Source organism: Chenopodium album, chromosome 27 (assembly GCF_948465745.1).
Source record: "Chenopodium album chromosome 27, dcCheAlbu1.1, whole genome shotgun sequence".
NCBI classification, from domain to species: Eukaryota; Viridiplantae; Streptophyta; class Magnoliopsida; order Caryophyllales; family Amaranthaceae; genus Chenopodium; species Chenopodium album.
In genome coordinates, this window is record NC_137860.1 from 4081448 (window position 1) to 4145225 (window position 63778).

The window sequence follows — 63778 nt, forward strand, 5'->3', positions numbered from 1 at the left end:
CCAAACCTTGAATTACAATCATTATCTATGTCATAGAAGGTTTTACAATCAACAAATTGACTTGCATCATGATTTAGGCAAAAGTAGAGCTCCAATATAAACCTTCCTCTCCAATCACAATGAATGAATGGTTCTTTTATGTGATCATTGCCACTAAAAGCTGATATTACTTTACTCGCAGTTAAACGCCTATCTCCCGGGTAAATTCCTAAAATTAATCACCAATGTATACGTTAAACCATAATGTTAGAGAAATTATATGACGTTTATTAAACTCAATACGTACTACCTCCGTGACATATTATATGCAACTTTTGAGTTTTGTTTATAAGATATAAAAAATTTAAAAGTTACACACATTATGTAACAGAGGCAGTAATTTAATTTGCATGATGCAAGACTTGTAACATATACTCATATAGTCATATAGTATATATGATGCGTATCTACCATGAACCCGAGTTTTGTTATCTAACCTGCATTCCTTAGCATTCCTACGATATCAAGGCCATTAATAATATCCGCAGTGACAGTGAAGTATTGTGTTTGGTTGAACATGGGCTCGGTACAAGTTCCATGCTTATCCCATTCGTGTTTCCAAAAAGAGAAGTATTTAGTTGGATCCATAGTGGTAAGATCAGGTCAAAAATGCTTTAGAATGTTGTAACGTGGGGCGATGGCATTTGGATCGAATTGTGGCGTAGGACTACATTCTATTAGAGACGAGTGCCCTGGAACTCTATGTGCCCCCGGTGGGAAAGCCTTTTGCGGCCATAAGCCATGAACCGTGAAATAGTTTGGGAGAACCACACCCGGTGGCCTAGTGCATCTGGTTGTACGGCAAAAGTTGGTAGGCCATGGCAATGCGAAGATGAAGTGGTCGATATTGTCCCCTGGGGTACTTGGCAGCTCCGAATCCCCCGAAGATGCAACTATTGAGTACGTACCCATAACAAAGAAATATTCCCAAATTTCTACCTCTGTTAACTTTTAGTTGCAACAAATAGGTATTGTTTGTGAGACATAAAATATTTCTTTGTAAAAAAATTGATAGAGGTAACATTATTTTGTGTTATTGTACGTATACATATTGAGTATTAAAGATGTAGTGGTTTTTTTTTTTTTTTTATAAAAAGTTTGAAATTAACATTCTTATTAATACATTGATGTGTTCATGAGTAAAATAGTTTGACCTAAGTAGAAAAATCTCAAAAATTATTTTACATATCATAAAAAAAGCCATGATGACAACAAAAAAAAAAAAAAAAAAAAAAAAAAAAAAAAAAAAAAACCAAATTCTAGAGATTGAGCTACCGTTGCTATGGAATTTGCTTCTTAGATGAATGATATATGATTTATTAGGCATGTTTAAATGTTTAGTTGTTGACTAACTAAGTAGGATGGTTTAATCATGCAACTACATACATAAAAATTCTAAGGTAGTCATCCTTCAAATAACTATGATTATACTAATTTATTTATTTATTTTTTATGTCAAAATTAATTATAAATGTGTTTTTTTTCATATTTTAAAATTTAAATTTTTTTTAATTAATTTATTAACTATGTTTAAATTTCAGTGACGAAAAAAACTAAATTGGAAAATTATATAAAAAAAAATCAATAGATTTCAAAATTAATAAATGAATTATAAGAATTAGATAAATGATATAAAATTAACTTTGACAGTAAAAAATAAATCAAAATCATCCAATAAAAAATTAGTGTAATGGTTGTCAATTTAACGATGATTATCATGGAATCATCCAGTGTTTAATTACACTGATTCTTGTTGGATTTAGCTAGTAGTTATACTTGTTTATATAAATATTGGGTAAATTAGTAAAACTTGGTCATAGCATATAATATAAAAAAACTAGATGAAGCCCGTGCGATGCACGGACGCACGGTTTGTTTGATTTTTTTAAATTTTTTTTTTTTTGTATTAATGTACTAAAATTTGTTATTTATTTGGATAAAATTCCTAATATCAAAAGATAATATATAATATTTAATTAGTTTAAACTTAAAAAATCTCATTCGCCAATTTTGCTTACTTGGCATTTGAATTATTTAATTATAAAAGAATTTAATAATCTCTTATTTGATTGGCTACAACAAAAATTTATAATCCTACGTGGCGTTCTAAGAAAATTAAATCCTACGTTGCTCTCTAAAAACTCGGGAAAAAACTCCCCTTTATATATATATATATATTAGATTTACCTGGTGAAACGATATCTCTTTATTAAGAAATTATTTTGTGGATACATAATCTGTGTACATAACTAACATTGATTTCAACAGAATCAAATTAAATACTTTCCCATTTGAACTTACATTTGTGGGAATATATTTCAAGGATTCAAGGATCTTAAAATCTATTTAGATATTGGATACAATGACTATGATCAACGTGATCTTAAAAAGTTTGGATGTATCTTAAACTTGGCTTCTTGAAATATAAATCATGAAAAAAGCAATACTAGTAAGTAGTAACACCATTATAAGGTCAATATATATAATGTTGAGAGACTTGAGACTGTGAAAAAGGACTATGTATAGATGGTCAATAGTTTTTTTTTTTACAAATAACAAAATGGTCAATACATGTAGTATAACAAAAACTACATTTAAACTAAGGGCCTGTTCTCATTAACTGAGCTGAGCTGAACTGAACTGAATTGAAATAAATATTTTATAAGAGAAGGAAATTAGGAGCTGAGCTGAAAACAATCGTATGATAACAGGCCATTTTTTCTCATAATTAATTTGTTATATAATATAAAAAATGAGGCAACGTGAAATAAGCAAATGCAATAAGAAGGATGAAATAATAAGACAAAAATTATTAAAATTATGACTGAGAAAAAAAAAATTATTTTGATTAGTTATGCTGAAAATATTTAAGAATAGTATACATTATATTACAATAGTGATGCTTGCAATATTGTATAATTTTTTATAAATGAATTAATTTAGTTAAAAAATAAACTAAGTAAAATAATGGAAATTTTGACATTTGCTACCAGGGAAAGCACCTCGCTTCACATTTGCAATCTGTTTATTTATTTATTTATTTTTACTTTGCTACCACCTAAATTAGAATTTGTTAAAAATCACTACCATTTAACGGATTCCGTTAAATTCTGTTAAGTTTATTAAAAAAACTAGCCGTTCTCTCTCCTACAACCGCACCACAATATCCACCAACACCATCACCATTGAACATATAACTCCACCACAACCATAATATCCACCACCACTAACATAGTCCTGTTCAACATCAACCCCACCGCAACCACCACCCAACTCAGCACCATGCTCACCTCTCTCAACTCTGTCACCACCGTCCACCCTCCCCATGGTCCTCCACCTCGCCGCCGGAAAACTCTACAAAATCCGGATTGAAGGTGGGTTTTAGAGAAATTGAGCTTTCCGATTTGCTCAATTGGGGTTTTAGGTTGGGATCGAGGCGGGTTTTCGAGGGTAGGGGGCTGCGAACGAGGCTGGGATCGCGACGTCGGCGCCAACACTGTCGTTGGGGGTTGCGAATTTGGGTTCAATTGATGCGCCTTCTCTGATTGGTTGTGAAGCTGGCAGCGTTGTTGCTGTGTGCGGCGGTTGGTATTGGTTGTGGTGGTTGTTGGTGCCGATTGACAATGATGCGAGGGAACAGGGGAAAAGGCAGCAAAAGGGTGATGGTGTTTCGCTGTGGTTCTGCTGCTGATTGGCGGTTGTTGATGGTGGTTTGAGTGGCTGTGTGAAGTGGTGGTTAATTGTGGTGAGTCTTGGTTGGAGGTGCGGCTGCTGATTGGCAGAGAAGGTGTTTTGGGGTTGTTTGGAAAGGAAGGAGGAGCCGGGGAGTTGTTTGGGTGGCTAGACGGTGGTTGGGTGGTGGTAACGGAAATACTAACGGTGTAAGACAAGTGGTAGTGATCTTTAACAAACTCTGATTTAGGTGGTAGCTAAGTTAAAAAAAAAAAAAAAAATTAAAATTAAACCGGTAGCAAATGTGAAGTGAGGTGTTTTTCCTGGTAGCAAATGTCAAAATTTCCTAAAATAATTATATATAAAAAAAACATAAAACTGACATCATATACTGTATTGGCGGAAAAAAAAAATCAACACCATGAAGAGAATTTTTATTTTTTTTCGATTAAACCCCAATATTGTATTTTTCGCTGCATTATTTATACTCTCCACCATATTTTCTGAAATTTTATATATATACACCTGGGTGCACCGTACACCTATCTAACCCAAGGTTAGTTTTTGTTCTTCATTTGATGAATAAATGAAAAACAATTATCAAAATCAGAATAAAATAATCTTGGGTTTACGGTGCACCCGGGTGTATATATATAACAATCTCTCTCATATATTTCAACCTTTTAAATTATACTACCTCCGTTTCTTTTTAGTTGACACGTATTCCTTTTTAGGATGTTTCTTTTTAGTTGACACGTTTCCTTTTTGGGTAAATTTTTTACCTTGTATTTACAAACTACCCCACTTGCTTTTTCATTCTCTATCACTCTCTCTCCTCTCCTTAATATATGTGCCTAAATCAAACGCGTCAATTAAAAAGAAACGAAGGAAGTAGCTTTTTGTCTCTTAATTATAAGGTCTTAAAATCTTGTATAACTATTTTGGAGGGAAAAACAATACCAGGAAGTGACACGCGTCATTCCTGTGTCTGTTTTAGAGCTTGTTCACTTCAGCTTAATTTCAATTCAGTTTAGCTCCAATTAGTTCAGTTCCTAATTTCCTTCTCTCATAAAATATTCATTTCAACTTTATTCAGTTCGGTTCAGCTCCAATCAGTTCAGTTTAGTTTAATAAATGTGAACATACCCTTATTATTATGTTATTGATTAACAAAATATATTTTACCACAAATTTTCATAGGGACTATAAAGTTGATTAAATCATGTGTGTTGACTGTATAAGATATTCTAGGACGGAGGAAGTAGTAATGTTGGTATTTTGAAAGTCGATCACTCGATCCTAGTATTTTCTAAAATTGGGAGAAAAGGTTTAACCAACGGAGCTAGTAAGTAAATTGCAGGTGCGTGTAAACAGTATAGTTGTCATTAATAGGGATGGCAATCGGGCGGTCGGATGCGATGATGGTACCTCCATACCCATACCCACCTAAAAATGTTATACCCATCCCCGCCCCACCACCCGTGGCGGGAACAATATCCACATTCATACCCGCCCCACCGGGTACAAGATAGGATCCATCCCTGCCCCATCACCCACTTGGATATCCATACCCACCTCATACCCGCCCCAAAATCGTCCCAAACCCATTGCCCTCTATTGTATTACATTAATGACAATTATATCAAATTAAGTAAAAAAAATTTGGACTTCACTATTCAAGCTTATTCAGCCTTAGGAGGTAACGAAGTTCCATAAATTCTAAACTCTTCTAAAAGAAATATGGTGCGGGTATAAGGCAGATACATGGCGGGACAGATATAGGGTAGGTCTACTCTAAAATCCATACCCGCTCCATCATCTATGGGACCATGGCCGGTACACATTTTATACTCATCCCGCCCCATCACCCGCCAAACCTCCCTTCATCCCCAAGTGGGTCGGGGATAGGGCGGGTCTCCCATTTAACCCGACCCATTGCCATCCTTAATTAATGCGGGAGGAGGGTGTTAGTAAGTAAAATGTGGGTGTTGTTTAGCTTTATAAAACCGAAGATAAGGTCTCCTAACTTTCAAAAGGGATAGAAGCTGAGGAATAGGAGGTAGTGTGGAGTAGTGGTAGACTGGTAGTGGGAGTAAGAAATTTTTTTGCAACAATGGCATCAACAACCTCAAGTGTTTCTTTGTCATGGAGCAATTCTTTCCAGAGTTTTGCAGGTGCTATTAACGAACCTCAGAAATTCCCAGAATATGGAAGAGTGATTCTCCCAATTGTGGCACAAAAGAAAACCAAGAAGATTCGCAAGGTGATTGAATTTCTTTTTATTTCAATAATTACTTATTTTATTTGAATATTATTTGAATTTAACATAGTTTTGATTTATGGGTATAATTATTTTGTAAACATTGGAATTGGGTGTGGATTATTTTGATAAATATGGCTTTAATATTTGTTGGGTGTAGATAATTTTGAAGGAAGATATACCAGATTTGGGAAAAAAGGGGCAGCTTTTGGATGTAAGAGCTGGTTTTTACAGGAATTTCTTGTTGCCTTCGGGAAAAGCCCAGGTTGTCACCTCATCGCTGGTTAAGTAAGTTTTTTACTCTGAATATTTGAATTACTGGAATTTTGCTTGATTAATCATTTGATTATAATAAATAAAAAAAAAAGAAATAATGCATGCTATCAATATACTATGCTCAATACTTAGATGATGTTGTTGTGCTATGTTTCGGGCCTCGAATGACGAGGTGTTTTATGCATAGGGAGAAGTTATAGCTCATCCTTGTATTTGATGTTGATGAATTCTGGGAGCAGATTGGGTAACTTGTTATGGTTATTGGGTTTAATATTAGTGTGATGTTCCTTGGGATTTTATCCTACTCAGTAATTCTATGGGAATTTTGTGTAGAACTACCCTAAAGATAGGGTCATTTGTAAACAACTACCCATTTTTTTTATTTGTTTAGAACTACCCACAAGTTTGAAAACATTTGGGTATCACTACCCATTAACATATTCCGTCCAATTAAGACGTTATCGGGGCTCATTTTTTTTCACTTTTGCCACCCAATTAACTCTCCCAATTTGTATAAAGTTTTTAATCTATTTTAATTAACCTAATTAGGGTTTTAATCATAATTCATTTTAGGGTTCATGAGTGTAGTATTATTTGGAGATTTTAATTTCTGAGGTTTGGGGGTTTAATTGAATTGGGGTTTTTGCTTATTTTAGCATTAATTGGCCATTGTAATTGAAAAAAGTGAAAAATTAGCCCAAAATAACGTTTTTATTGGACGAAAAACGTTAATGGGTAGTGCTACCCAAACTTTTCCAAACTTGCGGGTAGTTCTAAACAAATAAAAAAAAATGGGTAGTTGTTCACAAATGACCCTATCTTTAGGGTAGTTCTACACAAAATATCCTAATTCTATACCTTTAGTCTTAGTGGCTTTAGTATTCAGGTTTATATTTTTGGTTCTGTAAAATTTGCTGATAGAGATTGTCATCGAGTCTGATAAATTCTTGTTTGAGAAACTTTGGTGGTTAAAAATCCACCCTACTGTATGTGGGAGCCTGGTGTTATACTCGCGATAACATGTTTTGTCACCACCTCTAAATTTTATTTGGTGATAGAAACTGTCATTGAGTCTGATAAATTCTTTTTTGAGAAACTTTGGTGGTTCTAAATCCATCCTACTGTATGCGGGAGCCTGGTGTTGTACTCGTGATAACGTGTTTTTCTACCACCTCTAAATTTTTTTCTATTAAGGTCATCAACGTACAAGTGAGTAGTTACTAGTAAAATCCAAGAGTGGCAAAATTAAGGAGATGAACGATGAACCATGCAGGTCTATGACTAAAATCTATGACTTAACATCTTAGGAAATCTGTATATTTAATGAATTCTATGAAATTCTGTGAATTCTCATGTTTTCTTTCAGTCTTCTTGTTTTGGTCTCTTGTTGTACTCAGTTCCATCATCAATGAGAAACAGTATATAGGTTTGCGTAGCCTAGTTTTTGTAGAATCACATGCTCTTAAACATATAGAGGGCTCTATTTAGTCTTAACTCTTAAGTATGAAAATTTGATGAGAAAAATTGATGTTTCTTACAATGACAGTTGTCATATAGGACTAAGTGAGATGTAAGTTGGGTGCAGTAAGGTAGTTCTTGCCTTGTTTTGCTTTCTGGTCAGTTCTACACTGAAGGGTTCCCTGTGGAAGTGGGGAAGAGGTTGTGGTGGTGCTGAAATTCAATCCTTCTTGTGCATGGAAATTTAACACTTAGTTGGAGAAGGGAACTACTTTTGTTAGCATCTTCTCTTTTGTTTAGGGAGATTTTTAAAACAGTACATTCGGTGGATTCTATTATCTAGGGGACAATGTGAAGGCAGAGATATTTGGACCTCACATCAGTACTACATAAATCTTGCCGCTTTGAGGATATTTAGCTACTTTTTCTTTTTTTCATTTAAACATGTTACTAAAACATTACATTTTCTTTTTTCATATTCTTTGACTTTGTCTCAAAAAAAAAAAAAAAAAAAAAGGTAGCCTACAAGGCTACAATAGTACAATGGCACATATTTATACTGTTTGCTTTTGTTGCTCAAGGGAGATGAAGATGGAGGAGGAGAGAATTGAAGCTGAGAAGAGAAGGGTGAGTATAATATTTCATAGTAACATGTGTTATTGTTGTTACTAATTGTCTGCATTATAACGTTTGTGTAATGGACCTCTTTGTATCTTTGCCTTCGTTTAAGGTGTATCTGGATTTTTCATTTTAGTTATTGATTATTTACCACCCATAGAAGGATAGAAATCAATGGTAGTGGATACAAACACAGCTTCACTGTTCATGATACTCAGAACTTGCTTTATAATGGCTTGTATTTGTTTGCTTTTTTGGAACTAATTAGCTGGCGTTCCTCTGTTTTGGGTTTTTGTTTTGGTTGCTCATATATGTTTTTCAAGTATCTGTTCTCGTTCTTTTTTAAACAGTTTGCTGGACTTTAGTGGACTACTATGTGCTATATTATCTGAACAAGGAGGGGCCTTTGCATGATTATGCATGACATTAGCATATACGGAGTATTAATTGGATAAAGAGATGAAATCCTCCACAGTCCACACTCCGGAGTGCAGTTGGGATGCTTTTCATTGAATGAAATATTGAAATGATGTTTAATCAGCTATCCAAATATTGGCTTTTAATTTTATCCCATAAAAATAAGTAATTCTTGATTTAAAAATTGCCTCTTCATGACAATACAATAATTTTGTTTGAAAATCTTTGCTAGGTAAAAGAAGAGGCACAGCAGCTAGCTCGTTTGTTTGAAACTGTTGGAGCTTTCAAGGTTAAACGCAAAGGTGGAAAAGGAAAACAAATATTTGGAAGGTAACAGAAACCACACATAATGTTCTTGCCTTACCTTGCTTTGCTGTGATCTGTCACTTATAGACAATTCTGATTTTCCCGTGGTTCTGGCAGTGTGACTGCTCAAGATCTTGTTGACATAATTAAGGCACAGCTTCAAAGGTAATATTACTGTCATTATTACTGACCTCCTCATCACTTATAAATTCTGTGATAATGAAAAATGAAACCAAAATTTACACTAATTGTCTTAAAAGATCAATCTAGTGAAGTGTTTTTAGCCATTTTCAAATTAAGTGAACATCTAACTAGGTTGGGTTAACAAAATGATCTATTTAAATTGTTTAAACTTCTTCAATGTTGATCAAGCTAATCCTTATGCTGGCTGTATACTTGTGCATCTCAGCATTTTATATAGCTTGATTCCTTGATCATACTGGAGGAGTTCTAAAGCCCGATAATCAACAGCTATGGTTAAAAAAAAAAAAAAAAAAAAAGAAGAAGGGAAGTAGAGTCTCAAGCTTGTAGTCGTCTACTCATGTATTAAATGAATATCTTATGCAAAGGCTTCGACCTTTGTAAGCAAGCGCTACCTGACATAGTGTTAGAAACCCTAACAATGCATATGCTAAGCTAGTTTTGTTGCTGGTGTGAGAAGCCTAGCTTATTTTAGCATGGAATGTGGAAAAAACATGGACTTGTGAATGGAAGCCTGAAGCCGAGCCTGTGAAGCAGGTTTTGGGGGAAAAATGACAGTTGCCATTTTGCCAATGCAGTCCCATTCCGTCTTTTTTTTCTCTTGAAAAGGCTATGAGTGAGCCTTTAATAGAATCCTTACTCTGGACCTTAATGAATGAAATCCCTTCCGTTGATAGATGCAATAATGAGTCTATATGTCCTCAGGACCTCAAACACCCCCCCCCCCCCCCCCCCCACAAATACAAAATACTTCGTACTGCTTTTGAGAGAGTATCAATGGGGCATGCTTAGAATTCTTTCTGTTATTTTAGAACAATGTGGTCATATACTCATATATCCCACATTCAGTATTTAAAGTAGGTATGACCAGAGTATTTTTGAGGTTTTGTAGGTTTACGGAAACATTTCATTTTTCTTTTCTTCCAGGGATGTGGACAAAAAAATTGTTTTCCTCCCTGAGATCAGGGAAACTGGGGAGTATATAGCAGAATTGAAGCTGCACCCAGAAGTCTCTGCTCAGGTTCGTGTTACTGTGTTCGCAAACTAACAAAAAGTTTCTGCGGAGTATTGTATCAGACAACCTTGCATTTTGATTTCAGTCCAAGGTAAGCAACCATCTGGATTTCTTATGAAGAAAAGGTTACTATATTTTAGCTGTTTAAAGTTCAGATGACTGCTATTATGTGTTCTGTTTAGCAAACTTGATAAAACAGCATAAGCTTTTTTTTATTTTTATTTTTATACAAAAAGCTTAATTAAATTGTGACTGTACAGCTCAAGAGTCGAGAGTAAAAAAAACCAAAAAATTCATCTTGTTTTGCTTTTAAAGGCTTTTTTTATGGGTCTATACCCATGCAGTGTTTTGTCTTTACATTGTTTACATGTTAAACTTCAAATCATTTGCTCACATATGAATGTTTATTTCTTGTTTGGTCATTTGCAGGAGAGATACAGCTGTTGTTTCAAATTGTAGATGCTCATATAATGCACCAAGCATTGTAACTTGTATGTTTTTAGATCCTTTAGCATAGCCAATTCTGTTGTTCTTTTACTCTTTTTCCATAATAATTAATTTATCTTTTTCTGTATGTCCATGCCCTCTACTTTCTTTTTGCTGCGATATTTTACATTATATTGGCTTTTCGAAGATTAAAATTTTCTAGACATGACGCCATGTTTTAATAGCTACATGTCTTTTCTATAGAGCAAGTAACCCACCTCTAAGTTGTACATAGAAACCTGTGGTGAGAGCCTTTTTTTCACAAAAATGGTTAATCCAACTATAAACTTGAAGTACACCATTGGTACATTGGTGTCTCCTACCTAGAGGTGGGTAGCGTGCCGTGCCTGGTGGTGGCTCGTGCCGTGCCTACATCTTGGCGTGCCGTGGCGTGTCGGGCCACCATTTGGCATACCCTAGCCCATGGCACGGCCCACGTGCCTGTCGTGCCGAGCACCGGGGCCACCCATAATATTTTTAAAATCAATTCATTTTTTTTGAACAACTTTTAAAATGGATATACTATCTAAACAATTTATGTTTATGTTTTTTTTTATTTTTTTTTATTATTGTATTACTATTGTTCTTTTTATTATTCTTATTTTAAATATTATAGTTCTTTATAATTATTTATGTTATTTTTATGGTCGTGCCTGACGTGCCGTACTGGTGGGCCAAACTACCGTTCCGCCTGCGGGTTCGTGCCGTGCTTGTGCCGGATTTTCGAAATCGTGTTCACGGCACGGCCCATGGCCCACTCCTCGGTCACCGTGCCGTGCCACAGGCGGGTCAGGCCAATATCATGTTAGTGCCGCCCACGGGCCGGCACGGCCAATGCTCACCTCTAATCCTACCCATTGATGTATCCTACCCATATATAAACAGTCCTTTCAAGTTTCTAAGCATTTCTAAGATGGATTTTGCAAAAATCAATATACCATGAGGGTCGAGCTGTCTTGGCTTAAGCCCAAAGCTTAGATGAATGAGAGCTCAATTCCAATGCCACTTTAGTCGTATGAGAACTTAAGAGGCTAGAATAGAGAAGCATTGATCCCAGAAATCTAATTTGGTCACTACTCTATGTAAGAATAGCTGTATTTACTTTATCTCTACTACCTTCAGGCTGTGCATCAAATGTTTTCATCGGCCACCTACACGATGTCGAATTCTAATAAGCATACTAAGGCTATTGGCTACATATGTTCAATTATCTAATATAAATCAAATTTTCATCATCGGATCTGATTTGATTTATTGATTTGGCTAAATTTTAATCTTAAAATATCAAATGACAGGTTAAGTTTGTATTAATGTGGACTTTCATAATATAAAATTTTACTTATTAGTACAAAAACGATGTGGTTTGATGATCTGATATGATCATTTATGAGATAAGCAATTTTTTGCTTAAATAAGTTAGACTGAACACAAAAAATTTAATGTAGAGATGTTGAGAATTCTGTAAAATCTTTCTGTAAAAATATATATATATATATATATATTTTTTTCTCCTCTTAGCTATTCCCACTTTGTCAGGACTAGAGTTTATGCATACCTTAATCTTTAGTTAAAATAAAAATAATCATAATAATTATAATTTTTTTTAGTAGACATACCTTAGCTTTAATGAAATTTCAAGCAATCGAAATATACGAAAAGGGTCATCATTGTTAAACTATGCCTGAATATTTTTAATCTCAGATAATGCTTGGCACTAGATTTTAAAGTAGAGAGATAAGTAGTTTAATTGGGTACAACCACTAATTTACCACCAGATTTGCTGTTTGGTGGAATTCTTAGGTACATTCTAGTGTTTCAACTAGTGTGCGTGAAAATCTGAATGAAAGGTTTTTTTAAATGAAAATATATGACTAGTAATGTTTTTTACTAATTGTTCTGCTCAAAAATATTATTCTAACATTCACACCCTTTAAATCTTAATAGATTTATCATGTGTGTATCAGCATATGTAAATCGCCAATACAATAGCTACTTCAACCACTAGTTTAATCGAATCTACTTGTATATATTTTCGAAAAATGTATGTGTCAAAGATGAACATACAAACATGATCTTGGCTATTTTTTTAATCTATACAATAAGGGATTTATCATGCATGACCAAATAAAAGAAATTTGAAATTTCATAATTTAAGCAGCCTGTTTCACTATAGACCTTGAAGTTCCTGTGAACACTTGAACACTAGAAGCAAAAGTCGTAACTAATATTATTAATTTTTGATAGATATTATTTTCACTGTACCATGCAAAAGTATTTGCTTTCATATTTTAACCTTCCCATTGACAATTTTGATTAGGACTTGTATTCTTGTATTTATTATACACCCAAGCATGCAACCATTCCACTATTTAATTTTCCCAACACTTGCTTAAGCTCAATCCCTTCATACTTTTGCGGGTGCACCTTCGTATGTCATGTCACTCATATGTGGACTGTGCGTATTATACACTTCTTAGCTCATTGCTTGTGTACAACACACTGCCTCGAAAACGTATACATTTAAGCTAGTGCTACTTGGACTCGGGTAGTCATGCATGTCCGATACAAGTACATATTCAAGTCGCCAACTCGGTTATTTTGTGAAATAAATTTCATGATTTTAGTCTTAACTGAAGTGTCCAAGTGTCTTACACTCCTATCCATGTCCGATTGTCAGGAAACTAACACGGATACTTGAGGTGAAATGAAGAGTCTGAGTAACATAACGTTTAGGTGCGTAATGAACTCTTCACAATGTACTATACAAAGTAACGTCACCGGACCCGAGGACAAAAAGTAGGAAGGGATTTACTCATTGAGGTAGTTTCCTTTTGCATGTATAAAAAGTTGATCACCTAATCGGCTAACCGTATTCTTGAAAGCTAGGCTAGTAGAAAACCGCGTTCTACAAATGACGGAGAATCCGGTTTACACAAGTGAAGATGAAAAAATTAGTTGATGAATGACTTGTGTTTTGAGTCTTTTCACAACCACCAAACTAACAAACAAACCCACCTCATATTTATGTACATTGTCGTTGGGGTATTTCAGGAACATGTCTTCATCCTTAAGTAGTTGACACTTTTTTGGAAGACTTTTTTTGGGCTGTTTTTGGCAAAATTTTCTTCATTTTTCAAAAGAAGAAGTTGAGTCTTGCATTACACTTTTTCTTCACACTTAATCTGCTTCACTTCTAACTCGCATAGAGCACCTTTTGAATAATGGAAAAACTAGTTATTGGTCGGGTTTTGGTGATGTTGTATGTCCTTGCGTATATATATGTCCTTGCGTATATATTGAGGTTTTGGTCGGGTTTTGTTTTGTTTGCATTTCGTTTTTAGTACTCTTTTTATTTTTCATTTATACAGAGTGAACTATAAATTTTTCTTTTATGTAGTTTGAAATTAAAAATAGTTGCATCGTATTTGAGATGTGCATTGAATGACGTCTGTGTAAGATGTAAGTCAATAGAACAACTTAAGGTAGTGTAAAAATAATATGAAGAAAGTTAACGTTATTTTCTTTGTATTGACTTTTTACTATGTGGCTAACAGTTAGTTAAATAGCCTCGCTCTTAAATTTAAGGTAAAGACATGCCACCCTCAAGAAACTTGCTGTTTTTAGTAAGTTTACAAACAAGCCACAGCTGTGTTCTTCGAAATAGATTGTAGATGTCGTGCCATATTGTATTACTATGTCCATTTGTACATTTGTACTCTCTAAACCAAGACAAATTTGAAACGTTTTTTTTCCTTTATTTTTGATTTTTTTAATTGCACTGAAACTTTTTTTATCAATAACGTATATATACACATTTTTTACCATATGACTAAATAATGGACGTTAAAAAATTAGAACACCCCATTTATTCTGGTGAATAATTGATTTATTTGTATTTATCTACGTTTGATCCGTTTTCTCAAATTAATTGAATATTTAATACACCCATTGGTCGGCAGTTGGTGTGTTTCTGGACCAAAATATTAAATTTTACTAAAATGAATTATTTAGCTTATTAATTTATTAGTTTAATTAGTAGCAGTAACAATATTGTTTCAGCATTAACTAAGGAGAGAGTATTGACTTGAGGCATGTTTACTAATTCATTGAGCTTTATGAAAGTGGCATATTTGAGTGTTGACTGAATATTTGTGCCTAGTGTTCCAAGTGACGAAACTGTGACAATTACTGAAAAAAAAAAAACCAACTCTATCTCTGGCCGTTGTTACATGTGTCTCATTATTATTGTTTAACTCTTTTCTCGATCATTACATAACCTTTTTAAATAATGTATCGTGTTTACATTGCAATGATAAAAGAACGAGAAAAAAAAAATTATATTAACTAACAAGAATATTATGTGTCGTGGTTTGAACTTTTGAGTCTTAGACTCTTAGTGAAAGGATGATTATGTATTTTCTAATCATTACATATTAATTTTCTTATTAAGTACGAAGTATAAATGATGTGTATTTCTTGCAATTAGTAATTTGGTTACACTACTAGAAAGCTCGAACAACTTCATGATATTGTGCTTGAAATTTCAAGCTTAACTCAACGCAAGCATATGAGCTTGAGTCATGATTTGATCTCTAACCTTTTTCCAAAGATGTCATCATATTAAAAAGTATTTTGTATTGTTTTTTCTAATTTAAAGAAATATAAGTCTGATTCATCAAATCTCGTTTATTTTATTTAATTAATACTCTATATAATATTTGAGGCAACTGATCACCAGCTTTTCGAATTTATCTCTAGTTCTCTACTCACGTCACTATATCAACTTGTTCCGATCTCACGATCATCAAGCCATGCTCGAATTATAGTCAAGCTTAGCTTGAAAGTGTACATATACTAGTTAGCTAGACTCATTATCACTCCTATATTATTCACAATCATATCTCAAATGTTGTTAGCTAGCTTTAGTTATCATTATTGAGTGTTTATTATTGAGTGATAGTAGTGGAAACCCACTAACTTGCTAAAATCATATAAGTACAAAATGAGCTAACAGTGAGACAATCTCAAACAAATTGACTTGGTTAATACTACCTGTTATATGCTTATGAAGTGTTCCAAAGATTGTGCCTAGATCATGACTTCTATGTACAAGCCAAGTAAAAGGACAGATTCCAAGTCTCTTTTGCTTAATTGGGAGGCCATTTATTTAATTATACTTGAAACAAATTAAAGCATCTTAATCAATTACCAATTCAATGATTAGAGGTATGATGCATGATCACTTCTTCACGACTTTTTTAATTAATTAAAATATTAATATAAATTATTAAACAATAAAAATAATAATAGTAACAAAAAGGGTCCTCTTTTTTTTTTTTTTTTTTTCGCCAACTACTTTAATTACATTGTAGTAATGTAAAGGGTATTAGTTATGATAAATGCTTAAATTGTCAATGGCCCGCCCATATTTGGACATCTCACGCAACAACGTGCCCACATGCTTTCTATACCTTGCCAGCATTCACTTGAAAACGTGCACATAACAAACACTTTTTGTGCTTCACCTAGTGACTGTGTCACTCACTTACTCCTCCCCTCTTCCTCACTCGATCTCTTTCGCTTTTCAATTTTTCTTCGCATATTAACTCCGCCAGTGGATTCCCCGCTGCCAGTCCCAAGCCTGGATAAAGGAGGAGGGTTACGGTAGGCCAGTGACAGCCAGTATAAAACTTCGTCACATCCAATGACATGAGCCAAACAGATATTTTCGTGGGGGCGTTCCCTACTCAGCGACGCGCTGCACTTCCTAGACCCGGGTGTAGTGATAAGTATGCAAGGGTTGCTAGGTCGTCGCCCAGAAGCGACGCGCCACATTGCCCGAGTGTGGTGTCAAATGAGCAAGGGCGTGCCATTGGGGCGTTCCCTACTGAGCGACGCGCTGCACTTCCCAGACCCGGGTGCAGTGATAAGTATGCAAGGGTTGCTAGGTCGTCGCCCAGAAGCGACGCGCCACATTGCCCGAGTGTGGTGTCAAATGAGCAAGGGCCTGGAGTTGGGACCAGGAGGGAGCGTGGGAGAAAGGAATTTAGTTTGCGGATTGGTTCTTGGAATGTGGGGTCTCTTACGGGAAAATCAGCAGAAGTGGTAGAAGTAATGAAGAGACGACGCGTGAACATCATGTGCCTCCAAGAGACAAGATGGACAGGAGAAGGAGTTCGAGGCTTGGTTTTGGGGTATAAGGTATGGTATGTTGGGCAAGAAACGAGCCACAGGACAAGGAATGGTGGAGCTAGGAACGGAGTTGGTGTGGTTCTCGATGAGAGGTTGGCAAAAGAGGTGATCGAGGTCTATCGGAAGAACGATAGGTTGATAAGGCTGAAGTTGCTATGTGGCAAGGAGATTGTGAATGTTATCAGTGCTTATGCTCCCCAAGTGGGTTTAGATGCGGAAGAGAAACGACAATTTTGGGAGGATCTAGACGAGGTGGTACAGGGTGTCCACCACTCAGAGAAGTTATATATTGGAGGGGATCTAAATGGGCACGTTGGGGCGAGCCGAGAGGGCTATGGGAGTGTCCATGGAGGCTTTGGGTATGGGCAGAGGGACGCCGGTGGTGAAGCTATTATGGATTTTGCCCAATCATATGATTTAATTTTGGCTAATACTTGGTTTAAGAAGAGGGATTCACACTTGATAACTTTTCGGAGTGGAGCAAATGCAACTCAAATAGACTTCCTGCTCACAAGGAGCATAGATAGACAAAGTTGCCTAAACTGTAAGGTTATCCCAGGGGAAAGTGTGGTCACCCAACACCGGCTATTGGTAATGACTATTCGTCTGAAAGAGAAGGCGAAGAAAAAAGTTAGACAAGAAGAACCGAGGATAAGATGGTGGACCCTAAGGGATGCAAAGGCTAAGGTTTTTACAGAAAAGGTAATTGAAGAAGCGGATTGGGATGGAGAGGTGGATCCGGACATGACTTGGTTACGAATGAAGAACTGTTTCCTAAGAGTGGCCAAAGAGGTCTTAGGGGAAGTAAGGGGAAGAACTTCGATACAGAGAGATACTTCGTGGTGGAATGAAGAGGTGAAAGCAGTAATTAAGCAAAAAAGGGAATGCTATCAAGCCTTAGGAAAATGTAGGAGTGATGAAACCTTTGCAGCGTATAAGGAGGCTAAGAGTAAGGCAAAGGCAGCTGTTCGTCAAGCGAAAGAAAAGGCATATCAGGAGGTTTATGCAAAAACTTGATTCCAAGGAGGGAGAAAGGATCATTTATAAGATGGCAAAGAGAAGACAAGAGGCAAGGAAGGATATTGGCATGGTGAAGTGTGTCAAAGATAAGAACCAAATGGTCCTAGTGCAAGAGGAGGACATCAAGGACAGGTGGAAGGGGTACTTCGATGAATTATTTAATGGAAGTAATGGAGTTGTGATAGGAGATACCTCTGTGAGTGATGAAGAAATCAACATGGAGTATGTGCGAAGGATTAGGAGAGTAGAGGTGGAGATTGCACTGAGGAAGTTGAAACCTAAGAAGGCGGTTGGCCCTGATGGGGTACCGATAGAGGTGTGGAGGTGTTTGGGTAAGATTGGTATTGATTGGTTAACAAACCTTTTCAACAAGATATGGACGGCTACAAGGATCCCACAAGATTGGAGGAAGAGCACCTTGGTCCCGGTTTATAAAAACAAAGGAGACGCTCAAGATTGTTCTAACTACCGAGGAATTAAGCTTATGAGCCACACTATGAAGCTGTGGGAAAGGGTGATTGAACAAAGGTTGAGGGCATACACAAGCATTTCAGATAACCAATTTGGTTTTATGTCTGGGAGATCTACTATGGAGGCAATCCATTTGATAAGACAAATGATGGAGTTTTATAGGGTAAAGAAGAAAGATCTTCATATGGTCTTTATTGATTTAGAGAAGGCATATGACAAGGTGCCAAGAGAGATACTTTGGTGGGCAATGTTGAAGAAAGGTATCCCACGAAGGTATGTAGACCTAGTTAAGGATATGTATCGGGATGTGTCAACAAATGTGAGGACATGCGGAGGGTTGACAAAAGATTTCCCTATTACAATCGGATTGCATCAAGGGTCTGCATTAAGCCCTTTTCTTTTTGCAACGGTTCTAGATGAATTAACTAGACCATTTCAAGATGAGGTTCCATGGTGTATGTTGTTCGCGGATGATATCGTTTTGGTGGATGAGACTAAGGACGGGGTTAATGTTAAGTTGGAGCAATGGAGGCAAAGGTTGGAATCTAGAGGGTTTAAGCTAAGTCGGAGTAAGACTGAATATTTGGTATGTCGTTTTGGCACTCAGAGGGGGACAAGCAATGAAGTGGTGAGTTTGGATGGAAAGGATTTGACCATGAGTGAATGTTTTAAGTATCTTGGGTCGATCATCCAGAAGAATGGTGACATTGATCAAGACGTAACCCACAGAATTAAGTCAGGGTGGCTTAAATGGAGAGCGGCCACGGGAGTGTTATGCGACCGCAGCATTCCCCTACAGTTGAAGGGAAAATTCTACAGGACTGCCATAAGACCAGTGTTGCTCTATAGTACAGAATGTTGGGCTTCTAAGAAAGAGCATATTAAAAAGATGGAGGTTACGGAAATGCGCATGTTAAGGTGGATGTGTGGAAACACTTTAAGAGATAGAATCAGAAATGAGGTTATTCGCAAGAAAGTAGGTGTGGCAGACATTGCAGATAAATTAAGGGAAAATCGTCTGCGTTGGTTTGGACATGTAAGACGGAGACCCGTGGGTGCACCGGTGCGAAGAGTGGAAGAGTGGGATCATGGAGGGATTAAACGAGGAAGAGGGAGACCAAAAATGACTTGGTTGGAAGGAGTGAGGAAGGATATGAAGTGCATGGATTTACGTGAGGATGAAGTTTTGGATCGTAAGGGATGGAGGAGAAAGATTTATGTTGATGACTACACGGAATAATCATATTTGGTTCATGTTAGCCGACCCCACTTTTGGGATTAAGGCTTTGATTGATTGATTGATTGATTGATATTATATTCTCGGGTGTACCTCTCACAAAAGTACCTTTCATAAACATGAAATATTATATATCGTTATTTTTAGATACATCTAAGTGTATAATAGATCGATCAGCTGACTTGATGTGTGTATTACTAGATGATCGATCAAGTTTCGTTCCTTGGCTTGGCTATTAATGAGAGGCATGTGCAAAATTGTGGTGAGAGAAATAAGAAGTACGTACAATAGCGTGGTTTATGATAGATAAGAATATTTAACTAAAAATTTGATGATTGATTATTCCAAATTCCAAATAATTGGTTAATGCAATAATTAGTTTAGTGAGGTGATGAAGCCAAGTTGGATTGCGGGTTTAAATTCTTTAAAACTGGCCTCTATCTCATGACAACTAATATTTGTGGTGGGGAACATGGGAGATGCCCATTTGTTAGTACTAGTATATACTACATGTCCTAAAATGATGTCACTGTATTTTTCTGTTATATTATAGAGGTATTGCTTAGTTGAGGATAAGGACTTTGAGGCAGTTGCAACTTCATATTATAAAAATAATGAAAATAATAAATAAAAATTAGAAAGTGAACAATGATATTTTGTTTTTGGATTTTCTTCTTTTTAATTTTGGATAAGAAATTAAATCTTATCTACAATATATGAAAAACTTTTTAACTTGGCTATGTTGTTGTCAAACAATTGGAATGAATTAGTCATTATTTACATACAGCTAATCGGGTATATAATAGAGGATTTTTCTCAAACGAAAATATATAAATTAAAGAAATACTCTCAAGAAAATGATCAATGAACAAATTAGATAGGTGTAAGTGTAACTTAAAGGATCCTTGACAATTTCTTGGGTTTATTACTTGATTGATATGTTTATCTAAGCCAATCATAAGGAGATTAGTGTAATTAAGAAATTAGTGAAACTAAAAAGGAATACTCTATAGCAAGTGGTATGCCAAGGGCTTTTAAAAAGGAGCACTCTATAACAAGTAGGTTGCCAAGGGCTATAAAATCAACACTTTCTTGTCATCTTACACTGTTAGTTATTCCGTGCAAAATACATGTTCTTAATCATACGAGACTATCTCACAATAAAACTTGCGTCGGTTGGCTAAAAATTCAAGCAAAATTGTGGTAAAACATGTGGCTTCCTAGCTAATACATTTTTGTACAATCAAGCAATTGCATGTAGTAGCATTCCCAAACAATTTTTTACTTAAATTTTAAGTCTTCCTCTTAATAATATTTATATGAAAAATACATTTTCAACTTCCTACCACATCTTGGAGTGCTACTACATGCAATTGCTTGATTGTACAAAACTCTTAAAATTAACCCTTATTTAATTATATTGACTAATAAATTATTACACTCCATTCTTTAGTCTTCCTTTACATATATAAAATACTTATCAACTAGCTTAGTAAATGGGGATGGAATTTTTTTAATTTTTAATTTTTCAATAGGGGTTAAAAATTTTAAATAAAGAAGAGAATTGAATAACTATGAAAAAATGTTGTTATGGTTTCTTGACATAAAAGAAGTATGTAAAGGCATGAAATTAAGTGGAAACAATTACTTAATTAATCACTCAATCAATTAATTAATTAACCTTAAAAGCAAGAATTAAAATAAGAAAGCGGTTACTCAAGTATCATAAAAGCGGTGTGAGTTAGTAGTAGACTAATAATACTAGTAGTAGAAGTAGTGTGTGTTAGTGTTAATGTGTGTGTGTTTTGGTGCGGCGTGCATGCATGTGGGAGGACCCTTATACCAACTCACCTTTCCTATCCATTTATTCTGTCACTTGCTTCATTCGTTGATAGATGCTAACCAAACCAAACTTAACTTATGAATGATAGAAAGAAAGAAAGACAGATAGAAAACCCTACTATTGGATTTTTTTAGCTTTTATTGCAATCAAAAACCAACAAAACAACCTAATCCACCACTTTCTGTTGTGGTTGTACGTCTATCTATCTTCCTAGCTGCCCTCCCCAATCCTTGCTTTCACCCAACTATCACTTACTCACTCGATACCAACAAATACTACTTCGTCCGTTCTTTTTACACTCTATATATATAAATGGTCTTAATCACTACTTCACTACTTACTCACTCCAATCAAATCACGTATCAATTATGCTCTCTGCCACACATATCCATTACCAACTACGTCTGTCAATCGATAAAAGAAAGTCGACCAATCTGATTTTAATAATAAATCTGAGCTACATATGTACGTAATTCCAGCTACATCTATGTATCAAGTAGTATAAGAAGCCGAATTGATTTGAGCTAAACTAAAATTAGATTTGAGCTATATACAGTAAAAGTTACTATACACACACTTGAGTAAAAATATACAATGTCTAATTAACGGTATAAAAAGTTGATGCGAATTGAATGAATTGATCATCGAATTGATTCTGATACTGCGTACGTTACGCCAAGGCAAATTAAATTTTTAAGAAAAGAAAGGAATATATACGGAGTGTACAACTTTACTCTAGAGTAAATAGGGGGAAGATAAATGGAGCAAACACCCAAAATTGGACAAGTGTGGAATACTAAAAATAAGGAAACCCAAAAAAAATAATGAAATAAGATTAGTGAAAAAGAGGGAATAGAAAGTAAACTGATCCAAAAAGGAAAGATTAAGTAGATGCCCCCATCACCTCACTTTTCGTGAATGAAAGGCAACCACCAATACTAGCCACTTACTCAAAGGAAAGAATTCAAACTTGTCATCCAACCATAAAACTCTAATTATACTATTATTTATTTCATGTAATTTAACCAACTTCTAACTTTGTTAAGCAAACTCAATTAATCTCACAAAAAAAAAAAAAAAAATAAATAAAAAAATTCACTATTGACCCAAATCATCACAAAATAAATAATTTTTCAATATGTATTTATAAAAATAGTATATCAAATCAATAATTCACAGTAAAAGTCAATAACAATAAAGTATAATCAAGTATATCAATTTGTTTGTATTTCTATATTTTTTTTTTTTTTTTTTTTATGTTTTAGTAATGGCAATCCACCAAAGGAGTAGGCGTAGGAAGAACATGAACAAACTTGGTATCCATGTGATCAGCCACCTCAATATGTTGTTGTTGTTGTTGTTCTTCTTGATCATCCGGAGCTGGAAGATTTAGATCCAAGGATAGAATATTCCTTGGCCCACCCGTATCGATCACCGCTGCCGTCGTTGCGGCTGCTGTAATCGCTGTGGTTGTCGTGGTGGTGGTTGTGGCAGTTGCTGCTCTATGTCTTCTCATATGACCACCTAAGGCTTGACCTGACGGAAACTCGGACCCACATATCGAACACTCGTGCACCCTCGCCTTACTCGCATCATTGTTGGATTGTATAAGAAAATATTTCTTACTACTGAATTCCGATACATCTAGATCATTATCAACCGTAAGGCTACGATCACGATCGTGGAGGACGGTGTCGATGGTGTCCGGGGATTGGGCTGGTGGGAGGACGGCTGTAGGGGTGGAGGGCTTGATCTTCTTGTGACTAGTACGGTGGCCGCCTAGTGCTTGAAAAGACTGAAAGGTTTTATTACATGTCTTGCATTCGTATGTACTAATATTATTACTAGTACTCGTTGTACTAGTATTATTATTATTAGTATTGTTGGTGTTGTTGGTGGTTTTGATGGTCTTGGATTTGATGATACGGGAAACTTTTCTTTCAATCCCTTGAGCTAAAAGGATTAGGCAATTAGCCATATCTTCTTCTTCGGTTGTTGTGACCTCACTCATGATGTCATGCTCATCGGACGGCGATGCGCCGGAGGAGGATGAGCCATAACTGTTATTATCTGAGGAATTATCACCACCACGAGTGGAAGCAAGAACAACGACCGCACCACCATCACCACCACCTCCGCCGCGATAACTTGAGGAAGCGGTTGCTGCAAGGAGTGATCGTTGACGCTTTGTTCGCCTTCCTTTTGTTGTGAAACTTGAGAACTCTTCTTCTGTTGATTCCATAATGAGAGAAGAAATGAAAATAATATGCTTGTTTATTTTTTGAGAGAATTGGAGTGAGTGAAGGAGAGTGAAAAAGAGGGTGTGTTTGTGTGCGTGTATATATATGCAAATAGAGAGGAAAAAAAATAAAGTAGAAAGAATAGAGGGGGCTTGTGAGAGTCAAAAGTTGTCCTTTTTAAGAAGAGCCCACCCGTTTTTAATAAAGTTTTACAGTTATCGTATATGTTTATTGACCATTTGTAAAGATAATTTCGATATTTTTTTAAAGGGTGATCATGTAAACGAGATTTGACCTCAGGCTTTCAGATAATAGGTACACCTTTTAAGACTTTAACTGACATCTACAATAATCTCGAACTTATTAACATAGACAGGTCAGACATTTCAAGATCGAAATCATAGCGCCTTTTTAAGTAGTCTAGTACTATGCAAATGTAATCAATTAGAAGATCTAAGGTTAGTTTTGGCCATATAATTGAAATGAATAGAGTTTATGATAGATGAATTGAAGTATATAACATATTCTTGAATTGTAACCATCAGCTTAAGTTTTTTTTGTTGAATTAGTCCTTTAACATGGTATCAGAGCCATCGTGACACAAAAATCACGTGTTCAAATCTCATCCGATCCACCTCTCATTTCAAGTGGAATATTTCGCACATTGTATGAGGAGGGTCAATGTTGTTGCATCCACATTTTAAGTCCTAATTCAACCATTAATTTAAGATCTTGATTGAGTTGGTCCTTTAACAGTTTAAAGTACGGATAGAAGAGCATATATGAAAAATGTAAAATAGAGGGGGTATAGTATAATTAAATGTGTGCGTTACCTTAACATAAAGAGGAAAGGGAGTGGGGGAGATTCTTAGTTAACTTAGGAGGGACACTTGGGTAAGTACAAAATTAAAAATGACGCACTTTGAGTGCGCGTGAAGATAGACGTGGTGAGTGATCGAATGGAATAGTGATCACACACGTAGTCGCCAAGGAAAGGAGTACTTCTACTACTTCTAACTTCAATTCTTTCTAATTGCAACGTCACATATTATGACTTTGTCTTAATTATAATCTTATTATTATTTTATTAATATTATTATTAATTAATATTGTTATACATTCTTGCCTTTAACACTCAACTTAATTTAAAGAAGTAACCTTAAGTTAAGTACTTGTACTACTAGTTCATTCAACTCTTCTATCTATTATCTGTTGGTTTCTTTTAAACCAGAAACTGATGTTTCCAAGATTTTCATCTTTTTTTAATGCTTATTGGTCTTAAACTCAATTTATTATATTGAGGTTAGTTTTATTCCTCGTGTTAATAGAGTATAATAACTCATCTATTCTATTCTATTCTCTTAACATCTTGTTAAAAGTTTTGTTTTTATTTATTGAATTGATTATTGAGTTTATCGGGGGTAGAATATGTATTGACAGTCAAAATGAGGTTGAAGAACTTAAAATATTACCGACTGTACACTACAAGAATACGCGTGTTTACCGATGGGAAATACCGATGGCCACTAAAATCCATCGGTAAAAATATAATTCACCGATGGTTTTATCAAGCCATCGGTATTTTTTAAAATACCGATGGCCTTACCATCGGCATATTATTTCCGATGGTTTTCATCCATCGGCAAAATCTTTTTTTTTTAAAAGAAAATAATTTTTTTTACCGATGGATAAAAGCCATCGGTAAAATAAAAATACCGATGGCTTTATACTATCGGTATTTTACCGATGGCTTTTACCCATCGGAAAGCCATCGGTATTTTTCTTAAAAAATAAAAAAAAAACGACCAAACCCTAAAGTAAACTACCGCCCCCCTTTCCCCTTCTATTTCTTCCTCCTTCATTCACGCCTCTCTTCTTCTATCTCTTTCCTCTTCTTCTCTCTCCTCTTCTTCTCTTATGTTCTTCCTCCCTCCTCTCTTTTGAATTTTGATTTCTATCTCTCCCCCTCTTCTCCATCATCAAAACCACTACCATCAGCACAAACATCACAACTTTTTGGGGTACTACCATCACCATCACGAGGTTTATGCAAAGTTTAAGGTTTTTTTGGTCAAACTCGACCATGAAAATTCCAGATCTGGAATTTTCATGGTCGACTTTTACCATTTAAACCTAAAAAAGAAGAAATTTGAAAGGTATCCCCCTTTTTTGTTTAATTTTGTAAGTAATTTCGTTTTGTGGGTTTATTTGTGTGATTTTTGTGGGTTTAATTTTCTACCATTTTCATGGTGTGTGTTTGTTGAGAATTTCGTATGTTTATTGTTTTTTAACTTTAATTTTTATAAATTTTTAATTTTTTGTTAATTTTTGTGGTTTATTTTGGCTTGATTTTGTAGGTTTTTTTATGTTGATTTTTGTGGGTTGTTTTTTTGTTGATTTAAAAGGAGTTTCGGGTGGTGGTTGGTGGTGCTGAGTGGTTTACGGCGGTGGTGGTTAGTGGAAAAGGGTTGTGGTAGTGGTACTGGTGGTTGGCGATGCTTATTGGCTTACGGTGGCGGTGTTGGGTTGTGTTGGGTGGGCTAGGCAGAGGGTGGGTTAAGCAGGGGGTAGGGTAGGTAGGTGGTGGGTAGGGGTTTTAATTTTTTTTTAATTTTTTTTTTGATATTACCGATGGCCAAAAGCCATCGGTATTCTAAATATACCGATGGTTTTGACCATCGGAAAAAAAACCGATGGCTTTAGCCATCGGTATTTAAACAGGCACCGATAGTTTGTAGCCATCGGTAAAACCATCGGTATTAAGTTTACCGATGGTTTTCCCATCGGTATTTTCGATTTTTCCGACGGATTATAATCCGATGGTTTTTTATCGATGGCAGCCATCGGTAAATGCGATACCGATGGTTTTTAACAATTTTACCGATGGATTCTGGCCATCGGTAAATGGATCATTTCTAGTAGTGGTAATAGATGGTCTAACTCTCATACTCCCGTCTCCGAGTAGTTTGCTCTAAGCTAGCTAGGTTACAACCTTGGTAGAAGTAAAATGGGATTTGTTGTGCTCTAGCCTCTAGGTTCGTTGATCTTTGTAGATTTTTATGAGATAGATGGAATATGAATTTTGAAGTTCCACTCACACGTTACTTGTAAATGGATTTTGTGTTCATTACAAAAACATTGAAATACCAAATTACCATTACGTAAAGATAGTGTCTTATAAGAACTAATAAGATAAAATGATTACACATGTTCCTATTTTTTTATTTATTATTATTTAAAATAAAAACCATTTCATTAATGCAACATCATTTAATAATCTAAAAAGTATTATTCTAGATCTATAAAATTTACAAAGGTAACAGATTTTAATTTGATTCAGAAGGGAAAAAAAGTGCTAGAACAAAGCACACCTCATGTAGCTTAGAGCCAAGATATAGATTACCTTAGCTTATAAGAATGATTTTCCAAACAAAGTACAGAAATAGGCTGCAAGTCAAACCAAATTAAAAAGTCAAAGAAAATTACAAAGTCACTAATGATTGACTTCTTATGCATTCCACCACAATTTAACAATTCATTATCATAATTTAATCTTTTTATGCTTTACATCTGCACACAAAGTGATGTTTTGCATGGATTATATAAACTAATTTACTAGTTAAATAACTTTAGATACTAGCTACAAGTTAAATTGAATGGTTAAGAGATAATGAAGTTTTTCATGGGTCAGACTCGTAAAGGGCATTGAGAGAGGACATTTCAAAGAATTTGTTCATTTATTTTAAACTTAATTTGCACGTAAATACTAAAAGAAAGAATATAATTTGGGGCCTTTATAACGGATTTAGAGTTTGTCCTTCAGAAGTTAAGATAATTTTGGGGCTTTCATAACGGATTCTAAGTTTGCCATTTAGAAGTTTAGAGCACACAAAATGAGTAAACGATCTTACCTATAGAGACAAGTAATGCAACTATGCAAGAAAGAAAATTGATTCTTCGTGGTGGAAAACCGGGTTGTGTGTGCATGATGAGTATGGGATTGGCAAAAGAAAAAAATCCCATTGTGACGATTTTGAGGAAGGCTCACTACTCAAGTGCCTCCTTTTTTAAGGTGAGCAAATTATCAATACGGAGTATAATTTATCATGCATGGCACAAACTTGTACTTGTATAATTTTTATATACAATAATGAGTCCTAAATTCCCGATGAATATCCTTGTACAACCTGTTTTACATAAGACTTATTAATTTAGTTTAACATATTCAACAAGAAGTAAATTTACCACACATCATTTCAAAAAAGTTACAAATTTACCTAAAATTGGTGCCTCTACTAACCAGCTACTACTTTTTGCTTAGATGAAACTAATAGAAAAAATAATAATAAAAAAATATTATAAACTTTTAAAAGTGAAATTCCGGCATATTTTAATAGAATAAACTTAAAAAAAACAATTTTTTTTTTTTTTTGTATGACCAGCAGCCAGTTTGTTTTTTTTTTAAAAAAAAAAAAAAGAAAAAAAAAACTACATTTTTAATGCACATAAAATTTACCTATACAAGCATGATAAATATGATTGAAGTCCAAACATTAAAAGTCAACCCAAGAATATAACAGAAAGTATTCAACATTCGCTAAATGTGCAAAATTTATAAATGTACCTCATTTTTGGGGATAAAATAGACACACAAAAGAAAATGGGCAACCTTTCAAGTTTATTTAAGCTGCTATTTTAGAGTTTTGCCAATTATAACAACCCAAAAAATAGTCAACTTATATCATTTTTAAGAAGAAGAAATATTCCAAACATGCAACCTTCCAATTGATATGGGGAAGTCTTAAATTAGAAAGGGGGTTGTAAACTCGTAATCATTCCTACAAAGAGTGGGGCTTTTAAATAAACCATAACTACACACAAGTTGCTACTCCAAAGTTTATAGACACTATCTATGCATTGGCATTGGGACCCAAAACTCGTCTATATACATTTTAGGGTACCCACAATTCAAATTTAGTAAGTTTAATGGAATTATATGCAGTGACTAATCTAGAACAAATATTTAAGAATTAAGGTTAAATGTTTAAATGCATTCAAATAATTTTTCACATTTAACAATTAAGAACAAAAAATCTCAGGAAATAGTGCCTGTAATATCTACTTATTACAAGTATGCTTTTTAGGTGTTGGTTTCTATGTTTATTTTATTTTTTATTATGTTTATTATGATTCACCTCTCTTAATGATTATACATATTATACCGAACTATTCATACTAATATACCAAAATAATAATTTCTCCTTCAAAGTAATTAATAATGCAACGTTTGCCCACAAGTGGGTTGTGGAGTAGGTTTTTTATGTCTTCTTTATAAGAAAATCAGCCTACTCCACAAGCGGGTTGTGGCTAACAACGATTGACCACAAGTGGGTTGTGGAGTGGTCTTTTTTATGTGTACATTCATTCATCTTTGATTCCCTTGTAACCTCCCATTAAAGTGGTTGTTTATGGTGATTTAATCAGCTTCTTTATGATTCAATCACCCCTTTGATGTCTAGATTCATCCTCTTGAAACTCCATCCTTGCTTATAAGATTAGCTTGGTTATTCTTCATTGTGAACACACATCATACACAAAATTAGCTAAATACATTTGTTCTTTGCGCATAAGTTTACTTTGACTCCACCTCTTGCTCTAAAGTGCCTTAGTGTAAAAGTGGTGTGTAACCTTAGGGGAAGAGTCGGTGATTACAATTGTGCACCCCGATTGCGCCGGAATTCGTTTTCAAAGACAGTGATTTATCACGCCACACCGAATTTCCTCTATACTATTTGTTTAGACCCCTCTTATATACAACACTTCCCACTTTAATCAAGTTTGTCTCACGAAAAGACTTTAAGTGGGAAGAAAAATATGAAACAAAGGGAGTGATACCTTTTATACTTCTTACTTTTTTTTTTTCCCAAACTTTTACTGGTAGGTGGTAGCACTTGAACTGAATTAGTGAAAGGCTACTTAATACTTCGTATTTAACACAAAACACAAAAATATGGAAAGTTTAGCGAAACTTAAGAACATGGGACAAAGTAGTCACGACAAATTCGCACACTAATTTGATCATTTGACACTCTACAAAGTACAAACAAACAAATGTGCAACAGCATAGTTTAATTGAGTATATAATATAATAAAAATTGTGTGATTTATATTGTTGCAAGACCTTGATTACTACAAGTATTAAATATAACAATATAGTTGAAATTAGTCTAAGATAGTAATCTTCGACAATCAAACAAACAAGTGCGAAGTAATTCATACCGTACACGAGTACTTTTCTCTTAAATATCTTTTGAATATTACTTTTCCACATTTCAAAACCTAGTGTAATAGAATTTCATTTGCTTGTGCAATGGGAGAATGTAGATTGCTTCTTATGCTCAATAATTTTCGAAACACGCTCGCTTATAACAGCGACAAGTCTCCTAAGTTCTAGCCATTGGAAACAGAGGGAAAAATCAACGTGCACATACACACCAACATGTGCAAATGCATGCTCATAAAGAGGGAAGTTAGTGATGCAAATTGTCATCAACATTGCATCCCAACAAACTTATTATTATTTTTAGTGGTTCTGCAAAATCAGGATTCAGGAACCATCTTTAGCCTCAAGATACACGATCAATAGTACAGATAAAGATACATCTCCTAGAATTTAGTACGAGTAGCAAGACAAGGGAGTTTATGGTTCACACGGTACCAGCAAAGAATTCTTTAATACGGAGTACTCACGATTTCAGAGAACAGTCGAAATATAAATTCATCAGATTACACTGGAGTTAAGCCAACAACACCTGCATCAAGACAACCATTCCAATAAGTATATGGTGGTGAATTTTTAATGTTTTACATTCTAACAGTAATATCTAAACAAATGAGTGACAACTAAACAAGAACATAGTGGTATCTGGGGATAATTGCTTTAATCAGCTAAAAGGGTAAAGTAAGTACACCAAAGCATAAAATAACTTCGATATTTAAACATGTGTACATTATGAAATATAAAAAATGAAAATTTTGTCTCGAAACAATATTAGGGTGTACATATTCTCAAATGAGTCAAATTCAAGCATATAGTAGATATTGATATACCTGAGTGTTTGGATGTTCTGTACCACTAACAAGATTCCTATATTTGACAAACCTAACTGGATACGATACACTCTTATTACCAAGCTATGCCTTCAAGAAATGGTCCATATATGTCACATTTCTGAAGGGGGAATCATTTTCCTTTACATTTTCATACTAACCTAACAAAATAGTCAAACAAAGTAAAATTATGTGCAGCACCTAAAATGAGCATACAAGACTGATAAAGCATCCTTACTAAACACTGTGAAAGGATTCTCAATCAGCAATGAGCTTAGATATAGATTTAATATCACATTTCACAAAACAATATACTTAAGCAACTCTGTTATCTGATGTTTTGCATTTGAGTGCTTTTTCTCTACAGACATATTCTTCTATATCTCGATCGTCCCCCATAATACCATCAAGCAAGATTCTTTAAGCATGATTTGGAAATAAGTTGGCCATCTATCAAGTTTGGGTCTTTATCTTCAGTCGTATTAATAAAAAAGCCTTTCAAAGAAATATATTTTATAAATCATCCATTATAAAAGGTACTCACAGATGTAAAAGTAGCAACATGATGTGGCGTTCATTAATAAATGAATAAATATATACCAAGAAGAAAATTCCTGATTAGATGTCCCCTTTTACTATATTTAAAATATTTCCAAAATAAATGCCTACTCTTAACATATGTGCGCAATTCTCACCCTCATCCTCACTCCTTTGAAAATACACACCAATAGGTAGAACCATAGAACCAGACCCCATCCTCAAGTTTGCCCTTTTTTCCACATATATATTAGGACACTGAACATTAAGCATCATTACAAGGGAGCTAAGACAGAATCAAGAATGTACATAATATTCCTCTACCAAATAACACGTGGGCTCTTCAAATCAACTGGTTCATTGAGCCAACCATTTCTATCTTGTGTTAATTTGCTTTAGCAGCTTGCTTCAGCCAATTACAACCAGTAGGACTTGCAAAAATTATCCTCATCATCTTTCTTAATACAAACCTTCACCCACATCTTAGAACCAGCTCTATACTCCACATGATACCCAATCACCATATATATATATTACAGCATCACTTCAGACAATCTAAAGTCTAAATGCTGTGATATCTTTATATTTGAACTCATAGACAGGACAAACATCAGTGATCAGCCATAATAATCCTGACCGTGAAAATTGATGAACAGACCAAGCTAATTAGTGAGGTATATTTGAGTACATTCTTCAACTCCTTAATGTTTTTTTTCAGTTATTAACTGGATGAACTCCTTGATGCTTTTTCTCAGATACTAATTGGATCAACTCCTTGATTTTTTTTTTTTTCAGCTATTAGTTGGAAAACCTCATATTTCTTTGTCAAAAAGGTCAGGGAAAGATGTTTATATTAGAGATGGTAGCACTTCGAAACAAAGACTCATTCACAAGTCATACACAACAAAACAACTACTATACACCTATGCCTTGGCCAATAATCATTAATACTCCCAACTTCTAAAGTGACCTACAAACAATAAGCTGCAACATGCATGTAAGAGTTTAAGGATTGGCCAGATAAGCTCTCTTGATAGCAAACGGCGTGGATTAGTTACCAATTGGGTTTAAGGTAAGCATGAATGAGAAAGATCAAGACTAGGGCTCCACTAGATTGGTCGAGCGAAAAATGACTTTATATGGAAAATCTTTTCTAGGGACATGCAATTGAAAATTAATCTTCCTTGGGCCCCTTGATAGAAAGGTTAGAGAGAAGAAAACTGGAAATGCAGGGGATGAAAAGGGAGGAGAAATGAAGGAAAGTATGACAGAGTGAATGTGGCACTCCTTACAAAAGGAAAATGGTTTCACGCTTCGGAAAACTGTTCCACCCATTACAAACCAAATAGAACCATTCTCCTGGCAAATGAATTTCTTCTGGCCAAACACAGTTAACACACTTTTGAGCTACAGAGTAATACATAAAGAATGGATGAAGAGGGGCAGATAACAGGATAACATAAAAACTGAAAAAGACAGACAATTCTCTACAGGACATTGTGCTTGAAAAGATAAAAAAAATATCAAATAGAAAATTTTAATCTGTCAATATTTTTTTTAGCCTTTGGTAGGATAGGCCTTTAAAATTTGCCACTTAGTCGCTTCTCAAGAATAGTAAGTATTTAAAAGGTCAGGAGCATGATATAATAAAGAGCCAAGAATTAATAAAGCTTCAGTTTAACCTTGTAGGTTCTGTCAGGATAAAAGCCTATAAGTTAGCTGTTATACACAGCTTTGGCAACTACGCAGTAATCCACATCCAAAATAGTCTTCCAATTACCCAAACACCTACGTTAATCAACCATTTTGTAGAACAGGAAAACTGCTTATTGAGTTATTTTTTATGAAAGTAACTTAGGAAGTCTTGTCTTAGGATCAATTACAACTTTATCAGTAAGAGATACTTCCATGGCATATCATTTCACAAGCAATCCTATTAAATCTTTACCCATCAAACATACTGAGCACCTTTCAATAACTTCTGGGAGCACCTCATGTATTATGAAAGAGAGATAAATTGATGACAAAGTTCAAAATTTATCCAATACATCCATAGTCCTGGCAACAAGGGAGAGCCAATGAAAACTAACTCATGATATATCTCATTTTCCCAACAACAATACATCCACTACAACAACTTAAGGACTGGATGTGGTATTTATGAGGGTTTCATCAGAAATATTCAACAAGGTAGTTTTGTACTTAGGTGCAGTGAAATTGGCTGCAGGGTTTGAAGAATAATTTCAAGGAGTTATTGCCCTCATATTCTGCAAGAACATTATACTTGTACCTAGTACTCAATTAACACAGCTCTAGAACTCAATCCCTAAGCAAAACAAGCATTCAAAGCAAGCACATTTGCACATATGAAAACATATAAGCCAAACAGGCTTACCACAAGCCAATCTTCCACCAGCATTCCCAGTGGTCAGGCTAAGTTCATGTCCACCTGCAAGCAAACAGAGACTAAAGTTAGCGACACAGAACCAAACTACTGTATATAAGAAAACAACCAAGTATAAGAGATGATATACCCTTTCCAAGGTCATCCTCTAGTTCATGGACCACAAGGGCTCTACCGACAACTGAATTTGGTCCAGTCAATGGAATCTGCAAAACAAGAAGATGGAGAATTCAATAAGGCAGGAACTTAAAGAAAGGGCAAAGAACTATGCAACTTTATAAATGTAGCATAAGCTCTTAAATCAAGACCTGATTATCAACAATGGTAGCCTCAGCCACTCCTGCAATTTTCAATTCGCCAATAAGTTATAATCTCAACAGACAGTTGAAGCAGCAAGAATTTCCCAGCTTCAAACTATTCAAGGATTCCATAAATACAACCTCATTTAAAATCTCTTACCATCTGTGTTAGCAACAATGTTTCCCAGGTCACCCGCATGCCGGACTTCATCTTCCGGAGCACCATGTGTCATTTTATTAGGATTAAAATGTGGACCTACATCAACCAAATTCAGTAGGGGTAATATGCCAAGTAACAACCAGGGAAATGAACAACTAAACCTTAATTTTGACGTAAGAGACTTGAAATTTGAAATAAAGAACCTGTAGACATGCACCCATTTGTTGTATCTCCAAACTCATGCTACACCATTTGTCCAAAAACAAAGAACAACAACAAATATGCAAGAATTAGATACAAAAACAAGCATCACCAAAATACCCAAATCAAATTTAGAGAGAGAGAGAGAGAGATGAACCAAGTGAAATCCATGCTTCCCGGGAGTAAGTCCGGTAATACGAACATTGACTGTAGTTGGACCTGAAAAGGTCAACAACAATAACCAACTCAATCCATCATAATAAACCAAAAAAAGTTCTACTACTACAAAATGCAAAATATAATCAAAGTGCCGTAAACGTCAAAAACTAATAGCACTAATCAATTCAAACGACAAAAAATAATCCAGGATATACAAAATTTCAATTGAACTTCATTAAACATCAAAATCTGCTAGTGCTAACCAATTCAAACCACATAAAACAACAAACATGTAATCAAAATGCAGTAAACATCAAAAAAGAAAAGTGGTAATTTATTCAAACCACCAAAAAAAATCAACTATCTGCAATATTTCAATCGAACTGCAGTAAAAATAAGAAACTCATAGTTTCAACAATCAATCAATTCAAACAAAAAAAAAATATCTCAATCAACTTGCAGTAAACATCAAAAATTAATAGCATTAATCAATTCAACCCACAAAAAACATTCCACAATTTGCAAAATCGTAATCAAAATGCAGTAAACACACAAAAACAGGTAACATTAATCAATCAATTCAACCCACAAAAAAAACAATCTACCATTTGCAAATATTCAATCAAACTACAATAAACATCAAATAATGAATAAAATTCGAGCAAAAATTGATAGTAATAGTATTATACCATCATCTTCCTGGGTCAAAGTAACAACACCCTCAACCTCGGAAGTACCCTTAAGAACAGCAACAGCTTTTTTGGTAGCAGCAACAATGGTGAGTGGTTTCGAGGCAGAAGAAGCGGAAAGAGAGAGGGATTGAGTGTGGGAAGAAAGCTTGAAAGAGACACCATTGAAGGAAGAAGATTTAAGGGAAGATGAAAGGGTAGTAGCAGAAGAAGTAGTGGGTGTGGAAGAGAAAGGAGAGAGGAGAGAGAATGTGGGATGTGAAGGTGCAGATGCAAGAATGGTGTGTGCTGCCATGGCTGCCAATGCGGCTTGCATTCAAAATGATGGGAATTGGAGGCTCTTGTTGTTGGAGACTGATATCCTTACCAAGATATCAATGTAATGTGTTGTCTAGGAATTACGAAAGGCTTGTTTGTTTGTTTTTTTTTTTTTTTTTTTAAACGGACAAACGACTTGTTTAATTCGCTTATTTTTATTCATCTGATTTAGGGTCTGTACTCTTACGTTGAAATTCAGCTCAGTTCTGTTCAATTCAGTTGAGTTCAGTTCAATTCAGTTCAGCTGAGTTCAGTTCAATTCAGTTCAGCTGAGTTCAGTCAATGAGAACAGGTCCTTAGTCTGATCTGCTTTGACTTGGAATTACCTGAACGTTTGATTTGACCAAACTTTAACCTTATATGTGTGATAATCTACAAGAAAAAATATCAAGTAGAGTGTTGTTAATAGGGGTGTTCATTCGGTTTCGATTTAGATTCAGCCAAATCCAATTCGATCTAAACTAAATTTCGATTTTCAATTATTAAATCCAATTCGATCTGAATTCCTCACAAATCCAATCCGAATTAAAATACGTTCCAAATTTTTTAATGCGACTATAAAAATATAAAGTAAAATATTACAAAAAAATAATACAACATTTGGCTCGTTCTTTTATATAATACAACCTTTAGAATATACATGAATATTACAATCTTTTGGGCCTTAATTTTTAAAGAGGCTAACTATGCCACGTGTCGCTATACAATTATTCTTTATCAAAAAAAAGGGCAGCATACTTGCTTGCAAGAGGCTAGAGTCCGGCAAAGTATTTAACCTACCCTGTTGACCTATAACGTGTCTAAACTAGCAGAAACGTGGGACATCAAAATAAAATTTTATTTTTTTCTTTTCTCTCTCCTTCCCCCAAACACCACCAGTGCTCCGTCCACCCATTCCCACCACCACTTCGGTCTTGTCCCCACCACCAGAACTACCTCCTCCCCTTCCCAACCAAGGCACCACCCAACCCTTCTACGGCCCCTTTTCCACCCCTTCCCGACCACCGCAACTAGGGGTGGTGTTGGGTTTTTAAATTTTGTTATTTTTTTTTAAAAAAAAAAACACACTTAATGACTTAGTTGGAGGCTTTTTTTATTTTTTCTGAATGGTAATTTAATTAGCGGTTAATTAAATGTAAAACAATTTTATCAAAAATTAAAAGGAAAATTCTCATTGGTGGTCTTCAAGTTTTGCTAATTATCTCTGGTGGTCATAAACTTTTTTAATTATCTAAATTAGCCACAAAATACTGTAACTTATTAAATTATAGCGTTAATGACCATTATTAGCCACTTTTAAGAATAATAAGTAACTATGGTTAACTTAAGGTTAATTTTCGAATTAAAAAAAAAGAATAAAAAAAACTTACCATCAATACATATAACTCTTGTCTCTCCAACATCACTTGCATTTGAGAAAATACTCGATAGTATCCCATATTATCGAGACACGCGCATTTATATGAGGTTAAATGCGTCATTTTGCAGCTTTAGTGAGGGAAGTCGTAAACATGAATTGGATCCTTACCTGAAGACTAACGTCAATCCTTAGCATTCGACACTCCGTAGAACAAATTTCATGACCCTGTTCTTAATTCCCCCTCCAATTTCATCTCCTCATGTGATATGGTAATGGGCAATCGGGCATGACATTAAATTGGTGGAGTAGACAGGAATTGCGGTTGGTAATTATCGTGGAGGTATCGTGGAGGTGAATTGCAGTACCAATAAGCAATTGTAATATCGATTATAAAGGTTAGAGGAAGTTGTGGCGACGACTGGGCAATCGGCACCCATCTTCCATTCGTTAGCTTCGTCAAACCAAACAATCAAACCTTCAATGGTCAGCTACAATGGACATATCGAAGATAAGGACAAATCCCTACCCTTTTGGGTAACATACCCTTTGTTTCACCCTTTGTTCTTAGGGTTTTCCTTAATTTCAGCTGCCGAAAATATGGTGGCGGCGTTGGATATGGTTGAGCATCTTCAATGGAGGATGAAAGGTTGAGCATCTTTAATGGAGGATGAAAGCTTGAAGATGAAAGCTCATATTGTAGGGAATATTTTAAGCATCAACCCCAAGCTTGAACCCCACTGTGATCATACACTAAAGTATGGTGGCGTCCAAAGGGAAAGAAAAGAGAGCAAAAGAGTCGCCAACAAGTTTAGAAACTTGTAAACCATTCACGAGGTGAAGGTTACACCCGTTAACGATCCATGAGATCGTCAACTCCATAAGGTCTTGAACCAAATAGGGTTCGGAGATGAGGGTACGAATCCAATCTACAAAAGAGAGAACCTGCCCTATAAATAGGCCTCTACTTTATTCTACTCGTATTCATGTGCGCTTTCTGACTAACATGCAATCATTATATTAATCCTAAACCTGTTTAATCTATGTTGGTTGAATATTAATGCACAAATAAAACTATTATTGACGATCACTTGAATTAAAATCATATTAGGCTAAACCAAATCATTAATTATCTTATTAAGCGTGATTTCAAGTACAAATTCCCTTTAAACATGCATAAAATGCGTGATTAAGCAATAACAATAATTGTATATCAAGCAACAATAATATTAATAATAATAATGATCAAGCAACATAATCATAATAATAATAATGATACTAATAATCATGTTAATATTAAAGCATAAATATAATAGTAAGATCCTAGGCAGTAGGCATAATACTAACAAGATTAATAACAAATCCTAGCATGTCACTAAGCAATAAAGATCAAAGCTTTAAACCTAACATGATACTAACATGCTATTAGAAAATTAAAGAGTAAAAGACACCCTAAACATGATTCTAGAAAGCAATAAAGGCATCCTAACATGATACTAGGAATATTAAGACAATATAAGCATGCTTTCTACATTGAAATAAAATAGGGAGTAAGCTAATTACTTACTTTGAAGCCTCGTACCTCTTTCTAATAACAAAATACACGCGTTAGTAAACTTCAATGAAATAATAAAATCAAAGAATTCCATCTTTGTGTAGCCCTCCTTGGTGCCTACATAGGTTGCTTGCGACGAGGATTGAACCTGGCTCTGATACCAACTGTCACGGTCCAGGAGTTTGGGCCCCAAAATGTGCAGCGCTCTAGCCTTTTGGCGGCAAGAACGCTAGCCTCGTGCGGAAGAGGGACTTATGAGCACAAAGCAACACCAGCGAGCAATAGAATCTCAAGAGCACTCGCGTTTATTTGGGCGACGGAGTGCGGGTGGTCGGGGCTTGTGACGGCCGATACTTCAAGGCAGGCACCAGCGGGTCCGAACCACGAGTCCTTAGGGCATCAAGTTGGGTTGGAGGGGGAGCTAATATGCGAGTAAGACACAATATCTATAAAGGTCCAACAACAAACAAGCATAAAAGCAAGGCAACACTTGGTAGAAGGCTTTAAGATTTCATTAATCATTCGCCCTCTAAAGTGCTTAAAGTAATACAAGCATAGAATCCCTAGTGAGCGCTGCACTCACAATAACACAATAATGGGGCCTATGGCCTAGAAGACAAACTAAACACTAGGAAAGCATCTAATACATCAAAAGGAGTTGGATTCTAACACTAAGCCTAGGTATTTAGAATCCTCTTAAGTGGAAAAGTGAAATGTTGAAAAGTAACAATTTTCCATTTTCCGCCAAATTAAACCGTAAAAAATTCAACAAAATTTATGAATGGTGCCAATGTTTTTTTTTTTATTTATTTTTATTTTATTTATTTAGTTATTTTTTTTTACAAAACTAATGAAAAGTTTTTTGTATTACTTAATCAACAGGTTAAGAGTGTCAAGCTCGGGTTAACGGGTTGTGGTTCAACCCAATTATACAATCGGGCTATGCGTGTCGCTTTCGGGTTGAAAATTTTGACCCAAACCTAACCTATTTAATTTCGTGTCGGGTTCGTGTCGACCCAATTAGTTAAACGGGTTGAGAATTCTTGACCCAAACCCGTTTATTTCGTGTCGGGTTGTCGTGTCTTGTCAGCTTTTAATAACCCTAACTGTGAGAAGACTTAACAAGGGTTGGGATGTGGAGTCTGCAGAGGTGGCTGTTGCTCGTTTTGGATGCTTGGTTGCTACGAGATTGGGGTTTTCTCGTGTGTGGTTGGACAGTGATGCTTTGTCAGTCATCAATACTATCAATGATACTTCTTGCGGCCGGTCTCCTTTATGGCTGTTATATGATGATGTGCGTTCTTTAGTTAAATCTTTCAATGCATATAAGTTCACACATGTAAGAAGGAAAGGTAATGTAGTAGCTTACCATGTAGCCCGGTGGGAAAGTAATAGTTGTTCCGAAAGAATTTGTACAGGCTCGTTTCCAACATCTTTTAGCCTTGACTAAACCCGACCCCAAATCTTTTAACCTTGACAAAACCCGACTTTATTTGATTAATACAAGTACGTAGTATATGTGCATAACTTATTTAACATCCCATCATATATTCAAAGCCAATTCAAATCAAAAACAATTGAAACATGGACAACAAACCAAACCCCAATTCAATGCGAGTCCTAATTCGTCCACCCCCAACTCCTCAACCTTCTACTTCATCACCATCTCCCTCCTCTCCTTCTCCGCCGCCACCTCCGCCGCTTCGTCCGCCTCTCACCTCCGCAACTCCCGCCCAACCTCCGCCGCCGCAACTTCCCTCCGGCGTCGTCGTCGTCGGCTTCATTTCCCGGCGCAACTCCGACGTTTCTCAGCTCATCAATCGAATCCTCGACTCCAATGTCTTCGGTTCCGGTCGCTGCGATACGCCTCTCGGAATCGCTTCAGATGACAATGAGGAGGTTAGTGAAGAGGTTAAGGTTTGGTTTAGTAATCGTAGGATTAGTTATTATCATGATAAGCAGAAGAATTTGCTGTTTCTTCAAATGTGTTCGATTAAATGTCCTGCTATGTGTTCCGGTTCCGGTTTCGATTCCGTTGTTGAAGAACAAGAGTTTGGGGATATTCAGGGAATGCTCTTCATGTTCACTGTAAGCTCTTTTATTTTATTAGAGTATCACTTTTTATTGATTTTATTTTGCTATTTACTTTATTTTACTATGAGTTTTTTTGATATTGTTGATTGTTTGTAATTGGATTTTTGATGAAGGACATAATTATATTTGCTATATATTGTGATTAGAATTGCTAACTAGAGAAATGAAGGGGTAGATCATATGAATGAAGATATGAACAATGTTCAATGTATGAAACTATGAATTGCAATTGATTGATGATAAGTGGTCTACTTTTTTAATAAATAGATTGGAGAACCTTGCTCGGACTTGGGAACTCGTGTACGACGGGTATGTGTCTAATGTCATGATTTTGATCATAGAATGAAATGAAGGGTCCAAGTGTCCAATACGGGCAATTTACATCAAATGAGGAGTCCAAGTAACCTAGTATTGAGCTCTTTTTTAAGAAATACTATGGGTTGTTGAATAATTTGATTTGTAGTTTAACTTCATTGGTGTAGACTAACGACTTATTGAGAGGAGCAAGATGGGAGTAGTGTATCAAGAACATGGATTTTTACGGTACTTGGAGTGACTATGGCTAGCTACTTTTGCTATCTAGGTCGGGTTTAAACCTTAGAAAACTGGAATGCTGGCAAACTCTGATCTAATTTTCATGTTTTGAACGTAGTTATTGGGATTCAGTTTACTACTAGTGTGGTCATGTTCTTTCTAACATGTTTCATTGTCAAAAGGATAAAATGAAAGCTTTTAGTGAAGCAATTGTGGTTTGACTCTTTTTAAGCACCTTAAAATTCTATTCTTCATCTTCCCTGTTTGGTAAATTTTGAATGGTTTCTGTAAGTTGTTGCCTTTTTTATTCCTCCCTTGGGAACTGGCCTATTGATGTTAAGGAAAAATTTGGAACTCCCATGTTACTGCAGGTGTGCCATGTAATTGTTTACATCCAAGAGGGATCACGATTTGACACTCAGGTTTTGAAAAATTTACGAGTGCTGCAGTCTGCCAAACATGCTTTGATACCTTTCTTAAAATCACAGAGTATATTGCCTTCAACTACTAGGCCTTCATCATCGTCTTCTCGTCCTCCTGCCCCAGCAACATCCTCTAAGAGTCCTTCCCCACGAAGAGGTACTGGCATCTCAAATCGAAACAGTTCTATATCTGTCATGTCAACTTTAGGCTCATATACTGCACTATTTCCTGGACAGTGTACTCCTGTTACGCTCTTTGCTTTTGTTGATGATTTCTCAGAAATGGTGAATTCCAGTGCTGCGGCTGAAGAATCAAATGAATCTTCCTCTAGCCAGTCAGGTTTGAGCAGCTTGGCTAGATCAGATTTGCCAGGGAAGGGTTCTAGTTCAGTTGTTGTGCTCTCTCGCCCAGTAAATAAAACTGAAGGTAGTTTACTTAAGAAATTGCAATCCTCCACTGAAACTCAAATTCGATTTTTGATAAAAAAATGCCGGACTCTTACGGGTTCTGAAAGTAGTAGTCATGTAGGGTCCAGAAGTGGTTCAATAACTGGTTTAGCTCCACTACTAACCCTTGATGCATCAAGAGCTGTTGTGCTTTTAGACAGCTCTGGAATCTTGAGGGGCGAGTCTCTTGAATTTGCCACAGGCCTTGTAGAAGATGTTTTGAGTGGAAAGGCAACTCCTGATGCTTTGTTGCTAGAAAGTCACAGTGAGAGTGGAAATAAGGATGACATCATGACTTTAAAGGAGTTTATTGTTAGGCAGGCTGACATATTAAGAGGAAAAGGGGGGATGGTTACAAATGCAAACAGTGGTTCAGCAGCAGGTGTTGGTATGGTTGCTGTTGCAGCTGCAGCAGCGGCTGCAGCATCTGCTTCTTCTGGAAGAGCGACTGCTGTCCCTGAGCTTCCCAGTTTAGAAATGTGGTTGTCTTCCAGCCAACTAATTTTAAAGGGAATTTTGTCTGCAAAACCCGGTTCTGTTGATGAAACTGATTTGAATAGAAGGAAACTCCGGCAACGTAATGGTGCCCCTCCTCTTGTTGAAGGGATCGCTCCTAAAGGTGCTGATCCACCTAGCACTGCACTTTCTCTGTTGGAGAGTGGGAAGGGGATCAATAGAAAATTTTCGGCTTTATGGTGCCAAAAAGCCCTACCAGCTGCTATGGAAGTCTATTTAAAAGACTTGCCTCCCTGTTACCCAACATCACAGCATGAAACTCAATTAAAAAAGGCTCTGTATGCTTTTCACTCAATGGTAAAGGGTCCTTCTGTGAAGGAATTTAAAAAAAAATTGGAGGATGAATGCGTGTCAATCTGGAAGTCTGGAAGGCAACTATGTGATGCTATCAGTTTGACTGGAAAACCGTGCATGCACCAGAGACACGAAGTCAAAGATGATGGACTTCCTTTAGATGCTACAAGCAAGGAACATAAGAGTGGATATGTATTTCTTCATGCTTGTGCTTGTGGCCGCTCTCGACAGTTAAGAGCCGACCCTTTTGATTTTGAATCTGCTAATATCAAATTTAATATATTTTCTGAGTGTGATAAGCTTCTTCCTATGCTGCAACTGCCAAAATTGAGTGACAATTGGCCTATTCAGCCTTCATCATGGACTGTGGTTCGGCTTGGAGGGGCACAGTACTATGATTCTTCTAAAGGTTTGCTTCAAGCTGGATTTCCGCATGATCAAAAGTTCCTTTTGAAATGGACTATTGTCCTTCAGAAAGAGAAGCACTCAAATGTTTCCTTTGCTAATGCTCTGAGGCAAGGTTCCTTCCGCAGTAAACCAGACTTAAAACTTGAATCAACTGCAGTCAAGGATGCCAAGAAGAGCACCACATTGTTGGTGGAGCCAGGTGAAGAACTGAACGGAATGGAAGGCCACAGAAAAGTTGTGAACGATTCAATACCTGACCATAGAAAGATCAGTTTTGGTAGAGGTCTTCCAATTACCACAATGAAGAAAGCTTTTTCTGAGGTTGTTGCTGGATCAACAACTTCTGATTCTGCATTTCCCCCTTTACAGCCAAAGGCACAGCTGGCATCTGGTCCAGGAAAAGGTGTTAAAAAAATTGCTGTAAGAGTTGCAAGCACAGAGCAAAGTCACATTTCTGCTACTGATTCTCAAAGATCTGAAAAATCTGAAGAGGTCTCTTCTGCAGGAGCAGAGAACAAATCTGGGTTGAACAATGTTGGCCATGTTGATGGTAATCCTTTCTTGCATATAGGTAGCAATTTAATTCCGTTAAATGTTGATGATGGTAAAATTGCTTCTGAGAATAATGATGCCAATGGGGGAAAGACTATGTTTGATCCTTCGGTTAGGCATTTTGTAGTTTATGTTGGTTTTGAGCATGAATGCCCGCGTGGCCACCGCTTTATATTATCTTCAGAAATTTTGAATCAACTTGGGCAACCATACTCGTTGCCTGAAGGATCTCAGGTTACTCGTCCTGTGGAACATGTTAATCGTAAGAATAGGGGTCCCTTGAAATCGGGTAAGAGTGATCTTCATGGTAAAGTGCATCGGTCACCAAGCGGTAATGCTACAACACACAAAGTTAGCAATTTGGATAAAGCAAATGAAGCTGTGGTTGACAGCAACCTTGCTGTGAATGGAATATCATTGTCTAAACCAGTGGAACATACACTTTTTGATCCATCAATTCCACCTAATTCTGTTTCAGATCTTCAACAGAGTCACAATTCTTTAAAAGTGGAGAATAATGGGCCTGCATTTTCATTGCTAAACAGAAATTTACCACTGTACCTAAATTGCCCGCATTGCAGGGCATCAAAGAATAAGAAGGATGGGCAAAATTTGAAGTTTGCAGGCACAATATCTCAGTTACAGAGGATTTTTGTGGTATGAAAATCTTATGCATCAGTCTCCTTTATGTATATGTAGTTATATCAACCTAATTTGTTTACTGATGAAATTTATTTATTTTCTGTGGTCACTTGGTAGATTGACAGTTGTTAACATCTTGAACTCTTCATATGTGCTTCTGTCTTCTTTTTTCACAAATTTTACCATGTTGATATCTGCAATTGGATATCCATTCAGGGATTTCTAAGAAGACATGTAAACGCCTTAATTTTAATAATCTTATAGAAAAAAAAATATCCAAATTAAATTAAACCTTCTACTTAACTATTCCTTTTGTCCCAACTTCCCCTCTATACCCTCCATTCTCTCTTAAGTACTACACTAGCAATTTTTGGTTGATTTGTACTAGTTGTGGACTTGTTAACTCTCTCCTCGCGAAATGGGGCACTTTTCTTTATTTCTCTCTTTTCTTCCCCCGTATTGCTATATTTTCTTCACCTTATTTGAGGCTTTCTCGTCTGAATTCTTTAGGTTCTTGCCTAGTCACCTGTTTTAGTTTGGTGCTGATTGGTCTGATTTATATAGTAATGAGTAATAAGAATAAGAATAAGGTGAAGAGAACAAAACCTATGTTAAATCCGATTGGAATGTTTTTTTCTTTTTTTTTGGGTGTTCCTAGGTAATTCTGCTACTTTGGGCAATATATGCCTACTCATTTGAGTTGGTTTTCTTTTTTTTTTTTTCCATCATGTCAACTCTTTTCATCTCACAATTTTTACCCTCTCCTACTCATCCTCCTCTCTATCTATGACTCTTGTTTCTATATAAGTATGAAAAAGGTGAGTGGGTTTAATAAAAAGGTTAATAAAGTTAAAGAGATAAGGTAAAAAGGTGGGTTTGTGTAAGAAAAAGGTGGATTAAATAAGAAAGAGTGTAAAGTTGTAAATAGTGTGGAGTAAAAGGGGTTTGCCAAAAATGCAATTATACTTAGGCTATCTGTAATTAGAGTCATCTGAGTGCTATGCATCTTAGAAATATAAACTTTAAGGAATATTAGCTTACCAGTAACCATGTCAAAAGTGTTTAACACAAGTATACAAGCATACTTGCCTATGAAGCCTTACTCTATTGAGACTCAATAAACGTCTGATAAGAACTAATTGTAGGCTGGGAGGAAAAGAATAATTTTTAAAATGCCTAAGATGTAAGAAGTTCATTCCGAAGATAATATGTAATATCATGAATTATATAAATCTATTCTAAGTGCCAACATGACCTTGTCTTAATGTAATAGTTTGAACAGCTTCATGGATTCCTGAAAATGAATCCCACTCCACGTCTTTATACTTTAATTAGCCTGACATTAGTATGCTTGTTAGATCAAATGCATATGAAATTGACAAATTAATACTTGATTGTGCTTGATTGCTCTCCTGAACTATTGAGCATCACAATTCTTCAAATTGTCTTTTGTACATCAACTGGAAGATTAAATTAAGCTAATTCAGCACAAAAATCAATGTTTGTGTCTTGTTTGTTTTTTCTTGATATGCTGCATTTCTCTCTTCTGCAGCCAAATTGCCCAGTTACCCTTTACAAGTAGACACTTAGCTTCTAGCCATCTAATATCCTTCTTGTTGGACTTGATGCCACCTGCGTACTATATATTGCTATTAAATCATGCATGAGGGACCTTTTCATTGTCATTTTATTTTTAATTTTATTTTTTATTTATAATGGGAATGCTAAAGAAAGGCTAAGTTGTGGTAACATTATGTAAACCTCCTCAATATTTGACATAAGAGAATTACAGAATGGATTGACTTACTTCAGAAGATTTCAAATTGCATCCCTGGATATTTTGGGCTTCTGCTTAGAAGTCTTTTGGTTCACCATAAGATTCTGTGAATAATATATATGTAACTCCATTTCTTTTTTGTATTCTTTTTCTCCTCATAACTCACTTTGTATCCTATGTATGTATACACCACCAATATGACAGTCATGACAGAATGACTTAAATTGCATTACATGATCCCTTATTGATGTCAGTTAAATACTTAAACGCGCTTACTGTTTTTCTCTTAATACTGAGTCAAAGTTGTCTATTGCAAATTTATGAGGCCTTCATTTGTGAGCATTTTAGATAATTATCCGTTTCTTGGATGCAGGTTACACCTCCTTTTCCTGTTGTATTAGCAACCAACCCTGTTGTACAGTTTGAGGTATTCACTGACCACTTTTCTTTGTTGACTTTGTTGCATTTATATTTGTAATAATGAGTTTGTAATTGGTAGTTTGGTTAGTTTGTGCTTGAACCTTGACCACAGGGTTGATATTTCATCTTTTTGTTGACTGTCCATCTCTATGAATTTAATACCTGTTGTTTTCCTTGCATCTGTGCAGGAGCCCCATCAACTGGAAGGTGTTTCAAGTCACGAGCAGCAGCTGCAATTCAGCCTTGGATGTCAAGTTATATTGCCTCCAGAGAGTTTTGTCTCGATCAGACTTCCCTTTGTCTATGGCTTGGAGGTCAAAGATAAGGGGTTATTTCCTCTTAATCCATTTGAACACCAACCTGAGTTGACTGCCCGAATCATGCAAGGCACAGCACTGCAGGCCATTTGGAAAGGAGGAAGTCCCGACTAGTAGCTTTGCAAATACATTTGATTATCTCGGGAAAAGCCATTGATCTGACTAAATCAGGATTCAGGAGCACACCATGCTGAAGCTGTTTCCAAACTTGTATCTGTCCTACCAAGGTAATGTTGCCAATCTATTTTTTTCATTCTTGTTTATAGTTCAGTTATTGATGTACTTTTATAGACAAAATTCTTGCTGTGTAGTTATATATTTAAAAGAAATTATTCTGTATTGGAAAATACAATAATTATGTTGCTTGCTGGTAAGTAATGATCTGTGTGGGATTTTGAAACATGATGCAATGGTAGAGATGTTGAATCATTAAAGAAGTCGAGATTGTTTTAGTTTGTTAGCTACGCTATAGATTATCGTAGTATTATGAAGATTTATTAAGCTCCTCTTTTAAGGATGTGGAATTCTGCCTCTCTTTAACATATTGAACAATATTTTATGGAGTAAGAAAGTTGTGATTAGTGATAGTTACTCCAGCTACCCCCCCCCCCCCCCCCCCCCCCCCCCCCCCCAATGTTGAACCATGTCAGCAGCTGAAGTTCCATTATTACTCACATTACATCAAAATAATACTCCCTCCGTCCCCAAATGATAGTCCCTTATGGCCTATTTTTAGTCCCAAATTGATAGTTCCATTTGCTTTTTTCAAGTACCATTAATATCAAATTTTTATCAAAATTTCCTCCAATTACAACAATATTTGTGCAAATTTAACTTTCCCATATAAATTTTGTTTTTCAATGTACTTTTATTACTTTCTCTCTCTACTATTTTACATACCCAATGTAAATTTATCTTTTTAATGTAATTTTACTACTTTTATTTAAGTTTCTTAATTCCCGTGATTTTTGCCCACAAGGGACTATCATTTGGGGACGGAGGGAGTAGAAATCATTAAATAGTTTTTTTTTAATTATTTTTTTTTTAATTTCTACAAATGCCCTGAATGTAATGTCTCTGTAAATTCTTCTCTATTTTTGGCTTAGTCAATTGTCTTTCAAAGCAAGGTTCTGACAAAAGCATCTTCGGGCTAATAAAGCAATTTGCATTGACCTTACCACCCCTATATTGTGGGATGGATGCTAATTAGAGTTTTGGAGATAGTAATATGGTGGCTTATTTCAGTTTTACTCATTCTTTTATGGGTAGTTGACACTTAGTATGCTGGCTCTTCTATCACTATTACTTGAAACTTCTCTTCTTATGATCAGTTAAATGTCAAAACGACTTTAATGCCACTGTGAAACAGTCCAAGGTACCGAGCCTTTAAAAGTCCACAACAGAATGGATCCGTGATACAAGTCTCTAACTGCAAACTTCATCTTGCCAATGCGTAACTTCAACTGTTAATATCTTTGATTATTACAAGCTAAACTTATACATTATGACGAATCTAACAAGATCACTAATTATTCTTAAATAAATCACCAAAGGCAGTTAATATAAAAATATGAATAGTGCAAAAAAAAAAACTCCTTCCGTATTATTTAATTGCAACATTTTGACCAGCACCGAGTTGGTTTAAATTTGTTAAAATATTGTGTAAGTGGAGTTTGTTGGGGAACTTAAAAATGATTAAAAAAAAGTGATAGTGAGTGAGTAATTTATGTAAAAGTAAGGGATGTGAGAGAAGGAAAATGTTAACGAAGTGTGAGTGGGGTATGAAACTATGAATGGGGACCATTTGAGGGGAGATATAATAAAATAGCGAATAGTATTCTCAATTAAGGAAATATTGCAGTTTAAAAAATTACGGCCGTTTATAGTAAGTGTTGCAATTATATATATATATATAAAAAAAAGGAGTAGAAATGTTGCAACAAAGTAAAAAGATGTTTTTTTTTTTTTTTTTTTTTTTTTTTTTTTTTCCTGCAACTTAGCAGATTTTTTCTATGTATTTTCATTAATCTTAGTTCATCTTTGAGAGAGATCTTTGGAGAATTATAGAGTATGAAAATTTAGGATTAGCTCTTTATAATCTTTATGATTGAATGATATCAGGTTTCTTACAACTATATAGCACAATTGGTAATAACTTATTTGTTATGCAGAAACAAAAAATCTGGGAAATAATGAACTTTGTTATGACAGAAATTTGTACAAATATCTATTGATGCTGAACTGGACTTAATGATGAATATTTAACCAGTCATTATGCTCCATAGATTAAGTTGACTAATAGGGGAGCAATAAATCTTGCTAACATAGCCTGTTGCTAGTTGCTGGGTTTGCTGCTACCGAGCTTCTTCATTGCAGCAGCTGTAGAACTCCATTACTTGCCTAGGCAGAAATTAAGGCAGGGCATTTACATTTCATATTTTTAATGGATTAATTAATCTAATTGGCTGGTTTCCATCTTAATATTTCAGGGCACATTCAAGATTGTTTGAGTTTCTTGGTTTCTAAGAGGCAATTGAAGACCAGAGGTTGTTGGTGAAACAGTTACCTGATTGATTACATCACAAGTCTCCTCATTTTGGCAGTGTTTAGTTGGTTGGTACTTAAAAACTTGGGGCCTAATGTGTAAAAATCTCAGGTATGCAATCAAGATTCAAGAATGTTTCTCCATATTTACTTCCTCCGTTTCACTAATATTACAATGCTTTGACTTATGCACTATTCACATGCTCTATTGTGACTAACTTTTACTTCCACCGTTTATTTTACTTGCACATTTCTCATTTTATGTTTGCCAATACATTATTTCGTTCATTAATATACTCAATTTCCAATATGTAAAAATTATAAGAATTTGATATTATGAATGTATTAATCGAGACGAATCTAACAAGATCCCATATGACTACATTTATACTTAAATTTAAATTATTAGTTAAAGTGAAGTACATGAATAGTGCGTAAGCAAAAGTATTGCAAGTAAAAAAAATAAACGGATGACGTACTTTGTCCTTTCTCTTTTAATCACAACGTTTGAAATTTTACACTATTCGCACACTCTGTTAATCGCCTTTAGTGATTGATATGTTGAAGAAATATAGTCTAGTGGGATCTTGTTAGATTCTTCTCAAAGTTTCCTATTGAATATATGATTTTTATAACTTTAACTAAAATATTACTTAGGATATAAATGTTATAAAATGTGCATTGACAAGCTTAAAATACCCCTTCGTTGCGATTGAAAAAGAACGGAGGAAATATGATTTATGGTCAAGGGAAAATATAGTCATGTTGGATCTTATTAGGTACGTCTCAATTTTCAAAATATCAAAAGATATAATTGATTGATATAATGCATTGATAAATATAAAATGAGGAGTGTTGCAATTTTAGTGAAACGGAGGAAGTATTTATTTGTTTTATTATTATTATGAAAAGAAGAGGGGGGAGTCTTTTAGATTTTGAGAAGAAAAGTAAGTTAAGTTTTAAAGTTTTGAGCCACAATTTAAACTGCAATTAAATTATACTGGAATGATCACCGAAAACCACTTCTATTAATGGGATAGCCTAGGTCACCAACTGCTTTCCACATTGACCCTTACAAGGAAATCCTTCTTCCTTGCTTCACCCAAGTCAGTCATGCTGTTCCCCTTCATGTTCTGTTTTTCTCTCTATCAGTGCAACTGCTTTCTCCAATTTTCCTCCTCCATTCTTCTTTCCATAAAGCTGATTTTGCCCCAAATCTAAAAAGTGGGCTACCCATAACAGGTTAGCAATATAGGATTAGTGGTGGGAGGAAAACAATGGGCTGACTATTGGCACTGGGGGAAGAAGAAAGATGGAATTTAGCTCATTTAGGGGCAAATGGAGGGCAGTACGCGGAGTCTTGGAGATGAATTAGAAGATGAGGGTTAGAGGCCGAGAGGTGGAGGTGCAGAGTGTTTGTGTGCTCTGTGGTGTTCTCTCGTTTTTAGAGGTAAGAGGAATCTTCTCTCAAGGATAGGATATGCATATTTTAGATTAGGATAGGGTTAAATTGGGTGGAGTTTTCAACCAAACTACTGCTTTATGGTGTGTATTTGTCAACACATTCATCTTATAGCCCTGAACCTATCTGTACCCCTATCAGATTGACTTAAATAAACAACACAAAAGTGGATTTTCCTTGGAGTTTCCCAATCCCATCTATTTTTCCCCTCCCTTTTCGCCTACTAGATAAAATCTATCTTCTTAAATCCATGTCTCAAACTCACATGTGGATATCAATTCGAGCTTCTTTTCCAGCCTCATCAATATCTTTCATATTTCTCTTCTTGCTTTGACCCCCCTTGCCATGTTATTTTTCATTGCTATTTTCTCTGTTTTGAATGTGATTTATGAAAATGTTAGATGATGGAGATGGACTGTCAATACAAAGCTGTGTGTTGCAACCCTAAAATGTGTTTTGCTAGATGATATGAATAAAGTGGGTTTTGCAGTCAATAATATCTTTTGGGCAATTTGCCATTATCAATTACGTAGCAATTAAAAAATTTGACAGGCGTAGATAAGCTCATAAGCATGGATACTGGTAAAATTTCTTGCTTTAATGCCAATTTGGGGAATTTTTGTAGCTTTTATTGGACTGGAAATGTTCTGCTCGATTGAAGAGAAAATATATTTGAGAGTTGTGTTTGTTACCACCAAGCTCGGTAGGGAAGGGAGGACTAAAGAAGAACTATTTGTGAGCTTTCAGTTAGAAATTTCCAAATTTCCTTTTCAATATTTTCAAAGTTGGGTTGTGAAAGACGATGTTGGGATTTCAGAGAGGATTGCAATCTATTACTTCTTTTTGAATTATTTTTTTTTAGTTTTTTTAATGCACCATTTTCCTTTATAGGAAGTTGCATATTAATTGCACCATTTCTTTTTTTGGTGTATGCTTTCATACACTTTTTGTTTGTGTTCATACACCAAATACCCAAGCCTACCCTGAGTCACATGTAATATTTACCCTTGTTACCTCACTTTTACTCTCTTTCCTTTGTAGTCACATGTGCATTTTTGTTATTTAATTCCTTTTTTATTCTTTGTGCCCAACCCAAACGGTGTAAAAAAAAAAAAAAAAAAAAAAAAAAAAACGGAGGAAGTATGTCATAAAGGAGACTGTGTAGCTAATATATGAGACTATGAATTGTGTACTGTAAGTTGTGCCTCATTATATCATTTATATGTCAATATTAGTGGAATAGGTTTTGCTCAGTGAACCAAGTGGTAGGCCAATGCTTCACACAGTCTGTGTATGTTCAGTCATAATTCATTTGTGTGCAAGAAGGGTCTTTTTTAGTTGACATGAGATGTGGGAAGAGAAAAGGTATTTGGTCTTCTTGTAAGATGTATTTTTGGGGATGGACGGAGAGCCTGGATGAGGGTATAAATAAGCAAGTCCTGAAGGGAGCAAAAAGGGGTAAGAAAAAGCTGTTTAACTCTTGATTCAGTGGCCTCATTCAAAGTTGTCATGTATACATTCTATGTGGAAGGTGTAAGGGGCATAAGGCTCTGTGTTGGGCTGGTTTGTTCTATTTTGTGGGTACTTTGGTTTAATACCAAACTAATGACTTTTTTATGGTCAACTTATTTTATTGGGTTTTTTTAATTGGTTGAGCAGTGTGTAGTTTTTCTTTAGGTTTACAATTATTTGGTCAACCTATCGTGTCCCATTTTCCGTTTTGGTTTATTTGAGGTTGGAGGTTGGGGTTTAAATTTTTCCCTTAATATTGGTGGGACTTAAGGCCCCCCTTAGTGTAATTCTTCAGCTTTTCAATGGTGCTTGATTTTTTAGTAAAAAAAAATGGCATGTAAATCAAGATGCTAACTTATCATTTACTAGGCCTCACAAAACTGACTAGTACTCATTTCCTGTAACAAACTAACAGTTATAAACTTATAATAAAATCGAATTATGCAATAAAGATTCAATCTTGGGGAAGATGGGCAGCTTTTTTAATTAAATTGAAAATGGAAATTGCAAACAAGAGTAGCTTGAGGCTACTAGTCTCTAATTAGCACCTTTAGGGCACCACTCTCTAGTCTAGAAATTACTATGATCTTGCCTAACTAGCAATTCCTACCCTCCCTTTCTTATATATACAAGTGCTGACAAAAGAAGGACAAAACAAAGATGCAGCAGCTATCATGATCTCAGGGGCTGCTTCACTGATTTGGTGGTGACTGCCCTGCTGTCACATTCTTTGACAGGCCTCCCCTCATTGGCTCCTCATTACTTGGCTGACCCCTCCTCCTTCGCACATAAGTAATCAAGCCACGGTCCTTAGGAATTAGTGCACTCGTTACATTCCCTCCCCCTAGAAGACTCACCTTGTCCTCAAGGTGAAAAGAAGGAAAACGCTCATTAATTAGAGAAGCTTCCTCCCAAGTGGCCTCCAAAGTAGGCAGCCTTGCCACTTAATTAGCACCTCCCTGACTTGCTGCGAGTCCTGAGACACCTTGACATCCAAGACCTGCTCAGGTTCCACCACCAACTCCAATTCCTCTGAAATCTGAGTGGGTATAGTGGGGTTGGCTACTTGATTTCCAAGCGGACGCTTCAACCGAGAAACGTGGAAAATTGGGTGCACCTTGCAAGAGCTTGGTAAATTCAGCTTATATGCCACCAATACTACACGTTCCACCACCAAGAAGGGACCATAGAAGCGCGGGGACAACTTCTCATTGGGGCGTTTTGCTAGAGATTTCTGGCGGTAGGGTTGCAGCTTCAAATACACATAATCCCCCACACGAAATTCCTCCTCTCTCCTCTTTGAATCGGCATAAGCCTTCATTCGCTGCTGGGCTCTGAGCAAGTTCATGTAGAGATCATCGAGCACCCAATCCCGCTCTTGCAGCCACTCATCCAAACTATCCACGGGTGTTTGACCCTTGCCCACCTTAATTAATTTTGGAGGATCTCTTCCATAGACCACTCGAAAAGGAGTAAACCCAATTGACTCGTGATGAGCCGTGTTATAAGCATATTCCGCCCAATGTAGCCACCTCCCCCACGACTTAGGTTGCCCATTCACAAAACATCGCAAGTATGTCTCCAATGTCTTATAGACTATTTCGGTTTGGCCATCGGTTTGGGGATGGTAAGCCGTGCTCCTCTTGAGGTCCGTTCCTTGCAATTTGAACAACTCACGCCAAAATATACTTATGAATACACGATCTCGATCCGAAACAATGGAGGAAGGAAATCCGTGCAACTTAACAATCTCCCTCACAAAGGTGGCAGCCACTGTTGCTGCACTATACGGGTGTTTTAAACCCACAAAATGCGCATACTTGGAGAGGCGGTCTACTACCACCAAGATGGAGTCCATTCCCTTCGATGTTGGAAGACCTTCTACAAAATCCATCGAAATGTCCTCCCAAATAGCCTTAGGTATCGGGAGAGGTTGTAGTAGACCCGAGGGATGCAATTGAGAGTACTTAGCTTGTTGACAAATAGAGTATTGCCGGACATGATCCCCTATGCCCTTCCTCATCCCAATCCAATACCATTCCGCCGCCACCCTTAGATAAGTCTTGGTTTCGCCTTGATGTCCTCCAATGGGGCTATCATGATACTCCTTCAACAATTTGGGGATTAAGGTGGAGGTCTTGGGAATCACCACTCTCCCTTTGAACATGAGCCTCTCTCCCTCCAAGGCATAACCCGCATATGTGTCTTGTCCTTGCCTTACTGCTGCTGCAATTTTGCCCAGCAAAGGGTCGGTGCTCACCTCCTTCTCAATCTCTCCCCACTCGATCCCTTGCACCGTGACCATGGTGGCTAACTCCCCCATCTTGCCGCCCCTCCTAGAAAGGGCATCGGCCACCCTATTGCTTGCCCCGGGTTTAAATTGAATCTCAAAGTCAAATCCTAAAAGTTTGCGCAACCATTTTTGATAATCACCTCCAACCTCCTGTTGCTCCATTATATACTTCAAACTTTGTTGGTCCGTCCTCACTACAAAGTGGCGGCCTAGCAAGTAGTGGCGCCACTTCTCTACGGCTGAGCAAATGGCCATCAACTCCTTCTCATAAGTTGCCTTAGCTTGTGATTTTGGTCCCAAAAGTTTGCTATAATAAGCTATTGGCCTTGAATCTTGCATGAGAACCGCCCCTAATCCATAGCTCGAGGCATCGGCTTCTACCACAAAGAGTTTGCCAAAGTTTGGCATTGTGAGGACCGGAGCTTCGACCATGGCTGCCTTGAGTGTCTCAAAGGCCCTTGTAGCTTCAATGGACCACCCAAAATTATCTCTCTTCAATTGCTCGGTCAATGGCTTGGCCACTTGAGCATAGCCTTTGATAAACTTGCGGTAGTAACCGGTTAGCCCCAAGAAACCACGCAATTCCTTCAAGTTCTTGGGAGTTGGCCACTCCACCATGGCCTTGATCTTCTCCATGTCTACGGCCACCCTTTCCTCGGACACCACATGCCCCAAATACGCCACTTGTGGCTGCCCAAATTTGCATTTTTTGAAGTTCACCACTAGGTTATTCTCCTTGAGGACGGTTAATACTATCCTCATGTGTTCAAGGTGTGAATCCATGTTGGGGCTATAAACAAGTATGTCGTCAAAAAACACTAACACGAATCTCCTCAAATAGGGCCGAAACACATCATTCATTAAAGCTTGAAAGGTAGCGGGTGCATTAGTGAGCCCGAAGGGCATCACCAAAAACTCGTAATGGCCCTCGTGGGTACGAAAAGCCGTCTTGTGAGTGTCCTCATCCCTCACCAATATTTGATGATACCCCGATTTGAGGTCTAACTTTGAAAAGATGGCCGTTCCATGTAATTCATCCAAGAGTTCATCGATGATAGGAATAGGGTATTTATCCGGGATGGTCTCACGGTTCAAGGCATGGTAATCCACACAAAACCTCCACGAGCCGTCTTTTTTCCTAACCAACAAGACCGGGCTCGAAAAAGGACTCACCGATGGCTTAATAATTCCGGCCGCCAACATCTCCTTAATCATTTTTTCGATCTCATCTTTTTGAAATTGAGGGTACCGGTAGGGTCTAACGCTCACCGGATTACTCCCCTCTTTCATCACAATGGCGTGTTCGTACCCTCTCCGCGGAGGCAGCCCCTTAGGAGCCGTGAACACACTACCAAACTGCCCCAAAATGCCCTCCATCACGGCGGGACAGCAGCCCCGTGAGCTCCCTCATCTCCTCCCCTCGTGGCAGCAGCCTCCACTTGGTTTATTTCCACCCATAGACCGCCACCCTCATGTTGCAACGCTCTTATCATAGCCCTTAAAGACACCTTCGAGCGCTCCAACGCCGGGTTACCCACCAAGGTCACCAACTCTTCTCCCACCTTGAAACTCATCACATGAGTCTTCCAATTGTGAGTAACGGAACCAAGTTTTTCCAGCCACTCAATGCCCAAGATTAAGTCGGCACTTCCTAGCTTAAGTGGCAAAAAATTGTCCACCACCACAAAGCCTCCCTTGAGCACCACCCGAACTCCGGTACACCTCCCTTTTCCCAAAATAACATCGCCATTTCCAAGCGAAACACCAAATTCGCGATCTCCGGTCACCGGAACTCCCACCTCCGCCACCAGCAGCTCGGAGATGAAGTTGTGGGTGGCGCCGGGGTCCACCAGGATCACCACCGCCTTAGGGCCGACTCTCCCCTCTAGCTTCATTGTTCTCGGGCTCGAAATCCCCACCAAGAGAGATGCTCCAACCGCCACCTCTTCGTCACTGGAATCCGCCTCCGGTGGTTTAGACGGTCCGGCGGCCGCGTCTTCTTCTTCTCCGAGCAAGAGAACACTCAGCTCCTTGTTCTTGCAGCGATGTCCGACGCTCCAACGTTCGTCGCACCGGAAGCAGAGGCCTCGAGCCTTGCGCTCCTTGGTGCTCAAAATCGGAGAGGTGCCGCGGCTCTCCAGATCTGGCCGTCGACGTCGCGGTGGTTCTGGGCGCGTTCACCGACGCCTGCGATTCAGTGGGTGCCCTTGGCCACCCCTTGAAGGTGGATGCTTGTTGGATTGGGGTTCCATAGGTATGAACAAGTCCGGATCCGGTCACGGATCTGGATCCCGAAGACCCGGACCCACTCGCTGCGGGTTTACCCGTACCAAAGAAGTTGGGCACGACCCGTTTCGACCTACTAACCATATTACGCTCCTCGACCCGACCCGCAATCTCCATTGCTTGCTCCAGATTAAATGGGTTCATTAACCTAACATCAGCCTTAATCTTGTCTTTTAGCCCATTAATAAAGTGACCCATCATTATCGTCTCTGGTATATCTTCAAGAGGAGCTGAAAGCTCGATGAAGCGCTTGCGATACTCACTCACGGTGGTCTCCTGATTCGCCGCCAGCCACTGCTCGTGAAGGCTGCCGGCGTGGGTTGGCCGGAACTGGCGCAAGATCCTTGCTTTAAGGCTTTCCCAGCTCGGAATTGGCCGCCGCCTATTCTCCCACTGAAACCACCTCAGTGCATCTCCTTCGATAGCCGACACCGCCGCCTGAAGCTTTTGCTCCTCCGTGAGATGGTAGTGTGTGAAGTATTTCTCCCCTTTCAGTATCCACCCGTCTGGATCCGTCCCTTCAAATAGAGGCATGTCCAACTTTCTTGGTCTCCAATGTTGGTCTCCTCCTCCGTTTTGGTTGTGGTTCCTCGGAGTGTAGCCTTGCTCTTGGTTTCTCTGATTGACCAAACCCCGCAACTCCTCGAAGAATTGGGCCTGGTTCGTGGCATTCGCCTCCGTCTGGGCTTCTTGCTGTTGCCGAAGCAACTCAAATTGGTTGTCGAGTTTCTGGCTGGTCTCGTTCAATGACTTCTTGAGACTTTCTTCCTGAGTTTTCATCGCCGCCTCTAAGGCCTCCAGCCGTGCTTGTACTCCGGCCATTTGCTCATCCAGATTATCACACCGTTGGGTTGTCGAGGTCACCATATTTCTCTCTCTCTCTTTTTTTTTTTTTTTTTTTTTTTTTTTTTTTTTTAAACAGAGTACGGAGGGTGGTTTCCCGGTGCCGGCAGGCGCAGGACCGCCGCTCTGATACCACTTGTAACAAACTAACAGTTATAAACTTATAATAAAATCGAATTATGCAATAAAGATTCAATCTTGGGGAAGATGGGCAGCTTTTTTAATTAAATTGAAAATGGAAATTGCAAACAAGAGTAGCTTGAGGCTACTAGTCTCTAATTAGCACCTTTAGGGCACCACTCTCTAGTCTAGAAATTACTATGATCTTGCCTAACTAGCAATTCCTACCCTCCCTTTCTTATATATACAAGTGCTGACAAAAGAAGGACAAAACAAAGATGCAGCAGCTGTCATGATCTCAGGGGCTGCTTCACTGATTTGGTGGTGACTGCCCTGCTGTCACATTCTTTGACAGGCCTCCCCTCATTGGCTCCTCATTACTTGGCTGACCCCTCCTCCTTCGCACATAAGTAATCAAGCCACGGTCCTTAGGAATTAGTGCACTCGTTACATTTCCCCGATCAAAATCCAAATAACTCGAAATTAGATTACCTAGTTCTGACTTAAAACTGAGATTTAGCTTAGCTGAACCTAATGATAGTACATGACTTAATTAATAATGATAGAATGTATATAAAAAGAGAATTTTCATAAGTCAATCTTATCCTTGACCACCATTGGCACAACTTCGAAGAACTTTTTTTTTTTTACTGCTTAAACTATAGATTTTATTGAACACATCCAGATGATTGATAGAAGAAATACCAAATATGTCCAAAACTTATTGTGAATTCAAATCGAAACAGAATCAATTGTCTCATCACCTGAAAAGAACTTGGACCAAATCAACCCGAACTGAAAGACCTACTTCCTGCAATCCTGCCTCCATTCCTGACACCGTATTAACTATAAATTATGTTTATTAATTATGCAGGGGCTAGCATTTGCTTGCATATTGCTTAAGTAGGAGAAAATTGGGATACTAGTTACTTGGTTAGAAGTATCTGATCAACTTGATGGTTGGAGGATTACATTGGTTAATAACTTAACCCAGTGAGCCACCTTGACTACAATTAAGTGAAGCACTCTGATATCGCGATGCCTACTCTACCAACTTGCAAGTAAAGCAGAGCAGGGAGTATAGCTTTTAAGATTTCGTCTGGATATTGGCCCTCATCTACAACTAATCAGATCACCCTGTAACATATTGCAGAGAACACTCAATTGTAATGCTATACTCCTTGGGGTATCATGATGTGCGCCCCTTTGTTTATATTGTCAACAGAACCCACAGCAAAATTCCTGTAAGTAACTGTATTCCATGCTGCTATTATGTTTTCCTAATGAGGAACAACTTTAGTAAGGCATAACTGATTTTTTTTTTTTTTTTTCTCTGCATTTTGTTCATATTATTCTATTCTGCAACCCACTCCATCTGTGTACTCTTTCCATTTTTGCACACCTATATACAATAGTTGCAAAATTGGAGCTGCCATCTTGAATACCTCACCTATCAGACCTATGGTCGAGACATCTAGATGGGAATTAGAAAAGTAAAAAGATAAGGTAGGAGTAGAAATCTAAATGATAAATTTGTTGATCATGAAGGTGAAAGCTTTCTTGTAACTGTGCATTGGTTTCCTCTGTACAAACATAGGAAGGTAGTTTTGGAAATGGTTCTAGTCGAGCAGAGGTGGAGACGCTAGAGGATATGAGAAGTTATTGTGGAGTCAAGATTAAACATCTATAGAATTGTTTTCTAATTGTGTAATAAAATCCTTATCAAATTTGATGATTTGGGCAACCAACGAAATGGATTGTGAACATAATCTTCAATACAAAGCTCTTTTGTCAAATTTGTCCAGAGAAGACTTTTATTAGAATGTGGAAGTGGCTCTCATTTAAAAAATGGTGTGAGGATCATCTAAAGATTCTGGTTTTTAGAATGAGTTGAATATGGGATAATGAAGAGGAGCTTCTTTGCCTACTCCATCCTTTTTAAAGTACTTGCAACAGTTTACATTCATTTAACTTTGGCGAGCTTGTTGAGTCGAGTTCAGATATCTGTACAAGCTTGGTTTGTGTGATTATTGTGTTGGTGAACAATTATTTTATTATTGAGTTGAGTTCATCAATGAGATTTTTTTATAAATGAGTTTTGCACTTTTACTTTGAAAATTAAGAATAATAATTAATCATATTTATAAGGAAATAAATTTGTGTGACTAGTTTGTTCATGGAATAAAGTATGATAAAAAAATTAATAAGCTTGTTCATGAATATGAATAAATTAGTAACTTATACGAACTGAGTATATATATGGTTTTATGTTCATGCTAATTTATTAAAACTTTCAAAATTATTCAAAATCATCAGCTCATTTATTAAATCATAAAAGAGCTTTACCTGTGCTAATTACTTTAATAAGAGTCTTGTGTCACGCGTCATCTTTAACACCAATAAGGGGTGTCGAATAGGTCATTTGGCAAGAAGGCAACTTCATGGCCTAGGGCCATGGAATCCATGGATGGTTGGCAGCCCTCTTCCCTTAAAGAGCTTTAGTTTGCATTTGTGCATTTCTAGTGAACCACCATATGACAATTTCATAATGATGTGCCAAGGCATATTCTTAGGTGCACGAAATAGGTGTAACAACAACACAGTATGAACATTAGCTTTTCAAAAAGTGAACATAGGCATAAAAAATATGAACATTAGCTTTCAAAAAGTGAACATAGGCATACAAATGTGTGATTTTCGAATTCTTATGTGGTGACTTTGTGATTAACTTCGATTGATTAGGTTATACTACCTCTGTTAACATTTAGTTGCAACTTTGGGGTATTATTTGAGAGACATAAAATATTCCAAAGTTGTAATAACTAAATGTTAACGGAGGTAGTATATGATTTTCTTAATTCTAATGAATTGAATTTTATCTGATTTTCTGCATTTTTTTTATTAATGAACATAATAATGCAAAATATGAACATATGAATAGGTTCCCTTAAATGTGAACATTAGCTTTTCAGTAAGTGAATATAGGCATAAAAAATGTGAACTTATGCATTTCAGAAAGTGAACCAAACATTTCAAAATATGAACGTAAGCATTGGTTTCTTAAAGTGAATATAAGCATTTAAAAGGTGAACATATACTTAAAAAATATGAACATAAACATTTAAGAAAGACAACATATGCATAAACAGATTTAATTAATATTTCATCAACAATACTACATATTTACATTATGAATATTTGAAATTATATATGAACATATAAAATATTACTATGAATATAATGCATTTAATTATGAACATAAAAATTTGAAGAAATAAAAAATAACATGATTATGAAACATATGCATTATAAGTATTAAATGTTCATTTTATTACGTGTTCATTTTTTTTTCATGTTCATTTTTTTTTTACTAAATGTTCATTTTGTAGAGCGTTGTGTTGATTTTTTTTACGTTGTTGCACCTATTTAAGGTGCACAAGGGTGCACCTTAGACTAATTGATGTGCCAATTGGAGGTTCAAAACTTCAAATGGGCTTCAAATGTGCTCGAACTTGTTGAGATCTAGCGTATTTTGGGCTAAGGAACGTCAGGGTGGCGTCGTTGGTTAGTGCTCTTGGAAGGTTCTAGAAACTATGGAAGGCACTAAAAAGCTCTTGTAGCATGAAGATGCCTAGAACACTCTTGTGCATACTAGGCATAGAAAATTTAATACTTCCTCCGTTTTTTTTAGTTGACACGTATTCCTTTAGAATTATGTAGAAACCTCCGTGTATGTTCCTTTAGATATGGGATCATGCTGAAAAGGTTGTAACTAGAACCAACCTTAATGAAGGTTTTAGATTTAAGGGCTAGCTAGAATAAATGCTTATATATAGGCACCAAGATTCATTTATACAACCAACCAACACAACCAAACTCATTTTACACTTTTAACTAAACAATTTAAGCAATTATGAAAACCTTCATTGCGTACTTGCTACTTAGCCATTTTATAGCATAGTTAGTCTTGCATACAACATACCTTGTACCGAGAGCCTTTACTAGATGTCTAACAGATTCATAAGCCACGTGCAAAGGGTTAAGGGAATAGTCATCACGTAACACTTGTTACTCCCTTTTCTCGAGGATTGACATACTAACGTGGATTGAGTTGAAAATAACTGTAAGATATAATTGTACTGTTTAGTACTCTAGTAGGGTCATTAGTCATATTACCTAAAAATAATTGTTTTCATGTTTCATATGGCATGAACAATTCATCTATGTGAGTTTATAATAAAACATAAAACTATCTACTACATAAATTCTGTTCTCATTGCTTTTTGATGTTTGTTTTTGTAAAAATAAACTTTTAACCGTCCAATCCAAGAAACTTTAAATCTATTAAATGGATTTCCTTCCTTTTATAAAAATATTATACTCCCTTATTGTTTACGTGAGGAAAAGAATAAAAAGTTTTCGAAAAAATGAGCATGGTCAACCCATACCATGTGCAATGTGCGAGCGTGCGACTGCATAGGGCCCAAATATCACACTGCATAGGGCCCAAATATGCATAAGGCATCAGATAAAGTAAGTTATATATATTATCAGCTGCAATATGCTACATGCATATTCAATATGCCTTACTGGTTTGCTTTGCAATATAATGGTTTGAGGTTCGAAACCCATAAAGTTTCATGTGTGAGAACTAAGAACATTATGTTCTTTTGAGGGTTGGTTTAAAATTAAACAACGTTTTTGTTTTCCTTTGTTTTAATAAATAAATAAAGATAAGTCATGATTATAATTAAAACTTACGGAGTATATTGTAAGAGCAATGATGAATTTATATTTGTATTACATTTTAATGATAGTTTTTAGATTTGTGCGACGTCTCAAGTTATTGTATTAATTTCATGATAAAAATCCTTATTTATATTTAATTTTAGTAGAATGACATATGATATGGTTAGAAGTTAATGGCTAACGCTATATTATCAAAACCTAAGGTCGTGGGTTCAAATCTTGTATAAGCCATATTTTTAAGCACGTAAATTAAATACTCGTTTGATTGAAGAAGATGTCACGTGTCATCTAAATTTGTTTAATATATATTTAAAATCCGTAGAGAATTTTTATTTTTTAGAATTAATGCACTTAAAAAAAAAAAAAAAACAAACAAACAAAAATGTTGCATTCAAGAAAGAATTTGGTAAATTTCTTAATAAGAGTAAAATGTTTTGGCATCGAAATTAAATCTATCTTAGGCTCAAATTAAAAGGCATGTTTTGGGATTGAAGGGCATTAGTATAGTAGATTGTTTTCATATAATTCCCTCTATGTCCCAACTCTTATTGTAGAATTATATTGTGTAATTCTCCTTGGTTGGAGTATTCTCATTAATCAATATATATAGGTGTGTACAACCTAAATATGAGAGGCCTAATTACACAAGATATAATTTACAGAATATTAACAAGATAATATATAAATCTATTATCTAACACACCCCCGCAATCGAAGCGGGAGGTCGGACGCTGAGACTGTCTCTGAAATCTAAGAAGAGTTGGCGAGGCAATCCTTTGCTGAAAATATCGGCGTACTGAGATGAAGAAGGAACATGTAAAACCTTGATCTTACCAATAGCAACCTTGTCGCGTACAAAATGAATGTCCATCTCATTGTGTTGTACCGGGTTAGAAGATAAGTATACGGCCGAGATATTATCACAATAAACCAAGGATGCCCGTCGAATAGGGCAATGTAACTCGCGGAGTAGATTTCGGAGCCAACATAATTCAGAAACAACATT

The 63778-nt window shown here is 36.4% G+C and overlaps 4 protein-coding genes across 4 annotated transcripts; 2 read left to right on the forward strand and 2 right to left on the reverse strand.

Annotated features, from left to right (window-relative positions):
* The first annotated feature begins 5738 nt into the window (after positions 1–5738).
* Positions 5739–10836, forward strand: LOC145620626 (large ribosomal subunit protein bL9c-like). The gene is made up of 7 exons (XM_081675328.1): positions 5739–5974; positions 6132–6259; positions 8287–8332; positions 8973–9070; positions 9164–9211; positions 10175–10353; positions 10692–10836. Exons 1-6 carry the CDS (start codon positions 5825–5827, stop codon positions 10293–10295), a joined length of 591 nt encoding a protein of 196 aa, XP_081531454.1. The 5' UTR covers positions 5739–5824; the 3' UTR covers positions 10296–10353; positions 10692–10836.
* An 11789-nt stretch (positions 10837–22625) lies between these two features.
* On the reverse strand, positions 22626–23845 carry LOC145620738 (uncharacterized). The gene has a single exon (XM_081675448.1). The coding sequence runs from the start codon at positions 23751–23753 to the stop codon at positions 22773–22775; it is 981 nt and encodes a 326-aa protein (XP_081531574.1). The 5' UTR covers positions 23754–23845; the 3' UTR covers positions 22626–22772.
* A 6376-nt stretch (positions 23846–30221) lies between these two features.
* LOC145619153 (superoxide dismutase [Cu-Zn], chloroplastic) lies at positions 30222–35709 on the reverse strand. Its single transcript, XM_081673767.1, has 8 exons — positions 35311–35709; positions 34620–34681; positions 34465–34504; positions 34262–34357; positions 34111–34142; positions 33933–34008; positions 33794–33847; positions 30222–30563 (listed from the first exon to the last, which is right to left on the reverse strand). Exons 1-8 carry the CDS (start codon positions 35624–35626, stop codon positions 30538–30540), a joined length of 702 nt encoding a protein of 233 aa, XP_081529893.1. The 5' UTR covers positions 35627–35709; the 3' UTR covers positions 30222–30537.
* Positions 35710–40102: 4393 nt separating this feature from the next.
* On the forward strand, positions 40103–59333 carry LOC145620486 (uncharacterized). The gene is made up of 6 exons (XM_081675175.1): positions 40103–40628; positions 41540–44464; positions 46600–46653; positions 46835–47190; positions 49453–49619; positions 58898–59333. Exons 1-4 carry the CDS (start codon positions 40125–40127, stop codon positions 47075–47077), a joined length of 3726 nt encoding a protein of 1241 aa, XP_081531301.1. The 5' UTR covers positions 40103–40124; the 3' UTR covers positions 47078–47190; positions 49453–49619; positions 58898–59333.
* The last annotated feature ends 4445 nt before the right edge of the window (positions 59334–63778 follow it).

Excerpts from the sequence above, each read along its gene's own strand:
- LOC145620626 (XM_081675328.1), top strand. The coding sequence starts at position 5,825 with ATGGCATCAACAACCTCAAGTGTTTCTTTGTCATGGAGCAATTCTTTC. Across the intron at positions 8,333-8,972 it reads TTGAAGCTGAGAAGAGAAGG|GTAAAAGAAGAGGCACAGCA; the intron begins GTGAGTATAATA and ends AATCTTTGCTAG. Across the intron at positions 9,071-9,163 it reads GGAAAACAAATATTTGGAAG|TGTGACTGCTCAAGATCTTG; the intron begins GTAACAGAAACC and ends TGGTTCTGGCAG.
- LOC145620738 (XM_081675448.1), bottom strand. The coding sequence starts at position 23,753 with ATGGAATCAACAGAAGAAGAGTTCTCAAGTTTCACAACAAAAGGAAGG.
- LOC145619153 (XM_081673767.1), bottom strand. The coding sequence starts at position 35,626 with ATGCAAGCCGCATTGGCAGCCATGGCAGCACACACCATTCTTGCATCT. Across the intron at positions 34,682-35,310 it reads TTTGACCCAGGAAGATGATG|GTCCAACTACAGTCAATGTT; the intron begins GTATAATACTAT and ends TGACCTTTTCAG. Across the intron at positions 34,009-34,110 it reads CTACCATTGTTGATAATCAG|ATTCCATTGACTGGACCAAA; the intron begins GTCTTGATTTAA and ends CTTGTTTTGCAG.
- LOC145620486 (XM_081675175.1), top strand. The coding sequence starts at position 40,125 with ATGGACAACAAACCAAACCCCAATTCAATGCGAGTCCTAATTCGTCCA. Across the intron at positions 40,629-41,539 it reads GAATGCTCTTCATGTTCACT|GTGTGCCATGTAATTGTTTA; the intron begins GTAAGCTCTTTT and ends ATGTTACTGCAG. Across the intron at positions 44,465-46,599 it reads AGTTACAGAGGATTTTTGTG|GTTACACCTCCTTTTCCTGT; the intron begins GTATGAAAATCT and ends TCTTGGATGCAG.